At 42.5% G+C, this 72,089-nt stretch overlaps 1 protein-coding gene, 1 long non-coding RNA gene and 1 pseudogene across 3 annotated transcripts; 1 reads left to right on the forward strand and 2 right to left on the reverse strand.

The window, feature by feature from the left end:
- Positions 1–2,468: 2,468 nt before the first annotated feature.
- On the forward strand, positions 2,469–31,351 carry LOC144607686 (uncharacterized). Of its 2 annotated transcripts, none has more exons than XR_013549128.1 (5): positions 2,469–2,534; positions 14,293–14,518; positions 16,759–16,921; positions 20,154–20,220; positions 31,147–31,351. It is a non-coding gene; the product is annotated as an uncharacterized LOC144607686 (long non-coding RNA). The 2 variants fall into 2 exon arrangements; XR_013549127.1 differs by lacking the exon at positions 16,759–16,921 and adding an exon at positions 17,392–17,425.
- A 1,909-nt stretch (positions 31,352–33,260) lies between these two features.
- LOC144607675 (protein HEXIM1-like) lies at positions 33,261–35,575 on the reverse strand (annotated as a pseudogene).
- An 18,043-nt stretch (positions 35,576–53,618) lies between these two features.
- Positions 53,619–54,816, reverse strand: LOC144607583 (protein HEXIM1-like). The gene has a single exon (XM_078424499.1). The coding sequence runs from the start codon at positions 54,755–54,757 to the stop codon at positions 53,951–53,953; it is 807 nt and encodes a 268-aa protein (XP_078280625.1). The 5' UTR covers positions 54,758–54,816; the 3' UTR covers positions 53,619–53,950.
- Between the last annotated feature and the right edge of the window lie 17,273 nt (positions 54,817–72,089).

Consider the following 72,089-nt stretch of genomic DNA (forward strand, 5'->3'; position numbering starts at 1 on the left):
CCCGAAACGTCGCCCATTCCTTCTCTCCTGAGATGCTGCCTGACCTGCTGAGTTACTCCACCATTTTGTGAATAAATACCTTCGATTTGTACCAGCATCTGCAGTTATTTTCTTATATGATCTAGGAGTGCAGGTGCGTAGCTCCATGAATGTGGAGTCGTAGGTAGATCGAGTGGTCAAAAAGGCTTTTGGCACATTGGCCTTCATCAGCCAGAGTATTGAGTATAGAAGTTGGGAGGTCATGTTTCAGTTGTATAAGACATTGGTGAGGCTACATTTAGAGTATTGGGTTTAGTTCTGGGCACCGTGTTAGATGAAAGATGTTGTCAAGCTGGAAAGGGTGCAGAGAAGACTTATGAGGATGTTGCCAAGACTAGAGGGACTGAGCTATAGGCTGAGGTTGAGTAGGCTGGGACTCTATTTCTTGGAGCGTAGGAGGGTGAGGGGGGATCTTACAGAGGTGTACAAGATCATGAGACCTTGAAAACCTTGACCACAGGTTCAAGAATAGCTTCTTCCCACCAACCCTCAGGCCCGTTAACATTACACTACACAAACTATGAACGTCTCTGGCCTGTCTTTGATTGCACTAAGCGCTTCCGTTTTTTTGCGCCAGTATTACAGTTATTATCTGTGTGCGATGCATTTACGGACCTGTTAGGCTGCTGCAATAAGAATGTCATTGTTCCGTTGATGATACATAAGACAATTGAACAGTCTTGACCCTTGACAGGGGCAGAAGGTGGTGACCAGTGGATTACATTACTCAGTATCTGTGTTCCCTCTGGCCAATGGACTACAAAGTGCACAACACTCATCCCACTCTGTTTGCTTGACCTCATTCAAGTGCTATCTTTCCTGTCACATGATCAGCAGAGAGGTCAACAGTCAGCTGACACGTTGCAGCTTATACTTACTGAAGAAACTAGTTTAACAAAAAATACAAAGTGCTGAGTGAGCACCTTCAGTGATCCAGAGTTTGGGTCTAAGTCGCTGAAATCTGGGACACGTCACGACTCATTGTAAAAATCAGATGCACAAGGGTTGACATCAATATCTGTCCAAACTTCTATTGAAGCACTGCAGGGGACTTTGTACAATGTTGACTGGAGGGCAAGATGATCTTCGTAGTACGGTTCTGGACTAGAATGCTTACCAGGAAAGTGAATGGCTTATCTTCATCCTGGGGCCCACAACCTCATCTCTAGATAGACACAAAATGCTGGAGTAAACTCCACGGGTCAGGCAGCATCTCTGGAGAAAAGGTATAGGTGACATTTTGGGTCAAAACCCTTCTTCTTCAGAAAGGTTCCAAACCGAAACGTCACCTATTCCTTTTCTCCAGAGATGCTGCCTGACTCACTGAGTTACTCCAGCATTTTGTGTCTATCTTTGTTATAAACCAGCATCCACAGTTCCTTCTTACACCACCCCATCTTCTAGCCCAACTCCTTGATCTGCTGTGATTCCTCCCTTCATTACCAAATGCAAATTCCAGTTAACAATTCTACCACCATCTTGGTGAAAGTGACAGCTTTTGACAGAATGGCCTCTTAGAGAAGAGACAAGCGGGGAGGTGTAGAAGACTGGAGGTGGATGGGGGATGGGATGGGAAGAGGGGCCAGGCAACTCCATCGCTCTGGGGACCAAGCAGAAAGCAAGTTGCTGATGTTAATTGTTTAGCTTTCTGTTTATTATTGTCAGGCATACTGAGGTACCGTGAAAAGCTTTTGTTTGCGTGCTTTTCAATCAAATGGGATAATGCTGCAAATGAATACAATCAAATCATATACCAGGAAACAAGTGAGGTAACAAGGAAAACGTGCAAACTCCACACAGACAGCACCTGAAGTCAGGATCAATCCCAGGTCTCTGGCGCTGTGTGGCAGTAGGTCTACACTGTGTCGTCTAATTTTAGGAGACGTGTTGGGCTTAGCTTGCCTTAGCCCTTTGTTGGAAGCTCAGGATTACTTGGATAAGGCTGAAATTAAGTCTCAATTATGTGATCCGATCGTTCTGCTGGACATGCTCATTACTACTTGTGAAGATCAGCAGTACATTCATCTGGTGCCCTGCCTCTAATGAACCTTCACCACCAAACATGAAGATTAACGGGCCATTCACATGAACATTCACTTGTGGAACTTTTTGCTGACTGCAATAATCAGTTTTATTTGCTGACAAAGTGGCTCAATTTACGTGAACTGCTGAGATAGATACTCAGGATACTCAGTGGTGAAGTGCTTTATAAATGTGTGGTGTCAAAGGACGTTGGATGGTGAAAATTCACAGCATTCCCATTTAGTTAGAGTTGTTCATATATATTTAGGTTTTAAAATTGATTGTCCACAAAGTTGCTGCAACTGTTTTCTGATAACCCTGCAGTCAAGGCCAGTGGAGGGAGCGTTTGTGTATCTTACTGAACAAACCAGTGAGAGTTAAGCATTAATCAGGACTGAAAAAGGTGAGTGAATTCACTATCAGGTTGAGAAAAATGATTGCAGAGAGGGAGAGAAAGGTTGGACTGAGACATGGTGAGTAAGAGACATGGTGAGCTAAATGCAGGAAAAATGTTCCCGATGTTGGGGGAATCCAGAACCAGGGGTCATAGTTTAAGAATAAGGGGGGGGGCATTTAGGACTGAGAAGAGGAAAAATATCTTCACCCAGAGAGTTGTGAATCTGTGGAATTCTCTGCCACAGAAGGCAGTGGAGGTCAATTCACTGGATGTTTTCAAGAGAGAGTTAGATTTAGCTCTTAGGGCTAAAGAAATCAAGGGAAAAAGCAGGAATGGGGTACTGATTTTAGATGATCAGCCATGATCATATTGAATGGCGGTGCTGGCTCTAAGGGCCAAATGGCCTACTGCTGCACCTACTTTTCTATGTTTCTATGTTTTCCAATATTATGAAGGAAGCATACAATTTTGAAAAGACATTATTTAAAAACTTAAAGACGCAAGAAACTGCAGATGTTGGAATCTTGAGTAAAACACAAAGTGCTGGAGTGACCTGAAGAAGGATCCCATCCTGAAACGTCACCTGTCCATTCCCCCCACAGATGCTGCCTGACACGCTGAGTTCCTCCAGCACTGTGTGTTTTGCTCAAGCTTCCAGGAAGACAGGAACGGGGTACTGATTGTGGATGATCACATTGAATGGCAGTGCTGGCTCAAAGGGCCGAATGGCCTACCCCTGCACCTATTGTCTACTGTCTATTGTCTGCAGCCTCCCGTTTCTTGCTGATATTTAATCACGACGACGGTCTGATGTTTCCAAAGCAGCTTCATGCCTTGAGATGTCATCAGAACCGTGCAATATAATTGTTTCTATTTTCGTGTACCTGTTTGACCATTCATCCACCTGCCTACTTCTCTGAGGTGACTCTTTACTTAGACAGTTTTCTCTCTTTATTTACTACAACTCAGAACGCTGTAGGTCAGTGGTACATTAAAACGTAACAATGTTCCGTCAAAAAAAAAAGGCAACCGCACTTCCTATGTAGGTGCACAACTTTAATTGAGCTCGATCCTGAATTCAGATTGATTTAACCCTGGTTATCAATCATTCCAACCAGCCAATATGAACAGGCTGGAAGCAGCACTAGGAACCTTAGGCTGAATTTCAACAGTGGAGAGGAAACCACCCTCAAAATCTAATGAAGGTCTCAGAGTTGAACTGTTAAATCTGTTTCTCTATCCACAGATGCTGCCCGAACTGCTGAGTGTTTTTGCAGCATTTTCTGCTTTTATTTCAGATATCCACATCTGCTGTTTTAAAAGAAATTCTACCATCAAAATCAGTGGAGTGTCAAGAGTGTTTCATTGTCATATATACCGACAAAGGAACAAGGAAATTCTTACTTGCTGTTGCTTAAATGGCCAGTAAACACTATCACATTTAGATAATATTATTAATAATACAATAAATGAATAACCGTAATACTAGATGACCGTAACAGTGCAGAAACCGAAGTCTGTAATAGAGCCAGTCCTTCGGAGAGCATAGTTGTTGAGGTTAGTGTTGTGTGGTGCTTAAGAGCCCAATGGTTGCTGGAAAGAAGCTGTTCTTGAACCTGGTGGTCACAGTTTTCAGGCTCCTGTACCTTCTTCCAGACGGTAGTTGTGAAATGAAACTGCGATCAGGATGAGATGGTCTTTGATGATACTTGCTGTCTTTTTGTGGCATCACCTCCTTCCATCTCACTATAGAGTGGAGGAGAGATGTGAGGACCAATATAAAGTACCAATATCAATGCTTCTCATTTTATAGGCTGAATGTCCACAAAGCCCACGAGCTCTGCTTTAAATATTTATAGAAGTACAAGAGAATGCAGAATAAATAAAAGCAAATACATAGCCAGAAAAATTCGAGACATCAACACTTGGATCATACAGTTCAGCAGCATAAGTTTCCTTTTAAAAGACAATGTTTAGCTTAGGTTAGTTTAGATACAGCACGGAAACAGGCCCTTCGGCCCACCAGCGATCACTGCACATTAACACTGTCCCGCACACACGAGGGGCAATTAACATTTTCATAAAAAGCCAATTAACCTACAAACCTGTACGTCTTTGGAGTGTGGGAGGAAACCAAAGATCTTGCGGAAAAGCCGTACGGTCATGGGGAGAAGATGCAAACTCCATACAGACAGCACCCGCAGTCGGGATCGAACCTGGGTACCTGGTGCTGAAAGCGCTGTAAGGCAGCAATTCTACTGCAGTGCCACAATGGTTTGATTGTTTTCAGTCTAGCTGGACAGTTCAGTCCAGCACCTTGATACAGTAGGCTATTGCAACATGCCGCATTAAGCTATTGCAACATGCCACATTAGTCAATTAGGAATCATAATTGTGTAGGAAGGAACAGCAGATGTTGGTTTACACTGAAGATAGATACAAAATTCTGGAGTAACTCAGCGATTTAGGTAGCATCTCCAGAGAAAAGGAATAGGTGACGTTTCGGGTCAAGACCCTTCTTCAGACTCATATTTGATGATCCAGTCAATTATGTATTGGCTGTACAATCACTCACAATCTCAACTGGATGGCCACAGTAAGACCAGCTGTCTTAAGCCACCAGCTAAGAATAGCAAGTAGCTGGAAACGAGCCAGTTACTACAACCTCTTGCAAAAAGGCGGAAATAAGATTTTTAAAATCCCAAAGTGAGAGATGAAAAAAAATCAGAGAAGATTCATAGATGTTGCTTGAGGCAGCATCTCCACTACCAAAGAGCTGGCTTACAAATTGTTGATGAACTGACTAATATTGTGGCAGTAGACACAAGGAACTGCAGATGCTGGTTTACCAAAGAAGACACAAAGTGCTGGAGTAACTCAGCGGGTTAGGCAGCATCGCCGGAGGACATGTATGGGATTATATTTGGGTTGCAACCCTTCTTCAGATTGTAGCTTTTCACATTTGGGATAGAAATCCTATTCTGTAGCACAATGTTTTTCTGCTGTACATAACTGCTCATTGCAAGGTTTTTGAATTAGTCTCTGCAAGTGAGCATTCAGAGGGAGGCTACCAAACATGCAGACGTTAGGGTGGCACAGCAATAGAGTTGCTGCCTTACTGTGCCAGAGACCTGGGTTCGATCCTGCCTACGGGTGATGTCTGTAATGGGAGTTTGTACGTTCTCCCAGTGACCACGTGGGTTTTCTCCGGGTGCTCCAGTTTCCGCTCACATTCCAAAGATGTAGCTACTAGGTTAATTGGCCTTGGTAAATTGTCTCGAGTGTGAAGAGTAGTGCTAATGTAGGGGGGGGGGGGGGCGTTGGTCGGTACGGACTCAGTGGGCCAAAAGATCAGTTTCCACCTTGTATCTCTAAACTAAACTAATAAAAACCAAAGTGACGTGAGCAGCAAGCAACACTGATTTCACCTTTCCACTATTCTAATGTAAATGCCACATTGCAGTCAGCATGAGACTCAGCGGCAGGAGGATATCTTCATAGGCGGCTGAAGGACTGTTGAGCATTACTTAGACAGCTCAAGCCTAACCTAGCAATTTTCAGAAGAGTCCAACTGCGAGACAATGATTTCATTTGTCCCAAATAGTTTTAAGAGCCTCCATTTCACTGGGAAGTCCTTCTTCAAGGATCATCAAGGATTCCCAGCATCTGGGCCATGCCCTCTCTCACTGCTACCATCAGAAGCCTGGTCCCACACTAGCAGGGTCAGGAACAGTTACTTTCCTACAACTATCAGGTTCTTGAACCAACCTGCTCAACCCTGAGCCTATCTTGACAATGAAACAGCAAAGCCAACCTCATGCACTAAGATCAACTAGTTTGTTGTTTCTTTTCTAATGATGTTTTGCACTAATGTCTTGATTTTTTTCCCCCAGTCTTTTTTTTCTTTCAAATTTTTGTGTGTTATTTCTGTATAATTTGTTTTTGTGCGTTTGTCTGAGACTCTGTACCTGTGATGATGCTTTTCTCTGCACCTGTATCTCACCATACCTGTGCCAATGACAATAATCTTGAAACTTACTTGTTGGTACAGAATCCTACATCAATAACTCAGCTCAGACAGAACAACACTTGGCGGCTGTCTCTTTAATTCACCCGAGGACAAATTTGCCTCAAAGCAGTCCCAACCAAATAGGCACAGGCTGAAACTTCTAAGTCAACATTTGAGTCAACACAGTCAACACCGGTGGCATGGCAGCGCAAGAGCATTACATTGGTACAGCGGTACATTACATTGGTATATTTTGTAGTTTAATTATTATACACTAGTCAGATATTCAATAAATTTTCATTTACATTACATCGGTACATTGCTAGAGACCCGGGTTCGATCCTGTCTATGGGTGCTGTGTGTACGGAGTTTGTACGTTCTCCCCGTGATCACATGGGTTATCCTGGGTACTCTGGTTTCCTCCCACACTCCAAAGACGTACAGGGTTGTAGGATAATTGACTGGTAAAAATTGTAAAAATTGTCCCTAGTGTGACGTGTGTGCTAGTGTATGGGGATCGCAGGTCGGCACGTACTCGGTGGGCCGAAGGGCCTTTTTCCGCACTATCCCTAAACTAAATTAAACTAAACATAACACATAATGATGATCCACAGGAGGGGACAGTTGGTAAATTCTATACAAAATGTATGTTAAACTGGATTGGTGGGGTTGGGTTTCAAGTTTCTATTAAAATGTATTTGTACCACACATAGATGTTAATAACAAACAAAATCTTCCAAGAAGCAGTTGGGTTACGTTAAAAGATTACTGCTTTAAAATGGAGATGTAAGAAACTCCAGCTGCTGGAAACTAGAGCTGAACCCAAAGTGCTGGAGGAACTCAATGGTTTAGGCAGCATTTGTGGAGGGGATGGGCAAACCAAGAAGGGCCCAACCTGAAATGTCACATTTCCATTCCTTCAAACATGCTGCCTGACCCACTGAATTCCCCCAACACTGTGTTTTAACATGTTAAAAGTTCTGTAAAAAAATATTTTGTAGTTTAATTATTATACACTAGTCAGATATTCAATAAATTTTCATTAAAAAAATATTGCTTTTGTTTCTGTTCTGAGGGAAATAAAGCAAACTAGAATCTCTAACTCACACATTAGGTGAAAATTTGAAGCTTTGATTAATAATTTCAATCAATCATTTTCATGGGCTTCAATCAGGTAAACTCTTTAATCAGTAAAGCAGATACATAAACCACAAATATAAGTGGTCATACGTTTATCTCCATCAAGGTGTAATCTCACTTAGCTGCCTCTTTCCCCACCACTAAACCCATTTCCACAAAGAGGTCTACTTTTTATTTATGTTATGCTTTATTGTCTTAAAAGTAGTAATTCAGGAAAGTGCTGGCTGTTCAGAGATCGACATGGGTAGATATAGAAACATAGAAAATAGGTGCAGGAGTAGGCCATTCGGCCCTTCAAGCCTGCACCGCCATTCAATATGATCATGGCTGATCATCCAGCTCAGTAACCTGTACCTGCCTTCTCTCCATACCCCCTGATCCCTTTAGCCACAAGGGCCACATCTAAATCCCTCTTAAATATAGCCAATGAACTGGCCTCAACTACCTTCTGTGGCAGAGAATTCCACAGACTCACCACTCTCTGTGTGAAGAAATGCTTTCTCATCTCGGTCCTAAAAGACTTCCCCCTTATCCTTAAGCTGTGACCCCTAGTTCTGGACTTCCCCAACATCGGGAACAATCTTCCCGCATCTAGCCTCTCCAACCCCTTAAGAATTCTATACGTTTCTATATTAAAGCCTTTCTGAAAATTTGAAGTGAAAATTTGCAAGTTATTTCTGCCTCTTATGACCGGAAATACAATTGCTACAGTGTTGGAGAAATGTTAGTTATCAAGGATTTTGACTGCCTCCAGAACATATTCCTTCCACTTGCACTACACTTCTCCGGCATCCACTTTTGCATTTTGAGAACGATCGGCCAAGATATCGTCAGCTGATTGCCATCGTCGCTCTGAGAGATTCACCAGCTTTGCCAGCATGTCTACAAGATGGTAGACACTTCATGCAATGGGTTATACCGGGCAAAATGAAGAATGCAAAGACCAAGGCTAGGAGATGTTATAATTTACACAGAATAGGGACCGTTAGGCTCAGAAACATGCCTCAAAAATACAGTCAGCACTGCAGTCCATGTCTCTGTGGCTTAAATCAGTGATGTTGGTGGTGGTGGGGGTGGGGAGAGGTAGGGAGGAACCTCAAAGTTCAACAGAGGAAGACTGAGGAATTAGCTTTGCAGCTGTTGAACTGAAAGCTGATCCAGCTGTTGCCTATCATTTCCTCAGGACTAGGCATAAATGTTTATGGTACGTTGGTTTTTACACTGGGTAAAATGCTCATTTCCTTTCACTGCGTAATTTAGCTTGTTTTTATATACTCTCTTGCATGGCACATACTCTTTGACTGTATGCTTAATGTCATTGTATTCCCTTAAGTTCTGCATTTTCTATCTCTGTTCTTACTTGGGGCATTTATTAATGTGAATTTAACAGAATTTTCATGGCGATAGGTTGAAGCTTTCAGTAAAAATAGGGTTAAAATTAAAGTTGTTTTGGGTGGGTGAGTGACTGAAAGATTAGGTCATAACACTAAATTGTACTATTGGTTGGCACAGTACAAATAACCAATCATAACGCAGAGTATATTCACAGTTTGGAGGCCCCAATCAGAAGGCAGCACAGTCATAACGTGGACTAAAGAGACAATTTAACTCTACTTCTGCCAAAGTCTCATGAAATATTCAGATCTGTAAAGCAAACACTCGGCTTAGCTGCAACACCTCACTGTGGTACAAAACGCAACTAGACTAGCAAGAAGGAGTTTGTAAGTGTGAAGTAAAGGGGAAGTAAATCAAGATAAAACACAGCTGTCAAGTCCAGAGAATGTATAAAGCCAGATTAATCAATATGAGCAAGATTGATTGTGCACACATTTACACAAGCTGAGGCCATGTTCAGTTTTTCCACGAGTGTGATGGTTTTAAATAGCCATTACTTTTAGAAATAAGAGGGTAAAAATGGAACATAGATTGAGTGAAGGCTATACTGCTTTCAGGCAAAAATTCACATCATGGCAGTTCTGTTAATATCTCCCCACTGTGTACGTTTTGTAGCTAATACGCAAAGGGTTTCCGTCATTGTTTTTGGAAGCGACTCGAAGCAGGAAGTAGCCTAGCAAGTCCATATTGGTAATAATAATAGTTTTACATGCGCTACCATGTCAGGAAATGAACATTTAATGTCCTTGGCTGTAGAAAGGTAGATCAAGGTGAGGCATCGTTATGTTATTGATAAACCCAGGTAAATGCCTAACCTCCACAGTGTTGGCCAGCTGGGCAGGCAAAGGTTAATAAAGCTAAAAAGAGAACTGATCAGTTACATTATAAATTGCAATTTGGTAGTTTATGCAGTCATAGAGTAATCCAGCACAGAAACGGGCCCTTCTGACTTAGTTCCATTTGCCCACATTTACTACATAGGCCCCTAAACCTTTTTTTAATGCATGAACCTGTCCAAATGTTTTGAAGCCAGTCTGATGAAGGGGCCTTGGCCCAAAATGTCACCTATACCTTTTCTCCAGAGATGCCGCCTGACTCGCTGATTTTTGTGCCTATCTTCAAATGGTTTTTTTTAATGTTGTTATTGTTCCTGCATTGTCTACTTCCTCTGGTAGCTCATTCCATATACCCACCAATTTCTGGGTGAAAATATTGCTCCTCAGGTTCATATTAAATCTTTCCTCTCTCCTTGAACCTATGCCTGCTAGTTCTTGATTCCCTTATCCTGGCAAGAACCCTATCTGTTCCCCTAATACACCTCTGTAAGATCACCCTCAGCCTCTAATGTTCCAAGGAATAGATTTCTAGCCTGCCCATCCTCTCCCTTTAGCTTAGGCCCTCAAGTCCTGGCAACATCTTCTGCACAAGATCTTTGTGCTAATTCTGTGCACTATTTCCAGCTTAATGGCATCTTTCCTATAACAGGATAACCAAAACTGAACACAATACTCCAAGTGTGGCCTCACAAACATTTTAAGTTTTCTAAATTTTTGCGAGCTTTTTAAGTTTCTTTATAGCTCATTCTTTCAAAGACCATGGATGTTGCTGGCAAAGTTAGTATTTAAAGTCTATCCCGATTGCCTTTTTTTGAAGGGTGGTCCCTATCTGAAACACTGCAATCAATAGGGTGCAAACAGCTGTTTGATACAATTGCTTTGCTTCTAAGGGACAGTTAAATGTCAGCCATGTTACCCTGTGCAAGGGTAGGAATGGCTTATTTCCATTCCTAAAAGTTATCAGTCAATATCAATCCGATAGTTCCAGGAAGACCATTACTGATACCAGTTGGAGACACAAGAAACTACAGAAGCTGGGATCTTGAGCAAAAAAACAAAATGCTGGAGGAAGTCAGGCAGCATCTGTAGAAGGAATGGACAGAGAACATTTCAGGTTGGGACTTAGCTCCTACAAACTGCTTAATTCCAGATTACCTGAATTATTGAATTTAAATTTCCCAGTAATGCTTTGGAATTTGAACCCAAGTCTCTTGTTGATATGACTTTGTGCATGCTTGGGATTGGCACCTAATTCTTTTTACACAAGATCTTTACAGCATGATCTTTACAGCATTGAAATGGTGGTATCATTCTGTAAAATGGCAATTTAAAAAAGATGAAACAGATGTTTTCAAAGAATTTATTCTATCGTTCAGAATGCATAATCTACTAATGAGGGTTTAAGAAATGGTTTCTGAATCTCACAGGAATTATAACTGTGTTATAATTTGTTTGAAAACCCCATGTTCAACTTCAAAAATGATCTGTGTAGGAAGGAGCTGCAGATGCAGGTTTAAACCGAAGATAGACACAAAATGGTGGAGTAACTCAGCACATCTGGAGAAAAGGAATAGGTGATGTTTCGGGTCGAGACCCTTCTTCAGACTGATCTATTGAGTTGATAAAATTTAATACCATCATGCACGCTATTGGCCAGCAACACATATAAAATTCCTCATCTTTAGTTCTGATTTCCTTCATTTCAGCATAAAATAAAATAGAACATCATAATTGTGATTTAGTGTTAAACCAATTGCCAATATGGACTGTTTTGTCAAACCATGAGCTACTTTATTACTGGGATACTCTAGACAAATATTGTTTTAATTTGAGGAATTCTAGATCCAACTTTATAATGTTGCTGACAGCATACCTGCCGTGTGACTACGATAGTGATGATGAGGTGTAAAATTAGAGCCTGTGTTTGTTAGTGTAATTACTAAACAATACCAAAACAGGTTGTTCAGGCCTTTCCTTACCTGTGCATTTGGCCTCTTCTGTTGTGCAATGTCTGGTTCAGAACAACCTTTATCAATGTCACTCTATACTCAGGTTTGGGGAAATAAGCAGACATCATCTAGGATAAAGTGTTGTGTTTTCTCGACATTTCTGTCAGCTTAGGAATTCACAGTCAAAAACCAATGTTTCATGTGGTTCACCAGGAGATTACAGAGAATGGTAGATGTTGCCCAGTCCATCACAGGTACTGATCTCCCTACCATCGAAGGGATCTTTAGGAGGCACTGCCTCTAAAAGTTAGCTTATATCCACAGCACCCTGGCGACATCTTCATTTTGCTCCAACCATCAGGAAGAAGGTACAGGACCCTGTAAACTGTGACCACTAGATTCAAGAACAGTGTGTAGGAAAGAACTGCAGATGCTGGTTTAAATCGAAGGTAGACACAAAATGCTGGAGTAACTCAGCGGGACTCTGGAGAGAAGGAATGGGTGAAGTTTCGGGTCGAGACCCTTCTTCATGCTGATGTCAGGGGAGAGATTCAAGAACAGCTCCTTCCCAGCAACCATTAGGCCCTTAAACACTGCGTAAACACCAACCCCAGCAACTATGAATCTCCATGAGTTGTGTCTTTGGCGGCACTGCGGACTTTGTTTTTTTTGCACGTTACAAATTTATTGAATTAAAAAAATATATATTTTATTTAATTATATGATTTAATTTAATATTTATTTTTTAAATAAAAAATTTATTTAATTTTTTTTAATTTGTGTGTGTACACAAATGTATGTGTGTATATATATATATATATATATACACACACACACACACATATATATATATATATACATATGCATATATGTGTGTGTATATGTGCATGTGTATTGTGTTTTGGGCCCGTTAAATTGCTGCAAGTAAGAATTTCATTGTTCCATTGTCAGTGCATATGATATTTAAACACTCATGACTCTTGAATGTTACAAAATGTTAACATTAGGCATTGTCATGTGAACAAATTGCCTCATTTAGGTGTTCAACTCGCTGTACTGCATCAATTGCCCTTTTCCCAGTCTTGGTATTCTAGGTATTCACCTTGCTTCATTCAAATCAGAATGATTTTGTTGTGCGTGCATTGTCCTGCGTATGTAACGTTACATGGCAGGGACTTCAACAATTGCAAGGTGGAAGATGCCTGATGCAACAACGTTTGGTAGATTTTTAATCACTCACCTTACCTACGTATATGATCAAACCAGCACAATTACAGGGAACATTTCATTTGATGATGTTGTATGAATAAAGAATCGGAATTTGGCTGCTTGCCATCACTTGATCGTGATTGATATTTGAAAAGTCGTCAAGCAGGGAATCTCATTAATTTTACAAATAATCAGGGAGGCCGAATGGCTTCTATAGTGAACAGATATGTTAACATAGAATCTAGTGCAAATACGAGGAAATGCAGGTGCTGATTTACAAAATAAGACACAAAGTGCTGGAGTAACTCAGCGGGTCAAGCAGCATCTCTGGAAAACGTGTAGGAAAATAACTGCAGATGCTGGTTCAAATTGAAGGTAGACACAAAATGCTGGAGTAACCCAGCGGATCAGGCAGCATCTCAGGAGAGAAGGAATGGGTGACGTTTCAGGTTGAGACACTTCTTCAGACTGAAGAAGGGTCTCGGCCCGAAACGTCACCCATTCCTTCTCTCCTGAGATGCTGCCTGACCCGCTGAGTTACTCCAACATTTTGTGTCTACCCTCTGGAAAACACGTTTCGGGTTTGGACCCTTCTTCAGACTAGAAACTAATACGATGTGTGGTTAATTTACCAATTGTCTACTTTTGCACTTCATTGGTAATAAGTATTGCTTGGAGTTTATCTGCACCTGTCCTGTCTATTAATTGAAAAAAGCATGAAATAGAGAGATCAACTTCCATGTTCATTCAGCGGAACAGTAGACTATTCAGTTCCCTGCACCTTCTCCATTGTATAATTAAATCACAGTTGATCTATTCATGTACTCCATTTGTGCTGCTTTGATACACTTAACGAAGCCCCCTGTCTTGAACATTCCAATTACATCCCACTCCTGAAGATTGGTTGACAGGTAATTCCAGGTAACACCAATCCTTGCACAGAAAATGCTTCATAATTCCCTGCTAAATTGTCTGCCTCAATTTTCAGATGATGATGCTGTACTTTCTGTATATCAAACCACCCCACCTTCAAAGTGATCCACTAGTCACTGCTTCAAAAAGGCAGCCAGCATAATCAGAGACCCGCACCACCCTGCCCACACTAACATGTCCCTCTTGCCATTGGGGAGAACTCACACGAGCCTGAAAACAGCAACATCCAGATTGAGAAGAAGCTTCTTCCCTACAGCCATCAGGCTATGAACAGTACAACCTCCACATAAGCTCCGAACTACATAGAATTGGAGACATTGCTTTTGTCTTTGTACTATAATTTTTTATTTTTTATATACGCAGGTCCACCATTGATATTCCGGTAACTGATGGTCCAGCACCTCCTTTGATCCGGACAAAATTATGAGAACGCACTTGAAATTCTCCCAGGAAGCCCCCCCCCAAAATGTAGTGCCCGGGCTGGGTGAGGCAGCCGATCTTGACCTCATCCGGACGTCCACCAAAAGTGCTGCTGACTCAGCCGTATGGGCGTTCGAAAGTACCCCTGAAAATGTGGCACCATGTCGTGGTGAGTCCGCCGAAGGGCTCATGTTTCTGCCTTCCAGGGGATGTGAGCTCGCCGGGCGGCCATCGATCTGACCCTCACTGGGATGTCAGAGGGCAACTTGTTAACCAGCACCTGGGCTGCCCGTGCAAGAAATGCTAATTTCGCTGTAAATTTAATTTACATTTAATATTTGTTTTATTTAAGTTTCTAGCAGTCCGCGATGCTTCAGTTTAACAGGAGGGATATAATTAGTGGGTCAGAGGTGTATTGTTGAATTGTTATTACGTGGCCTCTGTTGGTCTGGCAAAACAGATAATCTGGCAAGACTCTGGAACCAAGGGTACCGGAAAACTGGTGACGTACCCATGTATGAACTTGTCTTGTGTGTTATGGTGTTTACAGAGTACCATGTTTGTTTATCTGTTGTGCTGCAGCAGGTAAGAATTTCATTGTCCTGAGTGCATGCTGACCATTGATCATCCATTCATCGTTGCTCCATGTTATCCCAGTTTTTCACCCACTCTCTACGCACAAGATGCAATTTATAAAGGGCAAATGATCTACAAACCTGCATGCCCTTGGGAGTGGCCAGGATCGAACCAGGGTGTCTAGCACTGTGAGAGTAGGGAAGAAAAACGTAGAAATGGAGGTGGGATAAAGCCTGATAGGGCTCGGTTCGATCTGCCTTACGGTGCTAGGGGTTTGGGTTCCTCTGGTTTCCGCCCACGTCTCAAATATTGTGCAGGTTTGTAGGTTAATTTGCCTCTGTTAAATTGCCCCAAATGTGCAGGCAGTGGATGTGAAAGTGTGATGACGTAGAACTATTGACTATTGAACTAGTGTGAATGGGTGACGTGGACTCAGTGGGCAGAAAGGGTCTGTTTCCAGGCTGTATCACTTAATCAATCATCTCAAAAAATGCATTCTCGTTAGTCAAAATATGTCCACTGCAATTTGGAACAAAACCTTATTCTGATTTAGGTAAAGTATTCAATTCCAGATAAATCCAAGAACACACATGCCATTTCTTGCAGGATTTAAAGATAATACAATCCCTTACCAGAAAGAACAGGTCTCAACCAATTGAGTGGTTGTCATTTAAGAAAGTAGCTCAGGTTTACTTAAGGTTCCCACCCAAAGCTGCAGGCATTTTCCGTCAAAATTTAGAAATAAAGCTATTCTTTTTTAATGTTTAGCATTATTTAAAAATGGTTTGAAGCATTTTTTAAAAGTTTTAAACTTTTCTTGTAATTCAAATTTTTAATTTATTTTCCTTCATCATTTCTGAATACTTCTGAATGTTAAATATTTTCAGCCTAAAGACTAGAGGGCATAGCTTTAAGGTGAAAAGAGCAAAGTTTAAAGGAGATGTGTGGGGCAATTGTTTTAAAATATAGTCTAGAACCAGCTGCCAGAGGTGGCAGTGGAGGCAAACATGATTGTGGCATTTAAGAGGCTTTTAGATAAGCAGGGAATGGAGGGATCTGGATCACACACACAGGCAGAAGAGATTAGCTTAGCATGATATATGGCACAAACATTGTGGAGTGAAGGGCCTGTCCCTATGCTGTATCTTCCTATGTTCTATGCAAGCTACTGATCATGAGAATATTACCTCAATTTTACATTCCGTGGCACGTTTTGTTAATATTTAGGATTTCACAGTAATTCACAGGAAGTTTTTGTAGTGTGGAAGATTCTGAAACTCAAGGCACTCAGCCACTGAAAATTGGCTTTGCTCTTTCCAGCCTTTGACTTCAAACTAATTTTCTATAGCACTCACTTCTAATGGCCCAATTCCCCAGTGGACAAGATATTCAGATGTATCAGCTTGGACATTTCTAGTTCTGTGTAGGGAAATGGGGACTCTTACACTGTGCCTCAACAGGCAAGCATTCTATATGCCTCCTTTACCACTATCATTATCTGCCACTTTCGGGCAGCTATAGATTTGGACCCCAAGATACCTCTGTAGATCATTGCTTTTCAGGGTCCTGCCATTAACTGTATACCAATACCGGTATCATTAGGAAAAAGGTATAGGAGCATAAAAACCATGAGCTCATCCTCATCACACAACAATGAACTCCATAGCTGAGAACCTCGATGGACTATGCCTTTGGTAACACTATGGAATTTGTTTTTTTTTGCACTATTACGACTACCTAATTATGATTACTATTATGGCTTACACTATTTGGTTTTTTAATTTTAATTTTATTATACATTATATATGATCTGTTTGTTATTGTGTTTTGCAGGCCTGTAAAGCTGCCAGTAAGAATGTAAATGTTCCATTGTTGGTACATATGACAAATAGACACTCTTGATTCTTGAATGATGTTAACTTTGGATAACGAACCTCATTTTCACAATACACCTTCAGGGACAGTGGGTATTAAGAAAGGAATCGGGTAGTCCAAGGTAACATCGATTTCCAAACTCCTGTCTGCTCATTTTTTGAACACACAATAAACCAAACCCAAGTTGGATGGTGTGAGCCATCATGCATTCAGAATGCGTAGAGCTACTGTTCATCCTTCAGAGTCAATTGATTACATTCAAAATCCAGCACAACATGACTATAAAGCAAAGTTCACTTTTCTTCTATTGAACAGCAGAACAAAATTGAGATAACACAAGTTTGCCCTTGATAAACACAATTGTTCAGAGACCGAATGGAAGAAGAAATCATTTCTCTGCCTAATCGAGCCGATTGTCCTCATTTCTGGCAATCGGAAGGGCAAGTGCTTTGTATATTGAAAGAGGTATCATCTTCAGAAATAAATAATCCATGCCGTTTACACCTCCAGAATATTCACCATTACTTTTTTGGAGGTCAGTTCCCTTTTACTAGAAATGCCTAATAATTTTCCTTTTGAAATTGTTTACAGTCTTCCCTGGTCTACTGTCCTGGATCTCTACAATGTAAGACTTCTCGAGGGCTATAATTTAAAACCAATTTATAATTTTATTAACAATTTAATGGCTATTTAAGCACCTTAGGAATATCTCATTTTTAATTAATTTTTAAAAATATTTATTACCTGGAAACAGATTTATATTGCTGGATGAAACTACTTGCACTATTATTCCTAGGATAACTAAAAAATGGAGCTGCCGTGACTGATACCACTATCCATCTCTTGATCTGCACCTCTCTACATTGCAGCATTTTCTACTTCTCGTCATTTACTGCTTTCCTCTGAGATGTCTGATGTGAGACAGCTAACAGTGTGGTTTTTGCAGGAAGTGGCTACTACAAAACCATATGCAGGTCTTTTCAAATGCTGTTATATTAGTGGATTACCTGCAGTTTTGTTTATGGTTATGATGTTTTACAATGACAGATTGCATCTTATAACGCACAATGCCTTTAAAATGGACTATCCCATTAAGGTCCCAAAATTTAAACACACAATCAGGTCAGCCGATTGGAATGCGTAGGAAGGAACTGCAGATGCTGGTTTAAACCAAAGATAGACACAAAAAGCTGGAGTAGCTCAGCGGGACAGGCAGCATCTCTGGAAAGAAAGAAAGAACGGGTGACGTTTCGGGTCGAGACCCTTCTTCAGAGATGCTGCCTGCCCTGCAGAGTTACTCCAGCTTTTTGTGTCTATCTTCAGTCGATTGGAATGTTCTAGCTATTTTGTAAACTGAAATTCACTCTTCAGTTCAGGATGGAAATATTCACCAATTTTAATGGTAGCAGATCAATGGTGCTTTGTCACATATGGAACTGCACAGTGAAATTCTTTTGGCATACATTACACGTGCAGGCTGGCATTTTGGGACCATTATTCAAAGTCCAAAGTCTGGCAGGCCCGCACGTTCCATGTCCTGGAGCAGTTCCCTCAGACAATTCGCTCCTCTCCTCACCCGGCCATCTTTGTATCTCAGGGGTGCCTCCTGGAGCCCACCTTGAATGCACTGGAGACATTAACTCGGTTTCACCCTCCTACAGGCACATGCAAGGTGCCCAACGTCTACAACACCCTCCCGGTCCTGTCAACAAACGAGCCTTCGGACAGATTTCCGACACCACCAGGTGTCGTTCAGGCGGCTTCTCGGTTACAGGATGCAGAAGTTAGACTACGACATCTATTTGCATTTTAAGCAGCCTCGGGTAGAGGAATGAAGACAAAATCATGGGATTTAGTGATTCAATTAAATATTCTTGTATAGGAGAATAACTGCAGATGCTGGTTTAAATCGAAGGTAGACACAAAATGCTGGAGTAACTCAGCGGGTTAGGCACCATCTCAGGAGAGAAGGAATGGGTGACATTTCGGGTCGAGACCTTTCTTCAGTCTGAAGGGTCTCAACCCGAAAAGTCACCCATTCCTTCTCTCCCGAGATGTTACCTGATCCGCTGAATTACTCCAGCATTTTGTGTCTACCTTCAATTAAATATCCTGATGAGAGAGCTGTGGGATTTATTCTATAGTTAAGATTCAACATCCATTTTATACTTATGTACTAATATTGTGAATGTAGGCATGAATAACAACGGAAATAATGTGTAAGTAATGTCAATCAAAACAAAGTACACTTTTTAGAAATCTGATGAAGATGAAGGAACCACATTAAAGAACTATGCGTAATATATATTTGGGACATAGAGAAATTAAATATAAATATTGTTGCAAAGCAAGCAAAGAGGAGAATCGAGTAGATTTCATGGAGGCCTTAGACCTAGGTATTGGCACAGGAAAACACAGATATTTCACAAAAAAAAGAATTATACAATGAAATAGACAATGCTGGAGTAATGCAGCAGATTAGGTGATGTTTCAGGTCTGAAGAAGGGTTCCTTTTTTTGTTGCAAGAGGTGCTTGTAAAAGGTTGTAGTAACTGGCTCGATTCCAGCTACTTGCTATTCTTAGCTGGTGGCTTAAGACAGCTGGTCTTACTGTGGCCATCCAGCTGAAATTGAGAGTGATTGTACAGCCAATACGTAATTGACTGTACAAACAATTATGAGTCTAAAGGGTCTCGACCTGAAACATCACCTTTTCTCCATGCTGCCTGACCCACTGAGTCAATCTTCAGAATAAATCAGCATCTGCAGTTCCTTCCAACATATATAATGAAATATTTGCTCAAAGGAAAGGGTTCCAAAATTCATTTTTCTTGCAACCCTTGCTGGCCTTAGTTCTTCTTAATTCAAATGTTATTAATATGATTTACACAGGTTCTGATATTTTCAGGTAGAGAAAATGGAGGATGCTGACCAAAGAGTGCGAAAGGGAACATTTTAGACCTCGTGTTGTTACTATGAAACTTTTTTTTAAATCATGGTATTAATCATGGGCTGGAATTTATAAAAACATACAATTAAATTGTGAAAAAAATTGGAAACATCAACTAACTTGAAGATTTGAGATTCAGATGTGAAAGACTTACAAATCTGCACGAACTGAGATAGTGATTTTTGCATCTTCACCTATGGAACATTTCAGAATATTATGGACTGATTCAGCTATGTTTAATAAAACCGGCGTAAATTAATCTACATCAGGCTTAAAATTATATCTTCGGTTTACACTGCAGTGAAATGAATTTTCACATTGTAAAGAATATAAGTGTGAACCCCCAACACTGAATCTTTGCTGTAATGAATCTTATTGCTGAACTGAATTATCTTTGCCTCCAGGCATCTTGAACTGAGCAGGATCATTTGCTCTGAGATACTGTAACTGGTGGGTCTTGATGCAAAAAAGGTAAATAACCTGATTAGTATAATGGTACTTCATACAACAGAACTAGTGCAATATGGTTAGAATAAAAGAACAACACTAATGATAGTTTCATATACAGATGATGTGATATTTGTTGCAATGCAGAGGTATTGTTACAGAGCAGGTTTATTTTTTTTAAACTACAAAGTGCTGGAGTAACTCAGTGGGTCAGGCAGCATCTGGGGAGAGAGGAATAAACTGGTGACATTTCAGGCCCAGACCCATGCTCAGATTCAGACCCTGAGAAAGGGTCCCGACCCAAAACATCGTCCATCTATTCCCTCTTCACATGTTGCCTGACCCGCAGAGTTCCTCCAGTGCTTTGTGTTTTGCTCAAGCTTACAGCATCTGCAGTTCCATGTGTCCCCAAGGATTAATTTAGAAAAAAGACAGTGATCAAAAACCGAACTTATCTCTACCTACCTCGACTCCATCCTATCCCCCCTGGTCAAATCCCTCCCCACCTACGTCCAAGACACCTCACACGCTCTCCATCTCCTGGATAACTTCCGGTTCCCAGGCCCCCACTCCCTCATTTTCACCATGGATGTCCAGTCACTCTACACTTCCATCCCCCACAAGGATGGTCTCGAAGCCCTCCGTTTCTTCCTCGACCGTAGAACCAGCCAATCCCCATCGACCAACACTCTCCTCCGCCTAGCAGAGCTGGTTCTTACCCTCAATAACTTCTCCTTTGACTCCTCCCACTTCCTCCAAACCAGAGGCGTAGCTATGGGCACTCGCATGGGCCCTAGCTACGCCTGCCTCTTTGTCGGGTACGTCGAACAATCCCTGTTCCAGACGTACACTGGCCCCATCCCCGAACTCTACCTCCGCTACATCGACGACTGCATTGGTGCTACCTCTTGCACCCATGCAGAACTCACTGACTTTATACACTTCACCTCCAATTTCCATCCTGCCCTTAAATATACCTGGACTATCTCTGACATCTCCCTCCCGTTTCTGGACCTCACCATCTCCATCACAGGAGAAAAATTAGTGACGGACATTTATTACAAGCCCACCGACTCGCACAGCTATCTGGACTACACTTCTTCCCACCCGGTCCCCTGCAAAAAGTCTATCCCCTACTCCCAATTCCTCCGTCTACGCCGCATCTGTGCCCGGGATGAGGTGTTTCAGACTAGGGCTTCCGAGATGTCCTCGTTTTTCAGAAAACGGGGCTTCCCCTCCTCCATTATAGATGAGGCTCTCACTAGGGTCTCTTCTACATCCCGCAGCTCCGCTCTTGCTCCCCATCCCCCCACTCGCAACAAGGACAGGATCCCCCTCGTTCTCACCTTCCACCCCACCAGCCAGCGGATCCAACATATCATCCACCAACATTTCTGTCACCTACAACAGGACCCCACCACTGGCCATATCTTCCCATCCCCTCCCCTCTCTGCATTCCGCAGAGACCGTTCCCTCCGCAACTCCCTGGTCCACTCGTCCCTTCCTACCCAAACCACCCTAACCCCGGGCACTTTCCCTTGCAACCGCACGAGATGCAACACCTGTCCCTTTACCTCCCCCCTCAACTCCATCAAAGGACCCAAACATTCTTTCCAGGTGAGACAGAGGTTCACCTGCACCTCCTCCAACCTCATCTATTGCATCCGCTGCTCTAGATGTCAACTCATCTATATCGGCGAAACCAAGCGCAGGCTCGGCGATCGCTTCGCTGAACACCTGCGCTCGGTCCGCATTAACGCCACTGATCTCCCGGTGGCCCAGCACTTCAACTCCCCCTCCCATTCTGACCTCTCTGTCATGGGCCTCCTCCAGTGCCATAGTGAGGCCCGCCGGAAATTGGAGGAGCAGCACCTCATATTTCGCCTGGGCAGTTTGCGGCCCGGTGGTATGAACGTCGACTTCTCCAACTTCAGATAGCTCCTCTGTCCCTCCCTTCCCCTCCTCCTTCCCAGATCTCCCTCTATCTTCCTGTCTCCACCTATATCCTTCCTTTGTCCCACCCCCGACATCAGTCTGAAGAAGGGTCTCGACCCGAAACGTCACCCATTCCTTCTCTCCCGAGATGCTGCCTGACCTGCTGAGTTACTCCAGCATTTTGTGAATAAAGTGATCAAAATAATGTTTGCTTGCATTAATAATGGAAAGTTGCTAACAAAAATTTAAAAAAGTTTAAACATCAAAAGGTGGGTTTTGAAATGAGGAAGAAATATAAAAACTACAATGAGAAAGGTAGCACATAGTACTATGCTTTGAAATAACCTTTGATTCCGATGAAGGCCTAGATGATTTGAGTTTTGCCTCAGCTGTTTGCATCATCAGTACTCTCACTCAATACATACCAAGCTGTTTTCGTTGGAAGCCTTGCATAGTAACCGTGGTCAAGTTTAAATGTTGTACGTCAAGGAATGTGCCACTCACCAGAGTAAAGCTCCACAAGATTTTGAACTCTGCCTGGTATTAACTTATAAAAAACCTTGCAGCTTTGAATACCAGTTCTGGCACTATAACATCTGTGAATCAGATTTGCCGATACCATATCCCTGCAACTTTAAAAGTAACCTACCTCCCTCACAATACTCCCAACACAACATTATCTATTGATTATGTATTTCAACAATACCACTTTGTCATTCGAATCCCCAATGTCTAATAAACTATCTATTTACGCACTGCTCGCATCTAACATGACCTTCCAAAAGAATCCATCATGTATCTATTTTATCAATGCGTTTATTGTCGGTATTCTTCCGAGCTTTCCTATCCAATTCCAACAGTGCAATCTTTTAAAAATATTGTGATATTGGACACCATGTATAATTGAATCTATCCTTGTGCCAAAATATAACCCCTTGTAGTCAACTGTAGAGTAGTCACTTAGAAGATTGGCAAAGCTAATATGCACTGTGTTTCTTCAAGTTAAGAGTTTTAGCTGTGTAAGAGTTTCAATGTGAGTAGTTAGAACATTACAGCACAGGAACAGGCCCTACGGCCCACAATGTCCATGCTGAACAATTAAACTAATCTTCTCGGCCACATATGATCCATATATTTCCATTCCTGACATGTCTATGCCAACCAGCTGCACCACTGTGCCATTCTTTACACCACCGTCTCTCTCCTATGATCGACAATGGTGTGCTACCACAAATTGTATGGTCACACACAAGTTAAGGGTTTAAACTTCTTCCAGCTAAAATTCCAAACAGATACTGATTTAGAATATGGAATTGATATAATCCACAAGTGATTATCTACCCCCATTCTTGTGTTGTACTGTTCTACGATTGCCACACTGGATCACCATTTCTATTAAGCTTGGTACACTCAACAATCAGAACAGAAAGGGAATAATGGAAAGAAAATGAACAGCAAGTTCCCAAACTCAATAATAATAATAATAATAATAATATTCATTTATTGTCATTGCAACGAGTACAACGAAATTAAAAAATAGCCAATCCTGACGGTGCGTACAAACATATATGCAATAAATGCAAAAACAAATAAATACATAAATACAATTAAATACAATTATATGACCGATTTTTTAACGGTGTTGCCTAGTGCAAAGGTAGTGTTCAGTTCTCGTATGGCCCTGGGGTAAAAACTGTTCTTAAGTCTGTTTGTTCGGGATTTGATCGACCTGAAACGTCGACCAGAGGGCAGATGAACAAACAGACGGTGGCCGGGGTGGGATGGATCTTTTATTATTTTGCCTGCTCTACTGAGGCAGCGTAGGCTGAACAGGTGCTCCAGGGAGGGCAGTGAGCAGCCGATGATTTTCTGGGCCGTCGTGATGACCCTCTGAAGGGCCTTCCTGCCCTTTTCTGAGCAGCTGGCATACCATGTGGTTATACAGTATGCCAGCACACTCTCGATGGAGCAGCGATAGAAGGACAACATGAGCTTCTCCTGCAGGTTGGTTTTCCTGAGGATCCTCAGGAAGTGGAGTCTCTGCTGTGCCTTCTTTACTGTGGTGATGGTGTTGGTAGACCAGGTGAGATCCTCTGCGATGTGCGTACCCAGGAACCTGAAAGCTGGTACCCTTTTCACACAGACCCCATTGATGTAGAGTGGGTCGTAATCTCCACTGGTTTTTCTAAAGTCAATTATAAGTTCCTTTGTTTTGGAGGAGTTCAGGACCAGATTGTTCACTGAACACCATGCTGCCAGCCTTTGGATTTCATCCCTATAGGCTGTCTCATCTCCTTCTGAGATGAGTCCAACCACAGTCGTGTCATCCGCGAACTTGATGATGGTGTTGGTGGGATGGGTGGGGGCGCAGTCGTGAGTGTAGAGGGAGTAAAGGATGGGGCTCAACACACAGCCCTGTGGTGAGCCGGTGCTCAGTGTAATGGTGGAGGAGAGGTGAGGGCCTATTTTGACTGTCTGGGGGCGGTTGGTCAGGAAGTCCTTGATCCATTGGCAGATGGTTTGGGAAAATCCAAGGTCGGAAAGTTTGGTGACCAGTCTGCTCGGGATGACCGTGTTAAAGGCAGAGCTGAAGTCGAGGAAGAGCATCCTCACATAGCTCCCCTGGTGTTCAAGGTGGGTCAGTGCAGTGTGAAGAGCAGTGTCGATGGCATCCCCTGTAGACCTATTTGCTCTGTAGGCAAACTGGTGTGGGTCGAAGGTGGGTGGGAGGCTGGCTTTGATGTGCTGCAGGACCAGTCTCTCGAAGCACTTTGTGATGACCGGTGTGAGTGCTACCGGACGGTAGTCGTTAAGACCGCTGATGACAGACTTTTTCGGCAGTGGGATGATTATGGCGGACTTCAGGCAGGGAGGGATGGTGGATTTTAAAAGGGACAGGTTGAAGATTTTTGTGAAGACCTCAGATAATTGGTCTGCACATTCCCTCAGCACTCTGCCCGTCACACCATCGGGGCCTGCAGCTTTCCTGGGATTCACTGCTCTGAGCACGCGCTTAACATCATACTCCTGCACAGTGAAGGTGTTGCTGTCAGGTGCTGGAGAGGGTGTAATGTCTGCCACTGTAGCTTTCTCCTCGAAACGAGCAAAGAAACAGTTAAGTTCCTCAGCCAGCGAGGCGTCGCCGTCGGCAGTCGTGCGGTTGCTGGTCTTGTAGTTGGTGATGTGCTGGATGCCTTGCCATACCCGCCGTGGGTCATTGTTGGAAAAGTGGTCCTCAATCTTCCTCTTGTAGGACGCTTTGGCATCCTTGATGCCTCTCTTCAGGTTGGTTCTAGCAGCACTGTATAGAGCTCTATCACTAGACCTGAAGGCGGTGTTACGGTCCTTGAGGAGAGACCTGACTTCCTTTGTCATCCAGGGTTTTTGATTGGGGTACAACCGGATGCGTTTGTCGACGGTGACATTGTCAACACAGTTTTGGATGTAGCAAAGTACAGTTGATGTGTACTCCTCCAAGTCCTGATCCTCAAAAATATCCCAGTTGGTCCTTTCGAAGCAATCCTGCAGCTGCGAGGAAGCTCCTTCAGGCCATGTCTTAACAGTCTTTATGGTGACTGGAGCTTTCCTCCTGAGTGGGGTGTATGCTGGAGTTAGGAATATGGACAGGTGATCTGACTGCCCCAGGTGTGGTAGTGGTGCTGACCTGAAACCCTTCTTAATATTTGAGTAAACCTTGTCTAGTGTGTTTTTCCCCCTGGTAGCACATCTTATGTGTTGTTCAAGTTTCGGGAGAACTGACTTTAGGTCTGCATGGTTGAAGTCCCCGGCTATGATGTGGGCTGCTTCTGGATATGTGCTCTGTTGTGAGTTTATTGCACCGAGCAGGTAGCCTAAAGCTGTGCTAGCGTTAGCATTCGGTGGGATGTAGACTGCTGTTACTATAACCCCTGTAAATTCGCGAGGAAGGTAAAAAGGCCTGCATTTAACTGTTAGGGACTCCAGATCAGGAGAACAGTGGCTATCTATGATTTGGATGTTAGTGCACCAGCTGTTGTGCACATAAATGCATAACCCCCCCCCCCCTTGCTCTTACCGGAGTCGATGTTTCTGTCCCAACGAAACGCTGTACGCCCGGCTAGCTCAATGGCTCCGCCTGGGATAAGTGGATGAAGCCATGTCTCTGTTACTAAGAGAATGCAACAGTCCTCCACGAGTTTGTTTGCTGATATCTGTAGTTTTAGTTCGTCCATTTTGTTGATGATGGATCTGGCGTTGGTGAGAAACATGCTGGGTAGCGGTGGTTTGTGTGGCTGTCTCTTTAGCTTGGCAAGTATACCGGACCGGCATCCTCGCTTTTGCTTCCTGTTTCTCCTCCGCCTGCGACGCCTGTTCGCGCCGACAACTATCCACGGAGCGCCCGGTGTCCTGGCTATCTCTTCCGGTATATTTCGCGGGTGTGGAAATTCGCGCACAAGGAACACAGGAGAAACATTGAATACGAGAAGATAGACACAAAAAGCTGGAGTAACTCAGCGGGTCAGGAAGCATCTCTGGAGAAAAGGAATAGGTGACATTTCGGGTCGGGACCCTTCTTCAGACCCGTCTGCCTGACTTGCTGAGTTACTCCAGTTTTTTGCGTCTATCTTTGGTTTAAACCAACATCTGCAGGTCCTTCCTACACCTTGAATACAATAAACTTGGTGGCAAGGGATTGGCGAGAATGGAGAGAGAGAATGGTCTTCGAGTCAGGTTTATGCACTCATTCTTACAGACTAGATGGACACCACAACCCTGGAGATCGTCTCTGGCTATCATGAATGTTTAAATTGGGAGAAAATATAATTAAAAAATCTTAGAAGACAATGTTAAAAAACACAAGGGAAAATAATCAAATGTGATCATCTTTAGTCAATGGCAGTCCTATGACAATATTTTGGCAAACTTTTTAAAACTTGCATTTCTAATCAAAACCATATTTTATGTTTCATTTGTACTGCTGACTGACTGGAAAGTATGCCTCTACAATCAAAAAGAATCACTTTCCTTGTCCTTTATAGAAAGCTAGTCTAGATTTTCTCAAATGGCAGACAAGCGTTTTTAATTAAAAATGAGTTGCATTCTCAGCTCTAGTTTGAAATATTTATATTCTTTAATGTAGAAGAAAAACTTGTAAAGCTCAAGAATCTGTTTTCAGTCGAAACTGAACTGCAGTGCTAATATCAAAATAGAGACCTTCACTTTTTGATTATGGATAGAAAAGGTTTAGAGGGATATGGGCAGAGGGTGGTAATTCTGTGGAATTTATTGCCACAGAAAGCTTTGGAGGCCAAGTTAATGGATGCTTTTAAGGCAGAGATTGACAGATTCTTGATGAGTATGGGTGTCAGGAGTTATGGGGAGAAGGCAGGAGAATGGGCTTGAGGGGGAAGGTAGATCAGCCATGATTGAATAGTGGAGTAGATTTGATGGGCCTAATTCTGTTTTAATTAATGAAAAGGTGGGACTGGTCCAGCTTGATGCAGATGGGGCAGCTTGGTCAGCATGGGCAAGTTGGGCCAAAGGGCCTGTTTCCATGATGTCTGACACTATGACAGGGCATACTCAATCCATTGAATGAAGTCAAAATACATTAAGGATCTCTGATATAGCAACTTCTTTCTTCTTGTGCAGATTTCTTTATTTCTAGAATGGAAAAGACAATCACATGCTGATTCAAATATTCCAGCAGTTTTCCAGATGGCTAATTCTGAAAATGGATAGCACACTCCAACTTCCAAATTGACTCTGACACTTAAAAACTATTAGTCATAGAGCGATACAGCATGGAAGCAGGCTCTGCTTGCATTTGACCCATTACCCACCAAATCCTTCCTATCGAAGGTAAACACAAAATGTTGGAGTAACTCAGCAGGTCAGGCAGCATCCATGGAGAAGGAATGGGTGACGTTTCGGGTCGAGACCCTTCTTCAGCCAGAAGGCTCTCACTACTCCCCCTCTGAACTTCTTTCTCCGACGAAGGTTCAGCAACATCCTCTCTCACTGCTCCCCCTCCGAACAAGGTAAATCCTTCCTATCTGAAAGAACTGCAGATGCTGGTTTAAATTGAAAATAGGCACAAAATGCTGGAGCAACTCAGCGGGACAGGCAGCATCTCTGGAGAGAAGGAATGGGTGACGTTTTGGATCAAGACCCTCCTTCAGACTGAAACTTTCGCCCTCGAAATGTCACGCATTCCTTCTCTCCAGTGATGCTGCCTAGTTTGAGAGAATCCTCGTGGGCCTGCCAAATCTTCTCTGTGACACCAAAAAGTAAATACATTGATGTGCTTTCTCAATCACGGCATCTATGCGAAGGGACCAGGTTGGGATGCCGATGATGAGGATGCTTAGAGTTCATTGGAAGCTCCATTGATGTCTTGCCTCTAGATCCGCCACGGTTACTGACTCATTAAATGACTTAAGAATGCCCGTCTTCTACTCAGCACTCAGACAATTTGTAAATTCATTTAAAAGGCTTTGCAATAGCCACTTCATCTACAAGTCCATGGGCAGGAAATTAATCCAAGTCTGCAGGTGAACAAGCTACCTACCTACTAAGGAATTGTTTTGATTGTTTGCAAATCTTCTCATTCAAGTTTTATCATAGCACATTGAACAGCACAGCACAGGAACAGGCCCTTCTGTCCACAATGTTGGTGCCAAATATGATGTCAAGACTTTTATCTGCCTGCACATAATCCATATCCCTTCCTCCATTCCCTGCATATCCATATATCAGTTTCTTAAATGTCACTATTGTAACTGCCTCCACTACCACCTCCAGCAGCACATTCCAGGCACCCACCACCCTCTTAAACAAAATGTGCTCTGCACATCTCCTTTAAACTTTGTTCCACTCACTTTAAAGCTATGCCCTCCAGTGTTTGATATTTCCATTCTGGGTAAAAGGTTCCAATTGTCTACCTTATCTATGCATCTCATATTTTGAACCCATTTCAAGAGAGGATATAAATATTTCTCTAATTATAGAGAAATATTTTTTCACAAATTGTGGCGATCATATAATTTCTGTCTCAATATTTTCTCATTTCCAGATAGGACTAGGCCTTGTTTTTCTAGCTAGAGAAATGATTTGGACCAGCTTATATATTAACCACTGGAAGTTTGAGTTGTAGAGAGGCCCGTTACTGTTTGTCATCCATATCAATGATTTGGATGAGAACATACACGGCAAGATTAGCAAGTTTGCTGATGATACAAAAGTGGGCGGTTTTGTAAATAGTGAAGATGGTTGTGAAAAATTGCAGCAGGATCTTGATCAATTGGCCAAGGGGCTGAGGAATGGTTGATGGAATTGAATGCAGAAAAATGTGAGGTGTTGCATTTTGGGAAGTCCAACCTGGGCAGGACCTACACAATGAATGGTATGGCTCTGGGTCGTGTTGCATTTGAGGGCTCTAGAAGTGCAGGTGCATAGCTCCCTGAAGGTGGAGTCACAAGTCGATTGGGTAGTCAAAAAGGCTTTTGGCCTCAGAGTACTGAGTATAGAAGTTGGGACGTCATGTTGCAGTAATACAAGACGTTGGTGAGGCCACATTTAGAGTATTGGGTTCAGTTCTGGGTACGGACCAAATGCTGCTGGGTGGGACGTGTAGCTGGGATATGTGTGGGCAAGTTGAACCGAAGAGCCTGCTTCCACACTGTATCACTGTGACTCTAAATCATTGACTAAGTCTTTCAATCTATCATGGTAAGGAGTACAATAATCACTTATCCTCCACAACCACTGAATCTCAGGTATGCTCATTTGTTACAATCTAATGCATACTGAAGAGGTACAGAGTGCATAGTATTATCACATGGGAGTAGGCAAGGCTGTGTTCTATTTAGCATCACTGTTTCGAACCTGGGCCCGGGTGCTCTGTGTGGAGTTTGCACGTTCCCCCTGTGACCAGGTTAGTTTCTTCTGGGTCCTGCCATTTCCACTTACATCCCAAAGACATGCAGGTTTGTAGGTGAATTGCCTCTGTAAATTGCCCCAGCATGTAAGAGATGGACAAGTGGGATAACAGAACTAGTATGAACGATGGTTGGCATGTACTCGGTTGGCCAAAGGATCTGTTTCCATTCTGAATCTCTAAACCAAGCTAAATTATTGCATTTAGCACATCCTTAGTGACACAAAATATGAAGGTGTCTATGGTGTGAAGACAGGACATAGTTTCCACAAAGTCAGTTCAGTGGTTATTTCTACTAATGCAATCATGACAGATGCATCTGCTACAGGTAGTTTGGCATTCATTATCTATCAGACTAGGCCGTCACTATGTACTTCGAGACTCAGCCAGCTCTGTCTAAGGTGATGCAATCGATCCAATCTAGGTGCAGAAGCTTGAAGTGCCCCCACCTTCTGACGGACCACCGCCAGAATAATTTTGCATCCAGTAAAATCTTGCTTACAAGTTTATAGCACTTTAAACTTAGTGCTTCAACAATAATTGTGAATGTCTTAAATATTTTTAAAACTGAAAATAAAACAAATAAGTTAAAATTTTAAAAGATAGATTGTAATTGCTCTAATGAGTTTTAGCAATCAGATACTTAAATACAGTAATTAAATAAGGACACTTCTTTCTACTTACCAAGTTGTCCGCTGCTTAGAAATAAATGAGCCCGTTGGACAAGTGCAAGGTTTAGTGGACAGTTTTCCCAACCCGAAGTGCTTGCAAATCAGTAGAAGTATGCATCTCAAAGCTCTGACTGCAACCTCCCTCAGTCACAAACGACACCACCCGTCCCACCCTCCAAAGAATATAAAAATCCACCACTTAGTCTCAATACCACCATCACTCTGGAACTCAGTACTCCTCACCCTTCTTTGCCAAAGGTGTAATCAATTCTATTGACAATTATGTTGTTCAACTACCTTTAAAAATCTTTGACTGGTAGCTTTACGCCTCCAGGTGTCATTATTTTTCTGTAGTAACTTGTTTTCTTAATACATTAAATTCAATATATTTATTGTTTGCTAACCCATTACTTGCACTCCTTGTAGCCCAAGCTCCACATCTTTGTTTCAAATGGCAACCTCCACACCTACTTCAGCATGCTTTCGACTGGGAGCACAAGCCTCTGAACACCTTGGTCCTCTGCTCTGAACTCCCTCCATAATAAGTTTATTACTTTGTTTGACTTGTCCAACCAATGTACCTTTATTAGTTATGTTGGAATCTGTAAAATTACAAATGATTGCCTTTATTAAAACATCAATCTCTGATTAAAAAAAAGTTATTTTGGAATTGTCTATAACACTTCAAATTCAAAATGAGCAAAACTCCCAAAACAGAAGACAATCAAAATGCAGCTTTCGTACTTGACCAATAAACTATGATAGTCAAGACTAAATACAAGCAAAACAAAGTGCTGGCAAAACTCAGGTCACCCAGAATTTGTGGAGCAAATGGACAGATGACATTTTGGGTGAGAAGTCTGAAGGGTCCCAACCAGAAACATTGCCTGAATATTCTCTCCACAGATGCTGCCGGACCTGCCAAGATCGCCCAACACTTTATTTTGCTCAAGATTCAGGCATTTGGAGTTCCTTGTGTCTCCAATGTCAAAAAAATGTTCATGTACACAATGAAAAAAGATTCAACTAATTCATTTAGAAGTAACCCACCCAGAGATTCATTTCACTTGACTATTTGCATCCAACAAAAAGCCAAATATTTGCTGCACCCAATAAAATAATTCTTACCTCAGTCTGTAGATTTAACAGAATGAATGTATCTGCAGCAGAGGGGGAAGAGAAATATCACATAATCCAGTTAGAGAAACCAACATTTGAGATCCCACGTTTCCTAATATTCAACCATATCTTGCTCCAGAACCCTGTAACTGAGTTAGTCATTGGTATTTTGCATAACAAAAACAGTCAAGTCAACTAAGTCAGCCATTCAGCACAGAAATGAGCCCTTTGGACCAACTCACACAAGCTAGTCACATTTGTCAATATTTATTAATATCCAGCACTCTGGATCTTAATGCAAAACATAAGCTGCAAATTAAAAATGGAAAATATAGTTTCTTCTCGCCAATTAAGTCAACATTTATAAATGCAATCAATTAAACAGATACAAATGTTATCCCGACTATGCAATATTGAATTGCTAAATGTTACCATTATATACAAGTTAGATTCACATTTAAGGAACACTAATTTGTAAATCATTACCTTAAATTAAAAACAAAGTGCTGGAGTAATTCAATAGGTCAGGAGCATCTGGGGTGAGAAATCGACAGATGATTCAGTTCAGGACACTTCAGCGGAGTCTGAAGGAACCAGTCATCTGTCCACAACGCTGCCTGATCTGCTGAGATACACCGGCACTTTGATTTTACTCAAGATTCCAGCAACTATTGGTCCTTGTGTTTCAATCTTTTTATATAATCAGCTTTGGAAAACACCAAGCATTTCACATTTTCATTCCATGACTTATATTTATGAACACTTTAAAAAAAATCATGCACCTAACCTGGTCCTAAAGTAAGCAGCCATCAAATAGAGGGCAACCCCCCAAAACAGAAACAGACAAAATGCAGCTTGGCCAGGAGCCTTGGCATGTCACCAGATCATTCAAAGAACTGTGACAACCAAGAGTAAATAAATGCAAACCAAAGTGGTGGCAAAACTCAGCAGTTCAGGCAGCATCTGTGGAGGGAATGGACAAATGACATTTTGGGTCAGAGGTCTTTAGAAGGGTCCTGACCCAAAACAGTCTACTTTTTCATGTTGAGTGGGTTTGAGTCCTACAATGTTAGATGTGTACACAAAATATCTAAAATTCTCAGCACTAGCTTCACGGAACAAGAAATTCACCTGCAATCAAAATGAAATTCAGCAGGTTTATTTCTTAAGTCTGCAAACATGTTTGAATCAAGGTTTTGTCACAACACCTGCGTTAGTGACCCCCCAGAGAAAACTCATCCTACCCAGAGAGAAATGAAATTTCATTGCACAAAATGGAAGATATTGATTCTGGCTCATGAATGAATGAGATAACGTTGGTTCTCGCAAGATCTTTCAAGAAATATTTATTTAATTGTTGTGCTAATTTGAGCAGTTTCAAAACCCAGGTGTTTTCTACCCCCCCCCCCCCCCCAAAAGCTACAATTCTGTCTTGTCAAATGTCTCCATGCACTCATCATACGCATCATCACCCATGCAGGACCTGGAAACAAAATCTCAATGTAGTGGGATAGTTTCATCGGAGATAAGCCACTGATGGGTGTGGCACCATAAAATTACTCACCCATAAAATGGTTTAGAAAAAAGGGAAAAATGATTGGTGCCAATTGCTGATTTTATAAAGAAACTGCAAAGCCAAATAGTCCCATTATTGCTTCAATGTGCTCAAACTGGTATTTCTACAGAATTACACATCTTTCCCACGTTAAATCTATGATTACAATTATTCCAGAGTACCAATGTCAACTCAGAATTCCCACAAATGTGAACTGAAAAAACATGGAACCTCCCAAATTATGTTCGGAATTAAACACAAAATACATTTTAAAGACACTAATTTTATTATTTTAAATTTGTTTAGTGCCACGAAAAAGGTACATTTTGTTTTTTTTACAAATTTAAACTCAATCTCAATACTGTCACCCAGGTTTTTTTGGGGAAGTACAGTTAAGATGTTGCCACATTTAATTAACAGAAATTTGAAACAATTACACTGATTACTTGCGAGTTTCTGATGTACCAGCAGGCCGTTTCCATACAACTCCCACAACAAATGGAACAGATTGAGTAAAGGTGGATCAGTGAAATAAAAATATAGCTACACATTTGAGGGCTTGCACAAGAAAAAGAGTGCTTTACACAGGATTAGAGTCAATGCTCCTCTGATCAATTGAATGGTACAGACCAATACTAAAAAGTGATTAAAACCGTCAACTGCTTTTGAAGTACAGAAGTAGTAAAATTCTGACTAACAAGAGGGTTCATCACCCTCTGGCTACAACAGCTGTTGAAAACTCATGCATTAAAAAAGCCATAAGGTAATGGCTCATATAGGTCTTCTCCTGAACGGAGGACATTGTACATTTGGCAACAATTCAGAAAATTTACATTTACAATAAACTGACAGAAAGCAACTCAACATTCTGGTAAAAAGGCAATCACATCCCCAAATTTAAATCCATTTCATTAAAAAGTGTAGAGAATACACCACCTCTACCTGCCTAGAGTTTTGGTTCAAATTACACCATGTGGCAAAATGTGACTGGGGAAAGACTTGTATAAAACACAAGTTAAAGTTATTTCCAACTCTCTGCAAAGGCAGATGCTAAAAATGTAAAAAGGGGGGAAAAAGAGGGTTACCCCAACTTCAAAATAAGCCAATTTCATAGTTTGAAATATACAACAGTATTAGAATCTGTACAGACTAAAAATATTGTTTTTATACAGATTTCAGTCATTTTCTGACAGTGTCTTTTTCCGTTTATACTGTTCATTTTCTTGCTGGAGCTCCAGATTTTGGGCTCTCAGTCTTTCAACCTCCGCTTCCAGTTCCCGCAGCTTGTTTTCCATCAGTTCGCCACCGCGGGCCACCTTCTTCCCTTCCAGGCGGCATCTCAGCCGGTTGTTCTCGTCCTCCAGCCTGGACAGGCACTTCTCCAGCTCCAGGTACTCTCGGATCAGCTCCTGCTTGCTCATGTTCTGCAGGGTCTCGGCGTGATACTTCTCGTAAGTCTCGGAGAAGTCCCTCTGCAGGAACTCGCTGCCGTTGCCCCCCATGCCGTCGCTGCCGCTGTCCTGATCCTCCTCGTCCAGCTCTTCCTCCTCGCTCGTCTCGTCCGACTTGCTGAGGCGCTTGGGGCAGACGCCGGTGTTGAGGTCGGGCTCCTCCTGGTTGTGTTCCTCCATCAGGAACTGGGTGGTGTTGTAGGGAGCCACGGTGAAGCCTTTGGCGAACATCTCGGCGCGGGTCTTGGCCGCCCGCACGCTCTCCCTCTCATCCAGCTGCTTCTTCTCCTCCCACGACAGCTTGAAGTACGGCTTCCAGCGCCGCTTCTTCTTCGACGGCCTCCTCCGGTGCTTCCTCTTGCCTCCTCCTCCTCCTCCTCCTCCTCCCCCTCCGCCGCCGCCGCCGCCTCCTCCTCCTCCGCTCCCTCCTCCTCCTTGCGCCGGGACGCCGGGCTCTGCCCCCGCGCAGCCGCGGAGGGGACGCAGCGGCGCCCGCCCTCTGCTGTCACGGACTGGCTCGGCCTGCGCTCCGGCCACCGAGCCCGGGGCAACAGCAGGCGGCTGTCCATCCCCGACCCCGGCCGCCACCTCAGATACCACTGGCCCACTCATGTCCGAGTGCTAAGCTGGAGCTTGGTTTATTTTAAATCGTCCTTTTTAACTTGACGCGCCACTGGCGCCTGGCAGACCGCCCCTCACAACCTCTCCCCTCAACTGCTGTTGCTGCCGCCCGAGGTGGCCTTTATATATCAGCGGTGACGCCAGACTGCGCATGTGTTTGACGCGCACGGTCTTGCGGGAGTTGTAGTCCGTTTCATCCCCACCCCCAACGCCAGCTGCTGACAAGCAAACTCTAGCCCCCACAACCCACCGCGGCAAACCGCCCGCCGTCCGTCGCGAACCACGGCCACAGTCCCGCCTTCCCTCTACGCCCATTGGTCAGCTGTGCTCGTCGTTGTCAACGTGTAATTTGAGCAACGATGCCTGACGGGCTCCTCCTGCTGTCAATCAGAGCCAGAAGACGAGGCCCCGCCTTCCTACCGCTTTGGTTTGAATCGGGGAGATCGTTGCGCTCGGCACAGAGGCGGCACTGCCACTCTCGCAGACGGGGCAATCAATGTTACGTTAACATGAAATCATAAATAAACTCGTCAATTGCATGTTGTTCTCAATGAAATCCATCATTTCTAATAAAATAACCACTCATTAATATTTTACTGCTGATCTGATTTGATGACACCTTATGTATAATTGTATTGTTCACGGTGATAACAACCTGCCAAGAGCAGGTCCATCCAAGCAGTCACGTAGTCACTGAGGAGGCCGAGGCGACATGTTTGTTGGGGCGCAGAGGGCAGGCGGTCAATAGCAGCTGGATGCCGTGGTTTAGTGCAGCCTCCCTGCTCTGCTGATGCCCAAGGGTCAGGTTGTGAATGTAGACCTGGTGTAGGGCGGGGGTTACCGAGGAAGAGCGGGACTCTGTCTCCCCGGCGGAGGGATTGTCCGAGGCTCACTCTCTCTCGCCCCAGCGGAGGGAAATAGTCCGGAACTCGCTGTCTCCCCGGCGGAGGGATACGGTCCGGGACCGTCCGTCTCCCCGGCGGAGGGATACACACGGCCCCAGAGTGTCAGTGGAGAGGAGGCGGGTGGATCACTCGGCCCCAAACCCCCACAATCAGGGACCAGCCCCGGCCCCACCAAACAAAATGGAGGGGCTGTGCTTTTTTAAAAAAACCGTCCTTGATTGGCCTAGCATTTCGATGCAGACCCCGAGTTGCCGAGCGCCTTCTCCGGACAGCGGCCGACGGGGTGCCCCGGGGGCTGGTCAGCCCCGCGTCCCTCGCACTCAGTCACACAATGATGTGTACCTGAGGGCGTTATCAAACCTTCAGTTTTAACATAAACATTCTGTTGGCGTTTATTATCACATCCTGACCTCGACGCATCCAGTGGGAAATGTCTTTTGACTCAAGAACCTCGGATTTAATTTCTATAGGTTGCTTCAATTATATGTGGAAACCATCTAGATTAAAAGAGTCAGTGCTGGAGTAACTGCATTTTGTCGTTTTGCCCAGGATTCCAGCATCTGCAGTTCCTTGTGTCTCCTTAAAATCAAGTGACTTGGGTAATTACAGTATGGATGCAAATTCCTGTAACAGAACGTTACTAGCCCCTTATCATTTGATTATATTTAACAGCTTTATATATCAAACAACAAAGGTAGATTCTCAGTGCTTCATTATCTTATAGATTATGTACATTCAGTAAAGATATGCAATCAGTAAAGTCTGCCATTTTTTGGGATACAGCTGTACAATTCACAGGCCATCTAATCTATTTAGGAAAGAAACATTCTATTAGCAAATTGGAAGGCTTTGGCTCAAATTTGCTGCCAACATTCATAACTTCATTTCAAAATGTTTATATGTTCCAGTTAAAACATTCTTCAGCAGCCATTCCAGTTGAGAGGTTCATGACAGTGCATCTCTTCCAACCTCATCGATTGCATTCAGTGTTCTTGATGTGGCATCCTTTACATCAGCGAGATCAAGTGTACACCAGTCGACCATTTTACCGAATGCTTGTGCTTTGCACACCAAGCTTCACTGTAGTTCCTGTTTGATAAACATTTTAAGTCCCCTTTTTGTTTCCATATCAACCTTTCAGTCCTTGGCCTTCTCCATTGCCAAAATGAGACAGCAACCTGTAAGACTACCTCATACTTCACTGGGGTACCTTGTAATCCAACAGTATGAACATAGAATTCTCCAATTTCAAGCAATACTCCTGCTTCCTCTTTCTTTCCTTCCTCCCCATCCCAGTGGGCCCACATTTCTCCCACCAGTCTAGTCATCCTGCTCCTTTCCTCTTCATGTGCTTATATCCCATCACTAAAATCCTTTTTTTTTCTCTTTGCACACAACCCACTCTTCCCCTTCCACTCTTCTCTGTCCTATTCCACCCATATCCCTCCCTCTGACTTTACATTTCACCCCTCTTCTTTCCTTATCGGACACTTTTGTCTGGTTTCAACCTCTAAACTTTTTCACTTACCCCACCCATCTGCGAAACAGCATCTCCCACTTGTATTCAACAGTCACTTATCAGGCTTTGTCCCATCCCACATATCTTTTCCAGCTTTTTTCCTCCTTCTCCAATCAGTGAAAAAGGGACACACAAGAAGCTGGAGTAACTCAGTAGGTCAGGCAGCATCTTTGGAGAAATGGAATGTGACATTTCAGGTTGAGACCCCTCTTCAGACCCAGTAAAGGGAAAAGAGATATAGACAGTGATATAGAGAGATTTTTGAATGATATGCAAAAAGTAACAATGATCAAGGAAAGGTGGAGCAAATGGCCATTGTTGGCAGTGGGATTGGTGATGAGTTATACAGACTGAAACTCAGGACAGTGAAACTAACACGACAACTAGGGTGGGGGAGGGACAGAGAGAGGGAATGCAAGGGTTACATGAAGTTAGAGAGATCAAAACAAATACTGCTGGGTTGTAAGCTGCCCAAGCGAAATATGAGGTGCTGTTCCTCCAATTTGCATTTGACCTCACTCATGGAGGAGGTACAGGACAGAAAGGACAGTATGGGAATGAGAGTTAGAGTGTTTGGCAAACGGGAGATCACACAAGCTAAGGCAAACTGAGCGAAGGTGTTCAGCGAAACAATAGCCCAGTCTGCGCTTGATCTTGCCGATATATAGGAGTCCGTCCAGTCTGTCTGAAGAAAGGTCCTGACCCCAAGATTCCAGCATCTGCAGTTTCTAGTGTCAACACCTGAATAAGCTTCCTGCTCTGCCACACCTCACCCAGAAGTATTTGGACAGTTCGTCAATGAACGAGAAATAACTGGTGCTGAAGAAGGGTCTCGACCCGAAACGTCACCCATTCCTTTTCTCCTGAGATGCTACCTGACCTGCTGTTACTCCAGCATTTTGTGAATAAATATCTTCGATTTGTACCAGCATCTGCAGTTATTTTCTTATAATAACTGGTGCTCAAGTCATAATCAGGCTTCTTCAACTGTGTTGCAGAGTAACTAACGAGTCTTTGAAGTTTACACCAAGAAGCTGTAAAATATCTGGTCATCTGAGGGCCCAAATTTATTCAGTGCATGGAATAAGATTGAGAAAATTCACCTAAGTTTCAGTGTCAAATTGTACTTCAAATGTAGATCTTACCCTTCTGAGCCTGTTAATATATGATAATTGAACAAAAATAAAACAGCAAATAAGATTTGTAATATATTGAATGTAATGAATAACTAGACAAGAGTTATTTCAGTCAATGTAATGAATAACTAGACAAGAGTTATTTCAGTTACTGCTTTTTCATTTCACTATGAGACACGGCATAGTTAAATATCTGGCAGGTTATATGCTGTTTCTTATTTAAAACACTTCCAATTACAAATTATATCTGGAAAATGTGTGAATGAAATACTTAATTCATGATAACAAAAATAAGATACTTTAATGCTAGTGTAAAATATGATACATAATCAGAGTAAATGATAGTTGGTCAAAGAAGTAAAACTAATTTTTATTTTACAAAACATCTCCAAAACCCAGGACAAAGGAAGGAATCAAGGAATACCTTATATGCTGGCACTTTTTCATTGGAGCTGAGCTGAAATCTTGATATTCCTTACACTATGGAAATACAATCAAAGATGCTATAGCACTTCAAGAAGATTCACTCCCACCTTCTCAATTGTCCAGTTTGTGTACAATCACTGAACTGTGCCAGACATTTTCTTTCACAATGTATTTACATTGTGGTTGTAATTTGCAAACACTGCACAAATGCCTTAAGTACTTTTTAACTGTAGGCCCAATATGAAAGGCATGTATATCAAGTTAGAGTTTTGAAAATGGAATTCGATGATATTTTGTTGTTAACTTCCCTCGAAGTTGAAGTGAAAAAAGATTATTCACCTCCTGCATCGAGACTGCAGTGGTTCAAGAAGGTAATTCACCATCACTTTCTCAGGTGTGACATTTCTATTTTATGAGGATATTTATGAAGACTGTACACCTTATTTCATATCCTGCTCCATTGAAAACTCAGAAAATGAATATAAATATGCTTTGCTAACAGTGGGTTCCAGAGACTTTATAGTTATTTGAAATACTTAATACATTTGCAAAGCAAATTGCTCATTTTAATTTTAGTGTAAAAACAGTGCATGTTTTTAATAACTAAAATACTGTTTCATCCCCCAGCCAGTAAATTTGTTAGCAGGCATCAATCTCTCTGTTGCTGGAAGAAATGCCACAGTCACATTTCAGGCTGAAATATGAAAATTAGTTTGTTACTTTAAATGTTCACCATTTAGAAAAAATGTGTAAAGCTGGTTTCTAGATCTCATCTGAAAACCTAATTTTGTCATTGTTTATCGGTCCACAAAGAATTGAAGTTTGTGGAAAGGCTCAGAGTGATTAATGAAAGTCATTTAGGGGACTTTGGGGTGTAAGTTACCACAGTAGGAACATTGGTTGTCCTGAAACTGTTTGTCATGGAAAATTACACTGCCAGTTTGTAACTGAATTAGGATGTGTTAATGGAAACTAACAGAAACAATAAGAAATCAATAAGATTTGGTATTGTGGAGGAGGAAGAATCAAGCACTGAAAGTTAATATTTGGGTGCATCAAGTGGTGGAAGGTCTGGGATAAAGGATTGGAGATCATGAGAACAGAAAACATTGGAGGGGGAATAATTGAATGAAACATCTTTAACAGTCTGTTAGAAATGGGAGAGACGGCTTGGATTTGAGGATCTTTAGAGTGTTTGTAAACATTTATAAGGTGTGGCTTGGAACCTAGGGTGTAAAAGTGGAATCTGGAAAGGTGAAGCCTGTAAGTTAATGAGCCATTTATCATAGCTTCCCCTAATTCCACCAATCACTCTTAACTCTCTTCCTCCCTAAATCTATTTTTCTTAACCTAATTTTCCACCTCCACTGCCACTTCTTTATCACTATGCTCCTACTCCCTTAATACAAATACCTTTTAGGCTAGAGCTCATTTTCATCTGCTCCAGTTCATTTTCTCTCCCAACCTCTCTTGCCACCACCCCTCCCAGGTCCACAATGGTCGAGCCTCTATTTATGAGCATTGAACTATGCCAGGCTTTTTCTTTCTCAATGTGTTTACACTGTAGTTGCAATCAGCAAATACTGTATATATGTCTCGAGTGTTTTATAACATTATGGGCATTAAAATATATTTTTAAAGCCTGAGCATCATGTTAAGAGTTGTGGAAATGGAACTTAATGACATTCTATTGTTCCCCCCCCAACAGTGTCTAAAAATCATTCAGCTCCTTTACAAAGACTGCAGTCACCACCATGTTTCCAAGGGCATTTTTAGAATGAACAATCAATGCCCCTCATTATTTAGAACCCCAACCCTATCTACACCTGTTAACAAACAAACTAAAGCTATGAACAGAAAAAAATAATTACATACCCTGAAGCTAGATTTTGGCTCCTTATCCTCCATAATAATCTACATACAATATTTTGATCCTTGGTCCATATCTTATGTGATAACAGCAAACACTAAGTCCACCTATTGGGGCAGCCTCAGGTATTGTGTTTTGAATGTTTCAGGTTTCACTCCAACAACATTTGTAAGATTAGAAAATCTGCATTTCACTATTCACAAGTATGATCATTTATTGTGTTGATATAGTACTTGATTGCCTTACCCTGAGAAAAATCTATTCCATGAGATCAGCCTTCAAACTCCTGCACTACAATAACGTCCTAGCCTCCCCAACTTCTACCTATAGTTCAGGCCCTCAAGACCAAGCAACATCCTTGTAAAGCTTCTCTACACTTTCCAGCTTAATGGCATCTTAAAATTGAATATTAAAATGAAAAATAATTCAAGACAAAGGATACAGTGGTATATAGATGTTACAGAAATGAGCAGGTGGAGTTTAATCTGGGGAGGTGTGAGGTTGCACTTTGGGAGGTCAAGTGTAAGGGAAAAATACAGTTAATGGCAGGACCCCGAACAGCAATGATGTTCTTGCATTCCAAATCTATAGCTCCCTGAAAGCACCAACACATTTAGATATAGTGGTAAGGAAGGTAAATGGACTTCATTGATCAGGGCATTGAGCATAAGGGTCAGGAAGTCATGCTTTATAAAGCATTGGTTCGGCAGCATTTGGAATACTATGCAGTTCTGGTCACCCCATTACAGGATGTTGAGGCTTTAGAGAAATTTCAGAAGAGGTTTACCAGGGTGCTATGTGGATCAGAGGTTATTATATGTAAGGAGAAATTGGATAAACTTGGATTGATTTCTCTGGAGCATCAGAGGCACAGTGAAGACCTAATAGTACTTTATAAAATTATGAGGGGAATAGATACACAGTCTGAAACTTTCTCCCAGGTATTGGTATTGGGTTATTTTTGTCATGTATACCGAAATACAGTGAAAAGCTTTTGGGCAGAAATGTCAAATACTAGAGGGTGTAGCTTTAAGGAGCGGGAAAGATTAAAGCAGATATGCAAAGCACAGATCGTGGTAGGTGCCTGTAACACATTGCCAGGAGTGGTGGTGGAAGCAGATTCAATAGTAGTGTTTAAGGGGCTCTTAAATAAGCACATGAATATACACGGAATGAAGAGATATTGATCACGTATAGGCAGACGGGATTAATTTAATTTGGTATCATGTTCAAGCACACTCATTGTGGGCCAAAGGGGCTGTTCCAATGTTTTAAATAATATGGATTCAACATCCTGTGAATCTCTTAGCAGGTGCTGCATGATTAAATTGCATAACCTGTACTTTTAAACTGGATTGGACAATCATTAGCTCTAGCTGTTTTTCATTAGTAGATTTGACAAGCTAATAAAACTCAGTTTGTTGTCACACTTATGCAAACAGGCAGCACTTCCATGAGGGACAAAAGTCTATAATTTGAAGCTTTTTCGGTGTATCCACACTACTAATCATTTTACTTGTGCACTTGCCGCTGTAAAAAGCTGTGGCACAAGAGGCTTTATGTGGGGTGAGCAGGAGGAGAAATGCTGTCAGAGAATGTTCAGTCAACACAAGATCAGGCAATGGATGGGGCATTGGGTAGGCCATCAAAAGATTAGAGTTTGTGGGGCAAGGTTATTGCAAGATTTGGGGGTGGGGATGAGGCGCCATTTGAGTATGAGGATAGAGATCAAGGCCATTCGTGATTTGGTGAAAAGTTGACAATAGGTTGGCTGGATGTCAAGGTCACAAATCAGGTCTAGGGCCGAAGGAATTGGAAGCTTGGAAATTCAGGGCCAAGGGGTTAGCTACTTACTACAGCAAGGAACAAAATATCATTCAACCATGGGATCCATGTTGGTTGTGCACATAGTAAAGCCGTTCCCCTCGCTTTTCCCTGTAGCTCTGCTACTTCTCTCTCACATGTCTATCAACTCCTCCATGGTTCTTTTACTAACTACCTGAAGAACATGCCTTTCAGATGTGGGAAGAAAACAAAGCCCCCAGCAGAAACGCACACCATACGAACTTGACACAAAGGCACTCAAGATCAAGATTAAACCCTTGTCATCAGAATTGTGAACAGCACTAACTCTTGTGTCACTCTACCACCCGATTGAGTAACATTAATGAGTTAGTGGTCTATTGTAAATATGAAGGTTGAATCCAAAGTATACAAGTTAAGTGTGGATGTTTGGTCAATTCCTGGAATGATGAATCGAGAGAAAAACCCAATTGTTCTGGGAGTACCCCAAAGCATGCTGTTCGAGGAAACAATATTAAACAAGCTTGACACCCAGTTGAATTTATGAAGGGGTGCAAAATGACCCTATTGTACCTGAGGTTCATAAAGATCAAAGGCTACCTAAAGGACTTCAGGTGAAGTTAAATGTCAAAGGAACTCATATCTTTTCTGATTTATTACAGAAATGTTGAAATCCATTAGAGACCCAGAGGAGATCAATTATCTTCAAATCTTCCTATCTTCAAAGGAGCCCCAACATTTTCTCTTGGCCAACTCATTCAACTACTACTGTACTTGGAGGCACATATTCAGGGGCTCATGAAGTCCAAAATAAGCATAACCTTTATACATGATTTTAATACCTAACACTGCATTACAAAATTTATAAAAAATACAAAACATGACTGATAGAAATAAAATCGAGAATATGTTTAAAACTTGCTTGAAGAACATGAAGTTCCTCAACCCACTCTCTCAACCATTGGAATGGGGTTGAGAATCATATGGACATGCATCAGGAGCACGCAAAAAGCCTAGCATAAATTGCAGAAGGAGCTCACCAGGTCACAAACTACCCTCCTGTCTACTCTGGCTACCACCTCAGAACTCAAGAAAATGTGAGTGGAACTTAGTCACCCTCTGTCCCAAGGGGCTTTGTCAGAAGGAGAGTTACTCCTTGATCTAAAAGCATTGACAGAATCTAAGAAGGGTGTAAGTCCTTCGGAAATTGGAATTTGTTTCACGAGTCATTCAGGCTTTGAACTACTTCTGCAACATACTTGATAAATTCAGAACATAGGCAGTTGGAATGGGAAATATTTCATGAAATAACACAACTTGCTTCAATTGTTATTCCAGTCTCTACTGAATCCAGAAATTATTGTCTATTGGTTGATCTTAATTCTTATCTAGGATATTCAGATGAAAACCTGTGGCGTTTCAAATTGCTCACTGTGCATTGAGTTGGCAATGCCATGCAGATTTGCCATCCAGAGCAGAAAATACAAAACCTTTTTACCTATTTGCCTTAGAAATGTTTTCTTCTTCATATCTGCATTATGTCATTTTCATCCACAAAGTTAATGTAGGACTAATAGCAATTCCATTTTATAAGTAGTGAACATAGCCAATAACATATAAGTCCTGTGTTCTGAAGAAATACTTTGCAAGGGAGGTTGCAAGCATAACATGTATTCACCACACCTGCCGACTAACATCTAACTGTGTTCTTCCGATTTCATAGTCCCACAATATAATGGATATTTTAATGACCAACTTTCCGAGTTGAGAGGGCATTATATACTGGACACTACAGCTCCCTGATTAATATCTGTTAAAGATAGAGAGTCAAAGAGAGTGTGAAGTTCTGAGGGTCAAACTTGAACTATAGAGGTTTTGTGAGCCAGACTTGAACCATAAAATAGCCACTGTTTGGTCATCCATGTTATAAGCTATGCCTAATATTGCACTGAAGGGATGACTGATGTGGGACCATGTCCCAAGATAAATTTTCAACCTATTGCCTTTCCCCTGGAAATTGACAATGAACAGAAATACAATGTTGTAGAAATACTCTATGCACATTATTTCTTGTGTGTGAATGTCTTATCTCGCAAGCACTGTTTTAAGCCAGAAAGCTGAGAATAAATCCATACTCCTCCCTAAACTCTTGCCCCACAAGGTTACTCTCTTCAAACGAGCCCTCACTGTAGAACAGGACAGCTCAGGAACGGGCCTTTTGGCTCACAAAATTCATGCTAAAAATAATGCCAAGTTAAACTGAATTTGTCTGTATGTACATGATCCATATCCCCCTCTTCCTAGCACTTCCGTTCCTATCTAAATCTACATGATCCTATAGTTGACAGCTGAACATTATCTTTTACAAATACTTAACATTTGGAACTACTGTTGCCCCACAAATATCTTTTTTTTAGTTATTCAAAGGATGTGAACTTTGCAGACTCAGCCAGCATTTAATTTTCCCACCCCTAATTTGCCTTGCAAAGATGGTCGTGAGCTTTCTTCTTGAATCACTGCAGTCCGTGAGGTGTGGGTATAACTCAATGACGTTAGAGCCATTTCTAGGATTTTGACCTTGCGGCAGTCGGGAACGGCGTCCAATGGGTTTATAATTCACCCTTTCCTTGATAAAATCCAATCAGTCTAATTTCATCCATATATTGCACCAAATAACCCTGGTCAGTCACTACCGGTAATGGGTACCTGTGATCATGGTACAGTATCACTTTTCATCATCATCAACTGCACTGTTGTCTTTTTGAACATCACCTTTTATTCCTGCCTATACCATCTGCTCTTTCAAATGCTTGTTTACCATGTATTTGTGCAAAACCTTTTGTTTTCTTATTCCTTCGGGCTTCTAGAAATCATCAATTTAAAAGCTTTGTAAACTTCTTTCTTCAGCAGAATTATTGGGCATTTGCTATAGCCCCATGATTCTGAAAATGGGTCCTGACCCACAACATCATCTGTCCATTCTCTCCACAGTTGCCACCTGTCCTGGTAGGTTCTTCCAGCGCTATACGATTTGCTCAAGATTCCCAACATCTGGAGTTTCTTCTGTCTCCAGTCCTATAATTGTGAAGTATAAACATTAAATTATAAAGCACAGAGGTATATTATATTGTTGATATTTCTCTTAAAAAGAAATAGATCGTTTTTTTGTACAAGCACATGTATTGCTAAATTTGTAACAGTTTTTATTCTTTGGAATTTGGACTGATACAAAATCATAATGAAATAGATTGTAGCTCGTCGAGCAATATTCCAAAATCTTATACTTTTTTTAACCATAATCACATAGTTGGCAAAGGAAAAAGCTGTTTTTATATTGAAAATCTGGCACCTGATTCTTGAACCCCACCGTCCTGTGTTGATTGTCAACCATTCAACTAGAAAGGATAAAATAACCATAACTTTTATTGTTGTAAAGCACTTCTCACGACTTCCACAACTTTTGTAATAGGACACAATGTATGTTTCTCACAAATATTTTAATAAATTGAGGAAAATTATATTGCTCACGATATTGTGTAAAATACTAACAATCTGTATGTGCAACTGATGATTTGCACGTTGTGGTTCCTAAATTCCATCAGAGATTATTTTTCTCATACTATTCAAGTCTCATGCACATTTTCAAATAGCAAGCACAAACAAAATCAGAAATATGGACTCACTTTCTACTATAAATTTCTACGATTCTATGCATTCAAAGAGGAAATAAATCTTACTCATGTAGCCCAGTTTAACTCGTCATGTTTTTGAATGTGTAGAAACCCATGATCTAATGTAAATCATAAATACAAAAATGCTATTCGGTCAATTTTTATCTAAACAGACAAAATTGTACCAATGATTTAATTCTTGGATTAATTCCAATAAATTGTGCTACTGGATTGATGTGAAGTAGAAATGCTGCAGTGATTTAGATACAGGCTTTTTACTCACGGGATCCCAATTCAAATTCAGCCTTGACTGATGAGATGGAAGTCCAATTTACCTTGAGTGAATATGGCTGTGTAGGACGGTGCCTTCCATTTGAATATTTCCTATTATGTAGGTTTCCATCTTTGCAACAGGACTGAAACAGCATCCTTTAAGACTGCAACCAAATTGCACTACCCCTCATCAATATCCTTGCAAACTTTGACCAAACCATCCTCCTCTCCTCCATTGTCTACTCCTATAAGAATACTCTCAATTGAATTCTTACTTACAGAGGTGGAGCAATTTTGACTAAGGCTTCTTTTATTGCTCTCTGGAATCCCTCAAGGATTATTCCAAGCCCTTGCTTGTCTTCCCCACAAAATAACACTCGGAGAAGTCAACTGAAGACAGAGTACAGATTCCATTTTCACTGACAATTTCTCCTTTTTCTTCAACAATCCCCCATTTTAAGGACAACTTGCTTTCACACTGTTTTTTGTGAGTTCTGATGTGGTTGGTGAAGCCATTGTGGGAACTGTAGATTCTTTCACGGATGGGGCAGGAGGTGCCTGCTGTACTGGGTAGGGGGGTAGTTTGTGATGCGTTTTGCTGTTACAGGGCTTCTCTGTGCTGCCAATGCATAGACTCAAGGTTTTCAATACTTTCAAGAGTGTTTAATTATAATATGTACCGACAATGGAACAATGAAATTCTTACATGCAGCAGCATAACTTGCCTGTAAACACAAAGCTAGTTCAGTTTGGTTTAGAAATACAGTGACAAAACAGGCCCTTTGGCCCACAGAGTCCATGCCAACCAGTGATCACCCGTAGTTCTGTCCCATTCACTTGGGTCAATTTACAGAAGGCAATTAACCTACAAACTTGCACATCTTTGGAATGTGGGGGGAACTGGAGCACCCATTGAAAACCCACGCGGTCACAGCGAGAATGTACAAACTCCGTACAGACAGCAGCCGTTGTCGGGAGCAAACCAAAGTTTGGCGCTGTAAGGCAGCAACACTACAGCATCGCCTCTGTTATAAATAAATAAATATTTATGATTAATAACAATTCAATAAACTAGTAACCCTAATACTAGTGCAAAAAAGTCCTCAGTGCAAACAAGAATGTCAAATAGTTCATTGGGTAGTGTTAAAGAGCCTGATGGTTATTGGGAAGAAGCTATTCTTATTCAGATTCCTGTACTTTCTTCCCGATGGTAGGAGTGAAATTAAAGCATGGGCAGGGTGATAGGGTCTTTGATGATATTAGCTGCCTTTTTGAGGCAGTGTCTCCTCTAGATCCCATCAATGATGGGGAAACCCATGATGGACTTGGTGATGTCCACCACTTTTTGTAATCTCTTCCACTCCTGAGCATTTGAGTTGCCATATCAGACCATGATGCAACCAGTCAATATGCTCCCTACATACCACCTGAAGAAGTTCAAGAGAGTATTCGTCGACATATTGAATCTCCTCAATCTTCGAAGAAAGTATAAGTATTGAGGGGCTTTCTTTATATTTGCCTCAATGTGCGGGTCCCAGAAGATATTCTTCAGAGATATGCACACCTTGGAACTTAAAGTTGTTGAGTTGTAAAGGTTGCTGTTCTGGCACCATTCAATCAGATTATCAATCTCCCTCCTATACCATGACTCACAATTATCCATTCTCAGACCTCCCAACATTTGATTTTACAATTTCATAATTTTGATATCCAAAATTCAGAATTTTACATCAAAATTCATAATATGGCGCGTAATGCAACTTTTCACAAAAAAAAGTATGCACACCAAATACACATACACGTTACGCTACATTCATGTCAGGTCTATCATGAGAATATTCTGCTATTTATAGAAAGGTTATTGAACAGAAATACTTTTTACAACACAAAGAAAAAATTGTTTTGTTTTTTCTATTTTGCTTTTTCCTTACATCCCAATTCTCTTGGTATTGAATAAAAGAACAATGGTCATAAAATGTATGACTAAGTTATGAAGAGCTTCATTTAAATCTGCACATACCTAATTTCATTGAAGACATACTTGCTCCAGTGGTCTTCAACAGCAAATCACAACGGTCCATGCCCCCCCCCCCACCCCCACTCCACTCCCCCCCCACCTCCACACCTCCCAACCCTAATCCCCTCCCCAACCCCACTCCCCCCTCACTTCCTCCGCCCCCCCAACCCCACTCCCCTCCCCCTGACCCCCACTCCCCCCTTACCCTGCCCCCCCTCCCCCCCACACCAACACCCCCCCCCCCATCCCCTCTCAATATCAACGGGCCTCATGCTACGCGGCGCGGCCAGGCGAGTGGCGAGCCCAGGCGAGCGGCAAGGCATGTGCTTTGTGGAAAAAGTGAGGCGAAATCGGAATGGCGGAAATGAAATAAGAAAGCAGAAAATTTCCGCCAAATTTGGAAGGGTTGGGAGGTCTGCATTCTTTGTCCAACAATGATGGTGTCATCTGCAAATCTTACGATGGTGTTGCAAACATGTCTGGCTGCACAATCTTGGGTAGAGAGTGAGTAGAGCAGGGGACTGTGCAGAGCCCTGAGTTGCTTCTATGCTAATGGTTATAAAGGAAGTTGTTGTTACCAATTTGTACTGATTATGGTCTGTTGATGAGGAATGGTTCAATGGTTCTTTTTTGTTACGTATGCACAGCACAATGAAATTCTTTTGCATATCTACAAATGCAAAGTCACTATAGTTTGGCACGGTTTACAAAGTAAAAAAACTGTCCAAATCTAGTCCACATGTTGGAAGTACCAGAGCGCCCCCCCGATCCAGGTAAGTCCCAGGCTGCTGCAGGCCCTCCTCTCTGCCGACTGCTTCTGTGTCCAGGGGGCGTATGTGCGTCCAGTCACCAGTGTTCATAAGCAGAATTAGGCCATTCGGCCCATCAAGTGTACTCTGTCATTCAATCATGGCTGATCCATCTCTCCTTCCTAACCCCATTCTCCTGCCTTCTCTTTATAACCCCTGACACCCATACTCAAGAATCAAGAATCTATCTATCTATGCCTTAAAAATACCCATTGACTTCACCTCCACAGCCTTCACCACCCTCTGAGAAATTCCTCCTTATCTCCTTCCTAAAGGAACATTGTTTAATTCTGAACCTATGACCTCTGGTACTAGACTCTCCCACTAGTGGAAACATCCTCTCCACATCCACCCTATCCAGGTCTTTCACTATTTGGAAAGTTTCCGAGGTCCACGCTCATCTTTCTAAATTCCAGCGAGTAGAGGCCCAGCGCTGTCAAATGTTCATCATATGTTAACCCACTCATTCGTGGGATCATTCTCGTAAACCTCCTCTGGACATCTCCAAAGCCAGCACATTCTTCCTCAGATAGGGGGCGCAAAATTGCTCACAATTATCCTAATGCAGAGACCCTGCTTTCTTTACACTACCTGTCCTGTCCCTCCACCTATTTTCGAGGCTCCCTCCACGGCTCTCTAGTCTTCTGGGCTTCCCCTGCACGCACTGGCCAGTGGGGCCCTTCTTCACTGCAGCAAACCAGGCCTGCACCACATGCGGCCATTGGGTCTCTGATCTCGCGGCCGCCAGGTTCATCCTCGTTCTCGTTAGCCCAGTCCACAATCTCTGCAGTCTCTTCGGTCGCCGGGTCCGTCCCTATTCTTGGCAGGCACCGGATTGTTTGCAGCGATCACCAGGTCCACCCTTGTTCGTGCCGGCCACCGGGACTGCTCTTACAAGTTCACAAGTTAGAGTAGAATTAGGCCATTCGGCCCATCGAGTCCACCCCGCCATTCAATCATGGCCGATCTCTGCCTCCTAATCCCATTTTCATGCCTTCTCCTCATAACCCTTGACATCTGTTCTAATCAAGAATTTATCTATCTCTGCCTTAAAAATATCCAGACTTGGCCTCCACATCCCTCTGTGGCAACGAGTTCCACAGATTAACTACTCTCTGACTGAAGAAGTTCCTCCTCACCTCCTTTCTAAAAGAGTGCCCTTCAATTCTGAGGCTATAACCTCTGGTCCTAAACGAGAGTAAACTCAGGTGTCAGGTGAGAGTAAACTAGAAATAGTGCAGAATTCAAAAATGGGAATTTTGCAACAATGGATACACAGTGGAGAATTAAAAAAGTAATGTGGATTTGGTAGTTATTCCAATGAAAATCAAAAATTTTGCAGCTGAAAATTAGTTCAGAGTTAACTACCAACCAACCATACAGGTGATACTGTTATTGAGAGTGGGTTGCAGAAATGTGTTTATTTTAAAAGTAGAAAGACATTCGCAGAAGGGAACTACAAAACATATGACAAAGTGCGGACTGGTGAAATGGAAATTTGGTGAAAGTAGGATATTAAAGGGAGGGTGGGTGAATTAAGAGCATATGGAGTTCTGAAATACAGTAAATGCTGAAAATACTCCGTATGCTTTTTGTTGCAAGGTAGTCGATTATCTTTTCACATATGAAACCATAAGGGGTTACAATCTTTTATTACGCATTAAAATGTATTAAGGGTTTGGGGAAACTGTTGCAAACGCAAAGATCAAAATCCAAAAGGACCAAATATTAACGTGTTCAAACTAAACTGCTGACACGAAAATATGTTTATACAAGCGATTAAGATTTGCACCCCACGCCTGATAAATTGGTCATAACCCCACATTTAGCAGCAGACTTCAAGAGGGATTTGGAGAAAAACTCGCGGGAGAAAGAATTAAAAAGGGGAGATTAACGGAATTTCTTCTGAAAGCAAAACGGCTTCCTACACTATACAATTCAGATCAGCAGCCTCGATTGCCATCAGTTAACAAAGCACACGGGATCGCTAGACCCGTGGACCTTTTGACAGGCGTCGTGCCCATCGTTTTTTCGATGAAGCAATGGGCAGTGTTTTATATTTAAGTAAAATAAAGTCTCCAAATGCAACCTGTATTTTAATGCCGTTTAAAAAGGGTCAGTTAAACGAATGGTGAATTGTTCCTTCCGCAAGAAAATGCGCCCTCTGTTGATAAGTACGTGAATACCAGTCCCTCCATAATTTAATATCGTCCAAAATTGTATATAAAGGAATATGAAACAAAGTGCTGGAGCAACTCAGCGGGTCAGGCAGCATCTGTGGAGGGATGGACTGAGTCAGGATCCTTCTTCACATTATATAGAGTACTGTGTTCCCTAAAAGACCAAATTGGCTGCATGGCTTTGCACGTCAGAAAAATATTGCTCACCAAGGCGTTCAATTAAGAGCTTCGCTTTCCGTGTTTGGAATATATTCAATCTTGACTTCATGTATAAGCTCAAGATGTACAGGTAACTTGGAGCTAGAAATTAATGTTCTTTTTTTGAAAATAACTCGGGTTCTATATTTAATATGTCACGACGAAGGCCCTGGACCTCGCCGTCTTTCACTATAAAACTGTAATCGAATCCCGGCTGCAGTAAATGGCTGGAGGTAATTCTGAAAACGGGCAACGCAAGGGCCTTTCACTTCAAATAATTAACTCTTGCTCAGCTTACCTTCGGACCCTAAAAATACTTTTTTTTTAAATGCGAGCATCAAACTATGTAGGAATGCACTGCAGATGCTGGTTTAAACCGGAGATAAGACACAAAAACCTGGAGTAACTCAGCGGGACAGGCAGGATCTCTGGAGAGAAGGAATGGGTGAAGTTTCGGGTCGTTTCAGACACTGAAGAAGGATCTCGACCTGAAACGTCAACAGAGATCCTGCCTGGCCCGCTGAGTTCCTCCTGCTTTTTGTGTCTATCACCAGTTCCATTGCAAGTGGTGGACAGGGTTGTTGTTTTTTAATATATGGATTTTGTTCACTGGAACTACATTGGAAAGGTCCATAAGCACTTGAGGGGACATCGTTAGATCACTTGTGACCTGCACATTTCTTCACATTACCACGAGTTTTCCTTCTTGTGACACCAAGCTCTTCAAATTAGAGTGATGAGTGTTCCAGATTGGCAACGACACACCCAGAAATGTGTAACAAATATTACTTTGGTTTAACTGCATTTGGAGTATCTGGTCGCCACGTTACTGGGGCGACGTGGAAGCTTTGAAAAGGGTTGAGAAGTTTACTAGAATGCTACCTGGTTCAGACGGTGTTAGCGACAAGGAGGCTGGACAAACTTGGATTGTTTACGCTGGAGCGTCGGAGGTCGAGGGGAAACCTGATAGAAGTATATACAATTATGAGAGGCATAGATAGGGTAGATAGCAGGCACATGGATTTGCAGGGAAAGGATGGCTGGATATGGATCATGTGCAGGAGGAAGAGATTAGTTTAACTTGGCATCATGTTCATCACGGATACGACAGTCAGTCCTGTTCCTGTGCAGTACTATTCTATATTCTAGTGCACTGTTTGACATTGCAACCAAGTCGCTGCTGGGCAACCGCAAATGCCTTATCAATCTCCCTTTTTCATAAACTTTCAACAAAATTAGTGCACACTGATCGAGCCCAACTAAGTAAATTTGCAAGTGTCATCCATCAGCAATAACCGTTCTTATGTCAATCTCGAACAAATATCCCGACAGTGGAACATGGACATGATTGCAAGGGGTTTACTATGAACATATCACATCACTAACATTACATTGTCATCACTTTACTAACGCATCGTTTATTCTTTGACTACGAGATATCACTTTGAAGATGTACAGGACTAGATAAAACATTAAAACTTTGCAAACACGAAACATCACTCACAATGTCTACCGCGAGCTAAAAAAAAAGGAAAATAAGCCAAAAAGTTGCACGGAAAAAAAGTTTAGCACATATGGCACAACAAAATGGGAAGGGAAAAGTGTACTTCCAATACATTTTTATAAAACGCTTACATCAATTTAAAATATGTACAACTTAAAAGTCCAAATATCGTGTTATTGTCCGTTCACCAAGCATCCCTCTTGTTTATATTGTTCGTTTTCTTTCTCCAGTCTCTGGTTCTCAGCCTTTAACATCTCCACTTGATGCTCGATCTGCTTCATTTGTATCTCCGCAGCCTCTGCGCTCCTGACCGCCTTCTTCCCTTCCAGGCGGCATCTCAGCCGGTTGTTCTCGTCCTCCAGCCTGGACAGGCACTTCTCCAGCTCCAGGTACTCCTGGATCAGCTCCTGCTTGCTCATGTTCTGCAGGGTCTCGGCGTGATACTTCTCGTAAGTCTCGGAGAAGTCCCTCTGCAGGAACTCGCTGCCGTTGCCCCCCATGCCGTCGCTGCCGCTGTCCTGATCCTCCTCGTCCAGCTCTTCCTCCTCGCTCGTCTCGTCCGACTTGCTGAGGCGCTTGGGGCAGACGCCGGTGTTGAGGTCGGGCTCCTCCTGGTTGTGTTCCTCCATCAGGAACTGGGTGGTGTTGTAGGGAGCCACGGTGAAGCCTTTGGCGAACATCTCGGCGCGGGTCTTGGCCGCCCGCACGCTCTCCCTCTCATCCAGCTGCTTCTTCTCCTCCCACGACAGCTTGAAGTACGGCTTCCAGCGCCGCTTCTTCTTCGACGGCCTCCTCCGGTGCTTCCTCTTGGGCTGCCCGAGGAGGCCGTGTCTCGAAGCCTCGGGTCTCGGGTCGCAGCTCCCAGTCGGAGGCTTCGACGCCGCCTCCTCCTCCTCCTCCCCGTCTTCCTCCCCTCGGGGGGCGGCGGAGTGATGGCCCAGAGGCCGCGCCTCGGTGCCCGCCGCCACCTGATCCTCCATCGCCCTCGCCTCACAAGTTTCTCCTCATCATTCCTTCCTTCCCGCCCACCCCTATCCCTGTCCCCTTCCCCCTTTTCCCCCTGCGGCTGCAGCAACAACCTCCGCTCCGTTCACCTACCTCCAACTGTTCTTCTCACCGCAGCGACGGCGCCTCATATAGCAAGACGCGGGAGGGAGGGGAGGGGAGGGGAGGGGGTGAGGGCAAGCGCTTCTCCGCGCTCGCCTCCTGCGCGCACGGCACGCTGGGAGTAGTAGTCAATGGCCGCCACCGTCCCCGCTGCAGGTCGACGCAACGCGAACTACACCTCCCAGCAGCCCCCGCGCGCACGGCCGTAGCGCTCTCGCCTGCCGACCGTTCGTCCGCTCGGCGCCGCCCGCGCCCATCCCCCCCCCGCCGCCCATCCCCCCCCCGCCGCCCTTTGGCTGCAGCGCCGCTGTTGCTAAGCCAACTCCGCTTCAACCATTGGACGAGATCGCCGTCATTCATCGCGCGTCGCAGCGCATTATCCGCCAATCATCTTGCTGGGGGGGGGCGGGGGGCGGGTACGAACAAGGGCATTTTCGCTGACAGTGACATTAAACATGGAGGGGGAGGGGTGCACTTCAAAGCCGTGGTGGCCACAGCAAAATTGTACTTCGTGAAGGGAAAGACTGGGGTGAATTAAGCTAAATCGTACTAATAATATTTATGCATTACAGATGTTCGGTTTTCAGGCAAAATAATTTGGAGAATGAATATAGTTAAAGGACAAGGAACTGCAGATGCTGGGATCTTGAGCAAAACAAAATGCTGGAGGAACTCAGCGGGTTAGACAGCAACTGTGGGGGGAATGGATAGGCAATATTTCAGGTCGGGACCTTTCTTCAGACTCACTGAGTTCTTCCAGCAATTAGTTCTTTGGTCAGTTTAAGGTTGCTAAAGTCTATTACAAAGTTTGATCACCTGGATGGAGACGGATTTGGTCATACGGTCATAATTAGGCCATTCGGCCCATCAAGTCTACTCCACCATTCAATCATGGTAGATCTATTTCTCCATCCTAACCCCATTCTTCTTCCTTCTCCCCATAAGCTCTGACACCCGTACTAATCAAGAATCTATCTACAGTATCTCTGCCTCAATATCCACGGACTTGGCCTCCACAGATTCACCACCCTCTGACTAAAGAATGAATTCCACAGATTCACCACCCTCAGACTAAAGAAATTCCTCATAATCTCCTTCCTAAAGGAATGTCCTTTAATTCTGAGGCTAATTCAGCTCCCTGACAGTCCCACAAGACCGTCAGTGTCTCCTGAAGTCACCCGATCTCACATGGTTTGCATTAACGTTCCACACACCTTTCATCTTCAGCATCAGCTTATGAGGTTACATTTTGATATGGGATTCAATCCCCAAAACATCTTGACACAGAGAAGACCAAGACATTAACTCAGGCACTCTGATACTCTTAAAACATAAAGTGTTGGAGCAATTCAGTGGGCCAGGCAGCATCTGTGGGGGGAATGCACCACATTTCTGGTCAAGACCCTTCTTCAGACCGACCCAACCCAAAATGTCATGTCCATTCCCTCCACAGATGTTGCCTGACCTGTTGAGTTCCTCCAGCATTATGTATTTTACACAAAATAGCTCATTTCCAGCTTTCTCCCCATCCCCACTCCATCCGTCTGAAGAAAGGTCCTGAATAGTAGAATAGAATAGTTCCTTTATTGTCATTGTAACATGAGCCATGTACAACGAAATTGTAAAATGTCAGCCAGAAATGTCACCTGTCCATTCCCTCCACAGAAGCTGCCTGATCCATTGAGTTCCTCCAGCACTTTGCTCAAGATTCCAGCATCTGCAGTTTCTTGTGTCTTTTGATTCTCTTAGAATTTTGTGGAGTGTAGTTAATGCGGTAATAAGGACTTACTTCCATTGCTATTTTATTGTAATAGATGTGAGTGAACTCAATCACATGGACATTCTTGCTATTGAGGGAGTGCAGCGTAGACTCACAAGGTTAATTCCTGGGATGGCGGGACTGTCATATGATGAAAGAATGGAGGCACTGGGCTTGTATTCACTGGAATTTAGAAGGATAAGAGGGGATCTTATAGAAACATATAAAATTATTAAGGGTTTGGACACGCTAGATGCAGGAAACATGTTCCCGATGTTGGGGGAGTCCAGAACCAGGGGCCACAGTTTAAGAATAAGGGTCATACAATAAGAATAGGTCATTTAGAACAGAGATGACGAAAAACTTTTTCACACAGAGAGTTGTGAATTTGTGGAATTCTCTGCCTCAGAAGGCAGTGGGGGCCGATTCATTGGATGCATTCAAAATAAAGTTAAATAGAGTTCTTATGGCTAGCAGAATCAAGGAGTATGGGAGAAGGCAGGAACAGGGTACTGATTGTGGATGATCAGCCATGATCACATTGAATGGCGCTGGCTCGAAGGGCCGAATGGCCTACTCCTGCACCTATTGTCTATGTATCTATGTGTATATCTGTGACAGCACATGGGGAATTCTTGTCAAGTGAAGTAAATGCTCTTGGTGCAAATAGTCCAACACTTATTTGACTGGTTCAAGTTATCAACATATGTAAGCAATCATGTTAATTTTGCTTAACTCCTGTGAAGTGGAGAAATTTACCAATGACATAGCTGAGGACAAGTCGGAGAATCAGAAACCACCAACATAAATTGAATCAAACAATCCAAACCATTAATTGTTCCAAATGCATTAATAAACCAAAAAATGAACTTAAATTGTCCATCAACACCTTCCTGGTACTTTCCTCTGGACACTCAAATAAACAACTCCAATTGCAAGCTATGTACAACCAATAGATTAATACAAACTTAAATAATGTTAAAATCATCCATGTGTAGGAAGGAACTGCAGATGCTGGTTTACACCGAAGATAGACACAGAATGCTGGAGTAACTAAATGGGTCAGGCAGCTTCTCGAGAGAAAAGGTGATGTTTCAGGTCGAGACCTTTCTTCAGACTGAAACGTCACCTATTCCTTTTCTCCAGAGGTGCTGCCTGACCTGCTGAGTTACTCCAGCATTTTGTGTCTATCTTTGTTAAAAGCATCCACATTCTTTTGGAAATCCATTCAAGTATTAAGCTTACATTCCAATGATCATTGGAAGACAAGGTTTTCCTTGGCTTCTCACTTAGAGTTTATGTTTTAAAGTAGATTTTTTTTGTTGGAATCACATCATTCCTGTAATGGGTCTTAAAAAGAGCCTGTCACTGGAGAGATCGATTTGAAATGTTTCTCAGCAAATTGGTCAGGAGTGCTCTCTTGCCCACATTAGGTTGCTGGCTATTTTGCCTCAACCCAAAACCTTGAAATACAATAGAGGATCTTGGCCAACATCAGAGCCAGCCAATTTATCTGCCTTCACCAAACTCCCAACCACATGAAATGCAATACTGAAAAGTTATCACTGTGCCTGTTAACATCACACAGGCTAATGGACTAATTGGGTTGATTCTGCTGCTGGCTTAGGAACGTCCCATAATTCTAGCCAAGACATTGGAGGGGGGGGGGAGGGGGGGGGCAGGGGATATTGGTGATGATGTGAGAGATATGAGATCAGGATGATAGGGACAACAAGGGAATAGCGCCAAATTAGATGATTCTTTCAGAAAATCTTGTCTAAGATTCTCCAAACTCATTTGACTTCAGTGAACAGATCAGACAACCCTTTCCCCTTCAAGCGGATTGGATTTAACTTTTGTTCTAAAGATTGTGTTACCCCATTTAGTATGAAGACTTGGGTGATTCTGCTGCTGTTTAAATCTATCTCCTAGGGAAGGAGGGAGGGGAAGGGAGGGGGGAGTAGGGAGGATAAGGGGGATTGAGGGGGATGGAGTGGGGGGGAGGGGATGGGGGAGGGGAGGGGAGGGAGGAGGGGGGAGAGGGAGGGGGAGGGAGGGAGGGGGAGGGAGGGGAGGGGGAGGGGGGATGGGGGAGAGAGAGGGGGAGGGAGGGAGGGGAGAACGGGGAGGGGAGGGGGAGAGGAGAGGGGGAGGGGAGAGAGTAGGGGAAGGGGAGGGGAGGGGCGATAGGAGAGGAAGAGGGATGAAGAGAGGGAGGGGAGAAGGGGGGAGGGAGGGGAGGGGGAGGGAGGGGAGATGAGAGGGGAGGAGGGGAGGGGAAGGAGGGGAGGGAGAGGGGAGAGGGGGAGGGGGGGGAGGAGGGGGAGAGGAGAGGATGCTGCACCAATGCAGGAGAGGTTTGGGCCCAACGAGTCCACTTGGTCTAGTTCTAATTAAATCTTGATCAATCTTTCCAACAAGAACCAAGAAATTAGAATTTGTAATAAATTGCCACGGGGCACCTCAAAGCTACTTGCTAAGTCCCCTACTCTAGTGTCGCTACACCCACAACGGTGTAGCCAGACACAGCTCCACCTGTGGTGTTGGGTGGTGAGATTATCGCTGTTGGACAAATGATAGGTAATGATGAGTCAGAGCACTGGAGGATGATCAGTAACCTGATGGAATGGTTCTTACTTGTTGGACACAAAGTGCTGGAGTAACTTTGCGGGTCAGGTCAGCATCTCTGGCTTGGGACCCTCCTTCCGACTTATCTCATACAAAGAATATTTGCAAGAACATGCCTTTGATTCTGTGAAAGTGAATGCATTGCTTGCTAAGCCTAAAGAAAGCAAACTACATAAATCTGTCAATCCCAGTGGCTACAGGGTATGCCTGGATTTTTCTCAGCGGTCCAGACACCCAGTTGCATTGAAGAATTCTCACAGACAGTAAAACAGGAAGAAAAAAGCTCTGTTTAAAAAAATAAAGAAAAAAAAATAGGGATTGAAATCCGAATCTGCTTAAGGACAAAGTTTAAATGCAATATATTTGAAAGATGTTAAAAAAGGAACAGAAGTTTGGAACAATTATTCAACGGGGATTAAACTTCACCATTAGTTTGGACGTTGTTGATTTGTAATTATGGAATGGAACATCTTAAATATGGGCCTTTTAAAAAAAATAACATAAAATTACAAATGTATTTAAAAACACAAAAATACAGATGGAAACTTAAGGGCTTCTTTGTTGAACTGTGCATACACAAACACTAACTTGCTGTTATCTTCATTGAATATTACTGCTCAGTGCAGAGAGTTTCACCATTATTACAGCAGCTAAACCCACGATCAATAATTTAATGGAGTGAAATATCACACCTATTTTTTTTGGATAATTCTCTCAAGGGGTAAGATGCATGGTGCACCACATGATGAGTTGGTCTTTTTATCTGTATCAAACTCTCAGGTATCTGTTGCAATTGTAGTTGGGAGATATAATATTTCATTCTGAGACTTAGATCAATATTAGAACTATCTTTCCAAGTATCAGTATGAATTTATTGGAAATCTCCGGGCAGAATCTGATCATACACTGCAGGGATGACATTTCCTGAGCTTAGTCTGGGGGTTGGACGTACCATGCAGTGGGATTTTCATTCACCAGAATAGCTAAATCCCTCAGGCAGGAACACTATTTAAAAAAAACTGTCATGGTAGGATGATGTCTGTCCTTTCCATCATCAGAAATATGTTCAATCGTTCTTCTTCTCCAGAGTAAAGAGTTTGGAAATACCACGCCAAACTTGCTGTCTCGTCCCGGTATGATGAAACATTTAAGATTAAGAAACATTTAGACAGGTACATGGATAGGGCAGGGTTAGAGGGATATGGGCCAAATGCAGGCAGGTAGGACTAGTAGATGGGACATGTTGGCCACTGCGGGCAAGTTGGGCCGAAGGTTCTATTTCCACGCTGTAAGACTCTATGACCCTATGAAGTGGGCCTGTGCTGTAAATGACAACTATAGGCCTCTATTATTTTGAGGATTAGCATGAATTTAAAAGATGAATTCTATTTGCTAGTAATTACACTGAGTTTGAGTGCTCAAGGACTAGATTCAAAATTCATCCCCCCTTTGTTCTGATGTGATTGATAGGACAATTATAACTGAAATTCACAGAGCATCACACACATTAATATCAATTTGTTACTGTGCATGCACGTAGGAATGGACAAATTATTTGGAGAATTGAGGATTTCAGTGGTCCATGCATGGTCAAGCCTCACAATTTCTGATTCTCTCACCTAATGCCCCTTCATATAGTGCACAACAGTGACACTGTAGGTAGCACAGACGTCTTGCAAATTCAACTATTCAGGTTTGATTCAGACCTGGTATCAATGGAGGCTGCAAGTTTTCCCTGTGACTGTGTGGATTTTCCTTGGTTGCTCTGGTTTCCTCCCACATCCCAAATTTTGCTGGTTGGCGGTTTAATTTGCTCCCAAAAATTAATCTGGTGGGTAGCTTGTGAGATAATTGGCAATGGAGAGAATGGTGTTAATTGGCATGTGTGAGAATGAGTTACAAGGAAATAAATGGGGGGAATAGGATTGCTTAGAGAACTGACAGAGATTCGAGAGGCTGATTGGTCTCTTCCTATGTCATTAGGAAACATGAAAATACATCATGAAAATTTTTATATCTTTCACTAATTAAATATTCTTTGAACTCTTTGGTTCTTTTAAGTAAGTTTATTGATTTTAAATCCAGGCTTGTGCTTTTAAAACCGACATTGTTTGTATTGTTTTCTTGCTCTCACTGAAACTGTCACAATGAACATCCAATATCTTTAGTCATTTGGTTGACGAATGGATAATAAAGTAATTGGAGACAGGTAGAAATAGAGAGGGCATGACCAGAGTTCAGGATGTCCACATGCTACTTGGTACATTACAAGTGCTGAAGTAATTCAGCGGGTGAGACAGCATCTATGGAGGGAATGAATAGGTGACATTTTGGGTTGGAATCCTTCTTCAGACTTTGTGTTTTGCTCAAGATTCCTTCATCTGCACTCCCTTGTGTCTGTAGTTGGTTTATTGCTTGTTAAAGAAATAGTATTGAAGCCAACTGTCGTGAACTTATTCATTTATGTGATAACATTTACATTGCTACAAAAGAACGGGGGATATCCTCCCAGATATTTCTTGAAGGTATTTACAGTTGCAAAGTGATTTAGTAACATTTACTTTCTAAAATAATAGATTTGCAGGGAGGTATGAGGAAAATAAAATTGGATAGAAAAGTTTGGCCTAAATTGAATGAAAAAATGGGAAAGAAGAAAACGGGCAGCACGTTGGTGCAGCGGGTAGAGCTGCTGCCTCACAGTGTCAGAGACCCGGGTTCAATCCTGACCTCGGAAGTTGTGTGGAGTTTGCACATTCTCCCTGTGATCGTGGGTTTTCTCCCATATCCGAAAGGCTTGCAGGATTGTAGATTAACAGGCCTCTGTAAATTGCCACTAGAGTGTAAGGAAACGATGCGAAGATGGGATAACATTGAACTCGTGTGAACGGGTGATCGATGGTCAGTTTGGTCTCGGTGGAATGAAGGGTCTATTTCCATGCTCTATCTTTCAATTAATCAATCAAAGCAGTCTTAATCTGTGTAACAGACAGTGTCAGGTAAATCTATTGGCAAGAGACAACAGATCATTCCATACAACCAATCTTAAGCCACGTAAGGAAGGGTTAGGGGGGGCAACAGTGAACAGAACAGACCTGATGGAGTGAAAAGGTCCTACTTTTCCGCATGTTAGTGTCCTAATGCTCTTCAGTATTTGTGAAGTGATTATATAAACCTAATCCCACAGGTCTTATATTTTCATATATGAACCTCTCCAATTATTACAGTTGCAAACTTTAATAAGGTATTGCTAGCCTGCAACATTATTATTAAGTTTTTAAGTCCATTATCAAGCTCAGTATATAATAATATCCTTTACATATTGTAGTCTGGTAGAATTAAGCAAGACATTTCAGAAATATGAAGAATGTATTGCATTCTTTAGAATGAACTCATGAAATTTTCAAATCACATTAACACCAAAGACGACAGGTAACTAACTAGATGTGGATTGCAGACTATCGTGTACAATCCTCAAGATCCAAGCATGTCTCCATCAACAAGAAAACCAGTCTTAGCAGAGTCCCCTTGAGAAGTGATCATATGAAGTCAATATGAGTTAATATGGAATTCATTACATCACGAAGTAGATCTGCTTATTTCACTCAAGTAAATATTCATTAAAATCTTTAGAGCCTGCAGATTTTTGATCATGCTATTTTATTAACGCGGGGGGTCTTTTTTTTCATATGGTTGTTTCTATCGCACACTGATGAGTGCAAATACGATGAGAAATCAAAAGAAAGACACAAAATGCTGGAGAATTCAGCGCAACATGCAGCATCTCTGGAGAGAAGGGATGAATGGATGATGTTTCGGGTCGAGACCCTCCTTCAGACAAGAGTCAGGGGAAAGGGAAATGAGAGATATAGACGGTGATATAGAGAGATATAGAACAAAGAAATGAAAGATATGCAAAAAAAAGTAATAATGATCAAGGAAACGGTCCATTGTTAAATCAAAAGAAGCAGCTTCTGAATGTGGCAGAAATTGCACATAAAGACACATTGGTTCATATGGTGAAGGATTCCCATTAACCCCATTTTGGGGGCATCGTTTATGGAGTTATAGAATCATACGTCAGAGGAACGGGTCCTTCCGCCCACAATGTGCATGCCAAACATGATACTAAGTTAAAGCAATCTCCTCTTAAACCCACCTCCTGCACTTGGTCCATATCTCTTTATACTCTGCATATCCATGAGCCTATCTAAACACCTCTTACATGCCACAATCAAGATGCTAAGCTAGTCCATTGTCTATATATGGCCCATATCCATCTTTTACGTTAACTATTGTGAAATAATTCTTTCCGATGAGCGCCAAATCCCATCAGTCCTTTTATTTTTTTATGCTGTTAACCTTAACTCAAAATTTCTTCTTCTTTGACCATTCTTCAATTTAACATACTGCTGGCAATTCAAATCTAAGCACATCAGGCAAATGTTATAAGACACTTCGAGGAGGAACATTCCCTTCTGTTCTCTTTTATCAAAGTAATGATAATTACATTTTTGAAAATTCAAAATTGCCATTTCTGCAGTAGAGCTGTCATAGAAGACAGATAATATTCCCATATTACACAGTGGCCCAATTCATTTGTACAGATTGGGGCAGAATTGTTTCCACAGCAGCTAGCTCAAGGGTAAAGAATATCTGTTATGAAATCATTTGGATTCATGGGTGGGTGACACTTGCCATTTACCAGTAGACTGAACAAAAGTCCATCATTAAACAGCAAACGTAACATGTGTAGGAAGGAACCACAGATGCTGGTTTAAACAGAAGATAGATACAAACTTTCTCGACCCAAAATGTCACCTATTCCTTGATGCTGCCTGACTCGCTGAGGTACTCCAGCTTTTAGTGTCTGCAAATGTAAGATGTTGCCTGCAATTCCCTTCCTCTAGATCAACACGGTAATCACAGTCAATATTACAGCAAATTTCACCTGGAAACAGCAATTCACTGCAAAAAGGTTTAATTATATCTACATATAATGCACAGTTTTGTTCAAATTGTTGTGTTACTATGGTGAAATGTCATGATCATACACTGAAGCAGAGAATGAGGTAATGGAACAACTGTATCATTCATGGCATCTAGATCTGAATCTTTTAATTATGGATTTAATGTAAAAAGCCGAGAAGAAAGTTTCAAAAATATTAATATTTAAAATGTTTCTGCAATGAAGCCCAAACAATCTTTCCAAATCTAGAAAACATTTATCAAATTTATACACTGCTGCATTTTGACATTTTAAACTGACAAATCCACACAAGACACTGACAACTAGGATTTTTAAATCTCAATCTGAAGAAAGGCCACAACCCAAAACCCCACCTATCCATATTCCCATACTGCTCTTTCTGGACCTCCTCCACTGTCAGAGTAAGGCCCAACGCAATTTGGAGGAACAGTGCCTTATATTTCGCTTGGGCAGCTTACAACCTAGCGGTATGAATATTGACTTCTCCAACTTCAAGTAACCCTTGCTTTCCCTCTCTCCATCCCAGTTCTCCAACCAGTCTGACAGTCCTCCTGATTCAATTTTACATTGTATGCTTCGTTGTCACCTTCCACTAGCTAACAATGATCTATTCTACATTTTCCTTGAACTTTGTCCCCTTTAATCTTTCATTTTCACACCTTACCCTTCCATACCTCTCACTTGGTGATCATATGAAATCAATAGTTCATATGGAATTCCATGACTTTCAGTCTGAAGAAGGGTCTCGACCCGAAACGTCACCCATTCCTTCTATCCAGAGATGCTGCCTGTCCCTTGAGTTACTCCAGCATTTTGTGTCTCTCTCCAGAGATGCTGCCTGACGCAGTGACTTACTCCAGCACTTTATGTCTTTTTTAGGATTTCTAAAAATATGCTGGTAACCAATTAAATTTTATTGGCATATAAAGCATAGTTGTTATAGACGGTAAGTTAGACAAACATTTCCAGCCTGTTCCCTTTGTTCAAATTAAGGTGAAGTGCCTTCATCAAGATGCAGGTGCTTTGTATTTTTACTTCCCTCAAAGGTGAATGGCCAATCCAGTTCATGTGAGATTATCCTTTGAACTTTGTAACTATAAAAGTTTATGTCTGCTAAGTAATTACATTGGACTCCAGGTCTCAGATTTTTGTTTAAATCAGAAACGTATTAACTTCCCAACTACAAAGGCACCAACCTTTTCTGAGACCCTGTTCCCTCAGTACAGAGTCCCAATTGTTTACATTGGCTCAATAGCCCATCTGATCATGAGATTGATCACTGACAAGCCCAATCATATCCTCTCTTGAGAAGCCAACAGTAGCCATTGTATCTGAAAGACAGTGATGTGCTGGACAGCAGGCATGGTCAACCTATATAAGACACAAAATGCTGGAGTAACTCACTGGGACAGGCAGCATCTCTGGAGAGAAGGAGTGAGCGATGTTTTGGGTCAAGACCCTTCTTCAGACAGAGAGTCCAGGGGAGAGGGAGTCCGGAGGTATGTATATACCTATATTTCACAGGGTTGAGTTTTAGTTTTAGAGATACAGTGTGGAAACAAGCCCTGCAGTCCACCGAGTCTGTGCCGACCAACAATCATCCGTTCACAGGTTTTATCCTCCACTCCAGGGACAATTTACAGAAGCCAATCAACCTACACACCTGCATGTCATTGGAATGTGGGGGGAAACCAGAGCACCTAGAGAAAACCCACGCGGGCACGAGGAGAACGTACAAACTCTGTACAGACAGCACCCATATTCAGGATCGAACCCAGGTCTCTGGCGCTGTAATGCAGCAGCTCTACTGCCTGTTGCTTTTCTGCAGCCCCTTTTGAATTCAATTTTGCATCAGAAAGGTGGAACAAAAATAATGGTGGTTAAGGCTTGGGTGAATCATTAAGTTAGTTTAATTTCAGATTGTGTTTTGCATGTAAATATATTGTGTAAATGTAATGTGTGGAAGTTGACCAGAGGTTGCCCTTTCTTGGCTGGCTGATTTGTTGGTAGCTTACGGTCATGGTTTATCCTGGTTGGACAAGAAATGAGCCTGCACTGCCTGCCACACTGGAAGCAGTGCTTTTAAGAATCAATTGTTAAGGATGGAAGCAAGTCTGTGAATGCAACCTATATTTCCGGTTAAGAATTAAAACAATGTTAATACGTTCAAATTGCCAAATCTGAGCTATTAATAAATCGGTATTAATTTAATATTGATGCAATTTCAAATCATAGATTGATAAGTGGATGTTCAACATCTGTATTTATCCCCTCTCTCCACTCCTCCGCCATCTTAGTCATTTTACTAGTTTTACTGCCGCCCTGTGGAGTTCCATCGTCCATATAACTCATTATAACATAACGTATAACTTATCCCACAGCCACAATGGACCATTTCCTTGATTATCTTTGCTTTCTGCATATCTTCCATTCATTTATCCCAAGTACCATCTACATCTCTCGTCACCCTTTCCCCTGACTCTCATTCTGAAGAAGGGTCTCGACCCGAAACGTCACCTATCCCTTTTCCCCAGAGATGCTGCCTGACCTGCTGTGTCACTCCAGCTTTTTGTTTCTGTTTTCGGTTTAAACCGGCATTTGCAGTTCCTCCCTACACGTCTGTATTCATTAGTCTTGGATAAGATGTTAATTGACTTTCATAATCAATGGACACATAAATAACACTTGGATTTTTTATCATTCATTGTCACATGAAAATGAGCCGAGCTGGTTTGCACAGTGTATTAACATTAGGTGTCCATGTCCAATACCGCTCTTACTTTACTCAATGTTGATTCAAAGTCAGATGGTAACAGATTAATCATGTTACACAATATACTGCCTTTATATTGGTAATGCATTAATAATAATCCTGTGAAAATCCATAATCTAAATGGTGATTCTCCATCTTCCAAAATATAATTAAAATAGATTAAAAAAATTAATGCATTGATGATTTTATAATGATGCACGGTATCACTGATAATTTGGTGATTATTGCATAAAATGTATGATATCTAATTCTTTGAAAGAGGCAATGAGGCTCACTGATGCTATACATTGATTTGATGATATCAATTAAGTACTATGAATTAAGTGGCAGAGACAGATCTGTCAAATTAATAAGCAGACCGTACAATTAAATCAAATGGATTTCAAGCCTGTGGCTTTTTAAAACTTTTTTTGACTTATGATCTTGGAATGATATGCTAGCCCTGCAGAGCAGTGTGTGGGGCAGTTAATATGTCATTGAATAACATTTGATAATTGGGTCAACTGTTTGCAAATAGTTGCAAATTTGCCATTTTAACATTGGCCCACACTCTTCTTAAAAGTTTAAAGCCGCCTAAAGCAGAGGCACATCTTAAATCAAAACTGAAACTATTGTAACTCTGTGGTATTTGAAGATTCTTAGAATTGGGATATTCTACCATTATACCAAAATAATGGGCTGACAATGTCTCATGTCGGCACCCGAAATGTTGTCCTGAGTTCGTCCAGTAGTTTGCTTTTGTGCTCATGATTCCTGCATCTGCAGTCTCTTTGCTTAGTTCAATTTACTTTATTATTGCCCCATACAGTGAAAAGCGTTGTTTTGAGTGTTATCCAGTACAATCATACCATATTTCATATAATACACACAAATGAGTGGAAGGAATAGTGGATCCTCTTCTGGGACAGCAGGCATAGAGTCGCCACATTCCAGCGCCATCTTTCAACGCTCAATTCTCAAGTCTCTGAAATCAAGTCCGATCTTGGTCTAAGGAGATATATACAGTGTACATTTCTAATTTTCTGACTTTAAACTGTAGTGTCTTGCGGCCCTGTATTAATGATGCTGGGGATGGCCTGGCCCGGCGCGATGCCTTCAGTTTCTTTCACGGTCACCACTGCTGCAAACTTCCCTCGCTCATCTGGCCACTGTAGGGCATCCCCCGGCCTCCATGTGTTCCTGTTCTAACAACACGATCACCGCAACTGTGCCATCTGTTGCCTCCCGCAGCCACCCCTCTGCTTCTGTGCACCAAGGTCACCATGTAGTGCTTCCCCGAACTGACCACAAATCCTTAGGTCTCTCTCTCGCTGTGGAGTGTGGTAGGCGAGTTCACAGAATGTTCATAGCCACACACCTGCCCTTTCACCTTCCACCACCACCATTTTGATGTACACTCCAGATATTCGTGTCTCCAAGGCAAAGAGACGTATGGTCTCCAAGACTAAGTAATTGGAATCTCCACGAGACACAAGGAGGTGTCGGAGACGTTTCAGGCTGTAGCAGGGACGACAGGGACAACAAAGCAGGCATGAAGTTTTTGTGCTATGCAAGTATCGTAAACCCTGTCTGCCTACTCACTCCCTTCCTGAAATGGACTCGCTAATTAAAATATTCTGCACCTCCGTTGTACATTTGCTACAAACAGACCGTTTGTGCAACAATGCCACATTAACGTCTGTATCTTTATCTCTGCAGCCTTATCAGGGAACCCCATTTTACCACCACCAGTGGAGGCCCTTACACAGGAAAATGTGCAGGAAGATGATAACCTTGTGGCTGGCGTGATGGCAGAAGGAATCTTGCATTATCACATCTATCAGCAGAGTCTGAGATAGCAGAATGGCAGGGGCAGAGTCGGGAGGTGGTGGGGGGGATGCTGCATAAGGGAGTCACTTGACACTGGTGGACCACCGAGAAGCATCAAGACAAGATAGCCGAAGCCTAAGAGGATGAGGGGGTGATCGTATCGAGGTGTAAAAAATCATGAGAGGAATAGATCAGATAGATACACAGAGTCTCATTCCCAGAGATGGGGAATTGAGGACCAGAGGACACAGGTTCAAGGTGAAGGGGAACAGATTTAATAGGAATCCGAGGATTAACTCAGCGGATCAGGCAGCATCTCTGGAGAGAAAGGATGGGTGACATTTCTGGTCGGGGCCCTTCTTCAGACCTATGTCCTATATCTTCAGACAAGATGGCCTGTTGTGCTGGCTTGTACATGGTGACTCCACAGGGAGGTACGTTCTCAGGCCAAAATAAGCGAACGGTCAGGCAATGGCTGATGAGGATCCATAAAGAAACGTTAGTATGGCCTGCAAGAGAGAATACGAGCACGGAGAAGGCTGTGTGAAGCCAACAGAGGGTCACTTCCACTTCGGAGGTGATAGCCCTCTACCGTGCCTACCATTGCCAACATCCCAATACATTTGAAGATCAGGTTTCTGCTTCCAAGAAGACCCAGTCTAAGGCCATTAACAGTTCTTTGGAGTCTCAAGCACTCCCATCAATGCTCTATGACCAGTGGCTGGAGAGTTTGCCATTTTGTGGGACCTATCAGCATTGCAACAACAACTACATCTGGCTCCAGTCCTGGTCATTCAGCAAAAGCAATGGTGCCATCAACATTGCAAGCAGTTTCCAAGTTGTAGTATTGCAATGGAGCTCAGTGATGGTTAAAACAACCTTCAACATGACCAGGCAGACACAAAATGCTGGAGTAACTCAGCGGGACAGGCAGCATCTCTGGAGAGAAGGAATGGGTGACGTTTCGGGTCGAGGCCCTTCTTCAGACTCCATGAACGTTCAGACACGATGAGCAGGCGGTCTCCAACAAAGGGTGTGAGAACAGGAGAATGGGGTTGAGCACCATTATCAAAGCTTAAAAGCTAATGTTTCATGTCCTAATACACAAAAATACAGAGGCTTAATTTCATCCTTTAAGAAGTTAATTTATTTTATCCAAGCTTGCTGAACACACGTTTCCAGAAACAGCCATTTCAGCAATAAAAACTAATTGCAAAAGACTAATTATATTACACATACATTACATATATTATTCCATTCGCCCATCCCCCACAATCTAATTCAACATTATTTAAGAAAACTTTTTAAATACACTGGAGGTCTCTTCTCTAGTAGAGTGCTTGACCAGCACTTAAGGCTGTCCACTGTTTTATTTTCACTATACTCGCTTACAGAGCATGATCCATGGCTAGCATTTGGCTCCTAATTTCTTCCTAAGTAGTCATCTCTGATACCATTAAAATAACTGCAACTTTGCATTGGTCCATAGTAAGCCATTGAGTTTAGTTTAGAGATACAGCGTGGAAACAGGCCTTCCGGCCTACTGGGTCAACACTGACTAACAATCACCGCACACTGGTTCTATCCTACACACTATGGACAATTTGCAGAAGCCAAGTAATCTCCAAACCTGCACATCTTTAGAATGTGGGAGGAAACCAGAACACCCAGAGAATACCCATGCATTCACAGGGAGAATGTACAAACTCAATACCATCACCACCTGTAGTCAGGATCGAACCCGGGTCTCTGGCACTGTAAGACAGTAGCTCTACTGCTGCGCCACCGTGCCGTCATAAACAATGGTATCTTCACATGTTGAAAGCAATGGTGTATTCACGTATTCTCAAGATTGTAACCAGTCTTGCAGTCCCACTGGTTGATTTTACTATAAATCAACTATCCCAGATTACCTTCAGTTCGGCTGCATTAGTTGGGGCAGGAACATTGGGTAATGAAGATGGAGGTTATGACAAAGGGTCTGAAGAAGGGTCTCGACCCAAAACGTCACCCGTTCCTTCTCTCCAGAGATGCTGCCTGACCCGCTGAGTTACTCCAGCATTTTGTGTCTAGCATGATTTGGATCTTTCCTTGAAATGATCGTTGTATCCTCGTCTCATCCACTACACGACATTCATTAAGAAAGCACACTTACTTCTCCTCAGACACAATCCTGCCTTTTCTAATCTGTTCAATACCTTTTCCAAATTCTGTAAATGTTCATCGCTTGAGAATCCTGCCATCAAAATCTCATCCAAAACTCCAGGAACTCTCACACTGCCCCTTCCTGGTTCTCCGAAAGATTGCAGGAGCAGGGATTGTCTATGAAACCCCAGGGTGGAGACATAAGAATCGGTAGATGCAGGAGTCTTAAACGGAACGCAAAGTGCTGGAGTAACTCAGCGGGTCAGTCAGCATTGTGCAGGGACTGGACAGCTCTTTTCATGTCGGGACCACTTTTCATGCTTCTTATTGCGGTTAGCCATATGTGAACAAGCCTTTATAAGTGGAAAGTCACAATCATCTGAGACTGCTTCTCTTTCATTTTCTGTTGATTTGCATGACTCATATCCAGTTTGGTGAGCAAACCTGAAAGTAATTCTTCTATTCAAGAATTGGGACACTATTGCAATGATAAGAATTGATGTACACTCACCAGGTTCAGTCATTAAATCTGAATTTCTGCCTCTAATTCTGTTGTTCTGTTTGTGGCCCTGTTATTTGTCACCGAAAGTACGATTACCATTGTTAAAATCATCGTTGTCAATTAAACAGTCTTGATTCGATTTATGGCCTCACTCTTAGCATGATGAATATTCCTCCAAACCAGCAGAATTATGTTGAACCAGCCTTTTTCCGACAGAGCCTGAAGAAGGGTCAAAATGTCACTCAGAGTTGCTGCCTGACTCGCTGAGTTACTCCAGCACTTTGTGTCTGTCTTCCTGACAGGTTTGGGTCCTGAGACGGCAATGACCAATTGTGGTGATGTCGTAACTTGTACTTGGTGTTTCACTGTCAACTCCAACTCCTTTTAAGTTCGGGTGCTACATTCTCTGGCCACCCAGCTGCACATTCAATCTGACCCATCAGTGTAAGGCTCAAATGTCATTGTCTCTGTCACTCACTTCCATGATAACAATCAACGGTTCTACTTACATTAAAATCCCCTTTTCATTAAAGATCGCAATCACAATGCCTCCATTAGCGTCTTCGCTTGCTTCCTTTATCTGATGAGATTGTAGATCCTTT

The sequence above is a fragment of the Rhinoraja longicauda genome, chromosome 29 (genome assembly GCF_053455715.1).
Source record: "Rhinoraja longicauda isolate Sanriku21f chromosome 29, sRhiLon1.1, whole genome shotgun sequence".
NCBI classification, from domain to species: Eukaryota; Metazoa; Chordata; class Chondrichthyes; order Rajiformes; family Arhynchobatidae; genus Rhinoraja; species Rhinoraja longicauda.

Excerpts from the sequence above, each read along its gene's own strand:
- LOC144607583 (XM_078424499.1), bottom strand. The coding sequence starts at position 54,757 with ATGGAGGATCAGGTGGCGGCGGGCACCGAGGCGCGGCCTCTGGGCCAT.